The 72,089-nt window shown below is 41.4% G+C and overlaps 3 protein-coding genes across 8 annotated transcripts in view; 1 reads left to right on the forward strand and 2 right to left on the reverse strand.

Moving 5' to 3' along the window:
- Positions 1–15,737: 15,737 nt before the first annotated feature.
- LOC307021221 (protein mono-ADP-ribosyltransferase PARP11-like) lies at positions 15,738–19,687 on the reverse strand. The gene is made up of 2 exons (XM_079653141.1): positions 19,009–19,687; positions 15,738–18,628 (listed from the first exon to the last, which is right to left on the reverse strand). The coding sequence occupies exons 1-2, from the start codon at positions 19,145–19,147 to the stop codon at positions 18,189–18,191; spliced, it is 579 nt and encodes a 192-aa protein (XP_079509267.1). The 5' UTR covers positions 19,148–19,687; the 3' UTR covers positions 15,738–18,188.
- Positions 19,688–37,052: 17,365 nt separating this feature from the next.
- On the reverse strand, positions 37,053–51,406 carry LOC307023214 (uncharacterized protein). Of its 4 annotated transcripts, none has more exons than XM_079656325.1 (7): positions 50,855–51,406; positions 42,607–42,639; positions 39,762–40,779; positions 39,156–39,311; positions 38,858–38,950; positions 38,008–38,136; positions 37,053–37,548 (listed from the first exon to the last, which is right to left on the reverse strand). In XM_079656325.1, exons 4-7 carry the CDS (start codon positions 39,285–39,287, stop codon positions 37,129–37,131), a joined length of 774 nt encoding a protein of 257 aa, XP_079512451.1. In that variant the 5' UTR covers positions 39,288–39,311; positions 39,762–40,779; positions 42,607–42,639; positions 50,855–51,406; the 3' UTR covers positions 37,053–37,128. The 4 variants fall into 4 exon arrangements, with proteins under 4 accessions (XP_079512451.1, XP_079512450.1, XP_079512452.1 ...); XM_079656324.1 differs by lacking the exon at positions 50,855–51,406 and adding an exon at positions 43,502–43,610; XM_079656326.1 differs by lacking the exons at positions 42,607–42,639; positions 50,855–51,406 and adding an exon at positions 41,393–41,494.
- Positions 51,407–67,313: 15,907 nt separating this feature from the next.
- etv6 (ETS variant transcription factor 6) overlaps positions 67,314–72,089 on the forward strand; it is a 40,179-nt gene continuing 35,403 nt past the window's right edge. Inside the window, exons 1-2 of one of the 3 annotated variants that reach the window (XM_079654334.1) lie at positions 67,314–67,662; positions 71,292–71,421. In XM_079654334.1, the coding sequence (XP_079510460.1) occupies positions 67,633–67,662; positions 71,292–71,421 (160 nt within the window). In that variant the 5' untranslated portion in view covers positions 67,314–67,632. The remainder of the gene's footprint in view (positions 67,663–71,291; positions 71,422–72,089) is intronic. The other 2 variants (XM_079654335.1, XM_079654336.1) reach the window with 2 other exon arrangements.

Consider the following 72,089-nt stretch of genomic DNA (forward strand, 5'->3'; position numbering starts at 1 on the left):
CCTTCAGGACATCGATAATTTGGTCCTTGGTGCACACAACCATACTCTCATTGTCCTTTTACGTGTAGTACAAATCTCCAGCTGGCACATCAGGAACAAAAAAACAATCATTTAGACATGGGTAGAGATGACATTATGACTAAAAGCTGTTCAAGAAATCCAGTGGCAAATGGGGTTTAGACGTAACAACTACAGTAATAGTGTGTATACTAATAAAAAGAAAAAGGAGAAACAAGCTGTGGAGTCCTTGCTATTTACTGAAAAATGTTGGAATTGCAATATGATAAACCATTAGAGGTATGATTACTTTTGCACCAAAAAACACCATCAGATAAATAGATAGATAGATATATACTTTATTGATCCCTAAAAGTAAAGGGATGTGATGATGTCACATGTACAGGGGGTTTATACCTCATAATAAAAACGTATGTTCATGACTTAACCATGGTCTTATTTTGTTACTTACCTTTGATCAGGTATTGTTTGGATGCCCTCCGAATTAACGCCTTCCTTGTATCAGGCTTTTCAGCGGCGATGGTGAGATCGTGGTAACCACCATTGAGCACGTAGTGCTTTATCCCAGTATAAAAGCTCTCCATTTCTGTCATGAAAGTTAAGAACAAAAGAAAATATTACATACTACCTATGGCGCGAAAATGTCGCGGTCATTATGGGGAAGTGGAGGGATCGAGATCGGCATGAAGGTGTTCTTTTCACCATAATGACCAAGTCGCTGCACATTATCCCGCTTATTACATGGACACATTCTCAACAAAGTACATAAACGATATGACTCCCAATATTAATTGAAATGCTTTTGTGGATTTAGAAAATGATTTTATTGATTTAAAAAATAGTTGTATGTATTGATTGAAATTTACATGCATCCGCTAAGAAAAATAGTCCGTTGTTACTGTTTGAACTAACGTACCAATGGCACTGAACATAACAAAAGAACATATTACATATTACCTACGGCGCGAAAATGTCGTATATATACATATTACATGGCTTAGTTGAATACTCAATTGTGATTGTTGCACATTATCCCTTACTTAATAAATACTTTTTTTGATAATCTATTATATAGAAAAGTATATCATATTGATATATAATATATAATTTCTTGATAATATATAATATAATCAAATATAACAATCAAAACGAAATAAGAAAAATAGTCCGTTGTTACTGTTTGAACTAACGTACCAACGGCACTGAACATATTACCTACCATATTACGTTATATACTTCTTACCTTCGATTTCTCTTATTCTTCTCCTCATTCGTCTTTGTTTTTCTTCAAGTTTGTATTGTATTTCTTCAAGTTTTTATGTTGTTGGTCGAATGCACTTAAGCGTCAGCTAAATGCAATGTAATGTAATGATTAAAAAAAACCTCTATACTCTAGAGTGTGGGTAAATTACCATACAGCCAATCACAATGCGTGACATCATTGACGTCATTACGTCGTACGTCGTGACGTCACTGGTAAGAGATAGACCCCGAACACATCTGGTACCCCAAACACATCTGGTACCGACACCGGTTCAACATAACCTGGATATGTTTGAGTTAGCCGGTTGGCCAAATCCAAAACATACGCGCTCTCGCTAAGAGGTCCTACGACGCTGGTTATCAAGTTGATCGCTCAAGCCAGCCGTGCCCTATCTAGTTAGGTGCGCGTACACATGAAAGCGGTGTTATTTGTAACATTCGACCAATCACAAACATGGCCAAGCGTACTGACAGCGCAGCGTCATACTTCCTGAATGAAAAGTGAACTTTAATATTAATCAAATATGATGAAGTTAAAGTTTAAACATCCATGACTTAAACACTTTATCCAGGATAAAAGCCACATAGCTGCACCTGCAAGGAGAATACAGCTGGTGAAAGAAAAAGTGTTTGAATGCGTACATTAACAAGTTTATGATATCACTGCCCCGTCTAAAACACGAGTGGATCTGACTTTAATTACATTTGACTCGAGTGTTTCGTCAACTTAATGTGTTGCTTAAAATAATACTTCTGCATACAGTATGTGACACTGTGCACGGACATATAAGGCTCAAGAAGCTGATTCAGTTAAGGAAATATAGCCTATGATACATTATGATTTGATATGATGTGATATGAATGATAATGGGACACATCGATGTCTGCACTCACAGTGCCGCGGACTGTACTTAATGTTGCTTTGATCCGGTTACTTATGTTGTGGCAGATATTTAAGTAAGCTTTCTTAACGCTAATGTTATAATAGTCAGATTGCTCTGAAGATGGGAGGTGATATTCTATTCTTTTTCACGTTCACACATTCAGTTGATTTTTGCCGGCCGTCTTTCTGTATTTCCTTTCTCCTGTAACATGAATTGATCGCTTTAAACTCAGCACACTGAGCTCTGATTGGTCAGCAGGTAGTGCTTTCACTGAGTTGATCTCTTAACCTGCAACCTAACCTGCAACCTAACCTGCAACCTAACCTGCTCCGGAGCAGGTTAGCCGCTCAGCATATGTTACCATGGAGATCTAGCCCGCTAAGAAGTGAACCAGCGTCATAGGACCGGAAACCCCAAGTTTTCCCTGAAGTTAGCCCGCTAAGCGAAAATCCGGCTTCGTAGTACAGGCCTCTGGTCCTTTCATCAGAAGGGAAGCGAAAGAACGAGCAAGACCCATTGCTGGTATGATAACAACCTGGTACTAAGCACACAGGCATCTTGTTAAAGTTATCTTAGCTATCTCTTATATTTAGTGGAGGAAAACAATTATGACAGTTATGACATCACTTACGCGACTCTGGAATTTGTAGTCTTTCTATGTTTAAGGTTTTAGAGATAGTATCCTGTTAGCTGTTGTGTTTTAGTGTTTTGTATATCTGTCTTTTGATGTTAATTACTCTACTCTCTCTCTCCCAGGTGTCGGCACTTCCTGTCCGTGTGGCACCTGCTAGAGTGATTGTTGTTCCCACCCCTGATTGTGTCCACCTGTGCCCCATTGCCTAATGTGTATATTTAGTCCTCTCCCTTTGTCTGGTGTCGGTTCGTCTTGTGATGTCGTTATCTCTATGCCTGTTTACCAGCGATTCATGTTACATTACCTAGTTGAACCTAGTGATTATATGGAGAATCCTAGTAGAGCCTAGGAGTCATTATTGATAGCTTTGGTTTTCTTAACAATAAAGAAGATTACCAAGCAACGGAATTGAGCATCTGAGTTCTGACGAGGCCATCGTATCACTATGTAGTTGCGTATTGATCATAGTCTTATATTTCAACAGTTTTACGAAAAACTGTGACTTTTTTGAGATGGAAAGGATTTTTTAAGATTGACAAACATCATTCATGGCACAATTAAAACGGGAACGAAAGGTACGTTTTCTCTCCCCATTGACTTCAATACATAATTTTTCCGAAATAAGGTCCCATGGATCGGAAGTAGATGGGCGGGACTTCGCCTCTCTATCATATTTCCAAGCTCGCGCCAGGGCCGGGGGAGGGGTTACAAGACTTGCGTTTTGTGCTGCATTCACTTGCACTTGGACTATAGACATTTTCCCTCATAAATGTCCGATGAGCCACAACTTTTCTTTCAAAACAAAGCTGCCAACTGGGGTGGCAGCTGGGGTGGCAAGGCTATTTTTTAGGGTGGCAGTTGCCACCCCATGCCACCCCGGTAGATCCGCCCCTTCAACCGCATCTCTGGAGCCTCACACATACTGTCGCCAACTTCTCCCTCCGGGGCTTGGGGAACAAAGACCGGCCATCATGATTTCTGCCCCTTTTGTTGCCGTGTTACCGGAAGCGGCATTAATATTTTTTAATAACAGCTCGCTTATCATTAAGAAAAGTAGACTACGCTATTCAAAATAAAACGAATACCCCCTTGGTATTGAACATGTTGTGTTCAAAATTCCAAGAAAGACAGACGAATTCTAAGTTTAATTATTTATTATGAGAGAGCAAAATATATATAGTCACTTGGCCAAGGACTCCGTCACGTCATAGAAATCACAGACAGCAAAACTGTAATCTGTCAGTCTATTTCCGGACAAGAGCCTCGAACCTCGTGCGTGCATACATTTGTATTACACAGGGCGTTGCCCGTACATTTATGATTGGTCAAGACTAGTTGAAGAGATACCATGGTTTAGACTTGGTTTTCTTTGGTAGGTGCGCTGACTTAGAATAAAGTATCTTGGCTACATGATCCTCCAATCAGCATTCGGCCGGCCTGTGGAAGTCCCTCCCTACTCTTGCGCCATACGTAATTAGTTTTTTCTGAAGCTTTCTGCAGATATAGTGGAATCTTCATAATGTTGCTTCCTAGCTGTGTGTGGGTGCGAAGCTCCCATACAACTCAAGGCCGGAGCGATGTCCTGTTTATGAATAACTCTTTGTATTCTGCCACTGCCTGCACCTGACCTTGCTACTCTGTTATTGCAGGCTACAACTTTCTTATGAGACTTTTCCCTTTGTTTTCCTATCCAATCCATCAAACCTTGGGATTGGTGATCTTGTGTATTTATTTTATAGTCATAGCAATCTCATGAGCACAATAAGCATATCATGTAATAATAAGAATCAGTCTTATAATGTTATATAAAAATAGACTCCACAGATCCCTCCTTTCACACCTTTTAAGGTGTGAATCTAATCTACGTCTATTTTTCTTTTTACTGCGTCTCTGGTGTAATTTATGAATCTCTGCTGGTTATACTATAGCTCACCCATCCACATCCTTGTTGATTGTGGCACAGAGGAATAATACTCTAAAACCTGCTGATATTATTTACTATCTTTATACTCATCAGGAGGCATCCTAATGCTGTCTTTAGCTTAAAAACTCCCTCCTGGGACCATTTAGTTTTGCTGTCAGTGGGGTGTTCTGCGGTTTAATTTAAGATTGAGTTACAGCCCTTTGATTGTTCATAAGATATTCTAGTACCATTTGATACTTTCACATGTCAAACACATGCTCTTTCATTTACACTTTTTGCTTTAAATCTCACATTCTCTTCATCTTAATTTTCTGTTTAAACCACATGTATGTATTTTCTTATCTCTTTAAATTATAAATGGTGTGCTTGTTATTTCTAACAATGCTTGTTAATTTTTTCTAAATTAATTGTAGACCTCCTATTTCCCAGTGCAGCTTCAGAATCTTAATACTTGGACTGTGCCAACAAAATTAAACTTCAACATCTTTAGGTGAACTAAATCACATATTTCAATAGCTCTGAATTTCTGATGAGCATCTGTGTTATTCTTACATCAAATCCTTGAAATCCTATTTAAAATCTAAATATAATAATGAACTACTCATGTTTCTGGTAAAGAAACACACTCATGTTATGGATTAAAAAACAACTAAAATCATGATACCGTCAAAGTGAATGATTTCCTGGCAATACTGCTTCTACCTGTCAGTGCTTAGATATTATCGAGCTGAAAATGAATACAGAATTCCAACATACTGTCATCAAATGTCTTTCTATTATGAATTTAAATTGCCCTTGTGAAACTAGTCTTGTGTTCATTTCTATCCCCATAATGACCTAAACAATGAAGTCTATGGCTTTTACTTCTAATTATTTACCAGACTAGAGAAAAGATGTTGTCTAAATTAAATTACTATGTTTTAGCTTAACTTAACTGTAATATGTTCTTTCTACATTTCAAACCCCAATTACTCTGTTAAAATATACACATTACAAAATTGTTCCATTATCACAGGTCAACTTCTTTGGTATTCTCATTCTGGACTTACATCTCTCACAGTAGCCCCTTGGCCACTGCTTCTGCATCTGCGTTACCTGTTATAACTCAATCAATATTTAGAAACATGTCAACATTCATCAAACAGTATCTTATACATATGGAGCAGGTTCATTCTAAAACTGTCCACCAATGGTCAGATTGAACATCCGAGTTGGGGCGGCAGGTTTCTTTCAATCCCTAAATGAAAAATGTAGATTGTGAATTTGACAGCCATGATTACATTATAGATTACACACACACACTCCCCCTTTTTACATACTCATGTGTAACAAAATCCTGTATGGGAAGAAAACCTTCAGGTAACCATTGATTATAAGAAAATACCAAACATTATTCACAAATTTACATCCATTATTTTCCACTGTAAACACTCCATCCTTCAGTCCTAAAAGAAACAGAATCTTCAGATTTTAGTTTGAGCTTCACATTTTGCAAACCGCCGCTGCCTGTGGGAGTAAAATAGTATGCTAATACACTGATAACATCTCTCTTATGTAAAATATATATATAGATATAATGTTAAAAATATTATAACCTTTATTAATTGTGTATTATTGGATCCCCTCATCAGTCATGCACATCCAAATATTAATTATTTTTACATTTAATTTTGAACATCTCTAAAATTGTTATAGCTTTTTATTCATTTCATTTCTGTTTGGCAACATCACTGACACTAACGGGTAGCCAGCAAAGACAACTTTTACTTTATTAAGATTATTATTGTTTGAATATTTTTAAATGCATTAGATTATATTTACTTCACTATTATTTTTTGTGAATAATCTTGGTTTTAATCTAGTCAATTAATAAATTAAGTCTCACTTTGCTGTGAATAAATATACGCCATGAGGGAGAATATGATATGCATGTCTATATATTGCTGGTCAATGGGACACATATTTTTCTTGTATTGGATTACACCGAACACTCCTTTTGAATGTAGGGAGTTTATGTTGATTGGTTATGTTGGTATGTCTGGATCGCAAAATAAATACTAGAAAATGCATTTCCTGCTGAGAATGCGTGTGAATGCTGTAAACTGTGTACATTTGTGGCTTAATATAGCTGGAAAATCTGAATATTTTATTTGTTGAATGGTCTCTGTAGTTGCTTTTAGCTACAATGTATTTTATTTTGTAAAGCACTTTGAATTGCCATGTGCTGAAAGGTGCTATATAAATAAACTTGCCTTGCCTAACAGAACTCATTTTTAAAATTATTTCAACCATTTGTAATTTTTTTACTCAAAATAGCTCTTTCAGTAAACCATTTTCTCCTATAAACTGAAATACTCACATGTTGCATACACCATACCTCCACACACTACAAAAAGAACATCTCCATATATTCCCGTTTAAATCCCACTGTTACTTACAGTAGAACAACAGTAAAAACCAGCAGAGAGCATATAACAGATCACAAACATGTAAATTGACTCAAGAGTAGGCCTATGTTTTCTTTCTATTATAAATATTAATATTATGACTTTTAGTGAACACTTATTCGTATTATCCAGGACATGGTTAAACTGTACACCCCAGCACGTCCACTCAGCTCAGCATCAGCCAAACGGCTCGCTGCACTCGCACTGCGAGGGGGACCCAAGTTCCCATCAGCAAAAACACGTGGGTTTGCTATCCTGGCTCCAAAATGGTGGAATGAGCTCCCAACTGAAATCAGGACAGCAGAAAGCTTACACATCTTCCGACGCAGACTGAACACTCATCTCTTTCGACTCCACTTCGAGCGATAGAACTATTAACAAAGCACTTATATACTAATAAAGGACTGGCTTATCTAAAGCCAGTTGAGTAGCACTTGAAATGTTTTGGCTCTATGAAACCTGATGTACTTATATGATTCTGTTTTCTTCAAGTTTGTTTCTTCTTGGTCGAATGTAGTTATTGTAAGTCGCTTTGGATAAAAGCGTCAGCTAAATGCAATGTAATGTAATGTAATAGAATCTAAATGCCCTGTCCATAATCCAGACATGCAAATTGTTTGAGTGAAAAATGTGTTTTTCCCTATGTGTTTATCCTCTAAAGATTCTTCAAATTATTATGGATTAATTACCAATCCCTATTGTATTTCTGATCAAAATTATTTCTGTGTAATACTTTAAATATACAAACATATTTTAAATGTAATAGTTCTAAATTTGAACACTGTGGTTCTAGTTCTGACTGAAATAATATACAATATGTCCAGCAGATGGAGCCAAACCTTAATGTATCATTAATCTCTCTTTCTTATGTGCCACACCCTGTTGTATACGTTCTTTGTCCTTTTCACTCTGACTTCTCCATTTTACAAAACCTCTCATTATTTCTGTTGACATCAATATGACGTGTTTTATTTTGTATTTATTCAACTCACAAAATCAGCTATGTGTGCAAACAGCAGAGTTTTTGAAAAGTAAAAGCAGTGCAATTGTGAAGTAAGGCGAATTACACACAAAACCTACAAGTACCGAAACATTTTATAAAACTAATTTGCACTTAGTGTAAGAAGCTTTACGTTTTATGGCTTATTGCTGAATGCCAATAAAGATGGTGTGGCCCTCTACTGGCTGGGGGCCGTGCAGCAGCCTCCCCTGCTGTAATGATGACTACATATGATATATTGTTCATTATAACAGTCGACATGAAAAAAGGCTATGATGATGAATAAAGTTTCCTGAGCAAATTTCTGATTAATTTCACATAGTAATGTTGATCATACCTAAATAAGTGCAATGGAAACAGACTTAACTAATGAAACATGACATAAGATTCAAATCATTAGCTTGTTTTAAAGGCAGAAATAATAGTTGGGAATAAAAACAGGAACAATCAGAAAGGCCATGTTTAAATCTCGCTGAGATTTTTTTTTCATTTGAAGATTGATTTGCTCCGCAATTGGACGTTAGCCCGACTCGGAGTACAAGGACCCACACCCAATTCGCGTTGATCAAACAGTGGCCTATGCAACAGAGAGATTTTATTTTTCATCAGGATATTGGAAGAATAGGAGGGATTGAGGTCAATCACTGGCACTTTTTTATTTTATTTTAAATGGTACAGTACACTTTATGTTGAACTATTTATTATGTAGTTGGTGCAACTGGCACTTTATGTTGAACTGTTTATTGTTTTGGCCAAGGTTATTGAGAGAGTTGGACTGAAATTGATTAGATTTTTTTAATCAACTGTTGATAAATCAACAAAGTCTGTTATGGCCTCTGAAGCAACAGAGAGATGTTTTCTAATAGTCAGGGTTTCCAATGTTCTGAATGTACTTGAAAGTATTGTGTTATACTTAAAAAACAAAGTGTTATAGTTTACAGAAGGTCTACCTACCTATAGGCTACCTGAATCTCTGAAATGTACTATATTCCTAAATATGCTATTGCTACACTTTATGGCAAAAATTGCACTTTTCTGTTGGTCTTGGTTAAGTACCACTTTGAAAAAAATAAACAATGTTTTGTTGCCTAAGCTTATGTATTCAGTCATTATTCAATGGTATACTAAAATCCATGTGAAAAAACTTGCTTCTCACTGTTCTCAGGTCAAATATTTATATGTGATTAAAAATGCGATTAATTGCGATTAATTAATTACAAAGCCTGTAATTAATTAGATTAATTTTTTTAATCGAGTCCCGGCCCTAATAATCATATATAAAAAACATGTTTATGAAGTGTTTTGCTCAAAATACCAAACAGATCACCCAGTACAGGTTAGCTCTGAGTGTTAACGATGCTTGCTAATGTAAACAAAGACCATATTACGACCAAAACACGTTGGGCATTGTTTCTGATAGCAACGTTTCTGATAGGGCCGTGGGTCCACCATCCGATATGACGTAGCAAATCTGTATCAGCTCCGTTGAACCCCCGTTTTTAGAGATTTGCGCACAGAGGAAGAGAGAGTGTTTTATTTTCTGACACTGTGTGAGTTTCCTGACTCACCGGGGACACATATTTATGTATAAAAGACATCAAAAAGTGCATTTTGCATGATAGGTCCCGTTTAAGTTTAAGGCAACATTATTTTACCTTTCTGATGAATCATTTTAGTGTTATTTGTTAGCAATAAGCTTCTTTAGCGACACTACTGAATTAAAGAGGACTGTGTTTCAGTACTGAGGGCTAAAGGGTTGCAATGTTTTTTCTTGTAGAACTAAAAGTGCGTGTTTTTGCCACTGACAGTCTCAGATTGTTATCATATTTTGTATATCTATTGTTATTATCTAAACCGGTCTGAAACATTATAGAAAGGAGAGGAACAACATTTGTTTGTACCTTTGCTTATTTTGTCTCTCTCTGAGAAGTCTTGTTCAGAGGTCGTGAATCAATTGCACATTGTCAATATCAGATGTATATTCCGCCATGACAATAACTCGCTTTAAAGGTCCCATGACATGGCCATTTCTACTGATCATAATTCCATTATTGAGGTCTACTAGAATAGATTTACATTGTTCAATGTTCCAAAATCACATTGGTTTCTCATACAGCATCTCTATGTAGTATGTGTATTCACTAGGGATGTGCATCTCCATCACTGAGGCCGATGCGATGCGCATCTTGATACGTTGCCAACGATACGATACATTTGAAACACCAGGCGATGCGATACGATTCACCCCTGTTGCGATACAGTTCGATACGATTTGATTCAACATTATGCGATTCGGGGCGATACGATGCGATTCAACCAGGGCTGTGAAATTAGTGGCGCAAAAAAAAATTAACGCCACTAATTATTTGAACGCGATTAACGCATGTGCATTTTTTGTCGTCGGCCGCCCCATAGTTTCAGAGCGCATCGAGTTTAAAATACCATCTATACAATCCAAGCACACTGCTGATGCCGACAGCCCCGCTCCTGCCGCCCGCTTGCAGCAGACCACACTTAAAAGTGTACGGGGGAGACGCCTGGACAAGTCAACGAGCTTTCAACAAAGATCGCTAAATGGGTGGCTACAGCTTGCAGGCCAATTCACATTGTGGAGGACGAGGGGCTGCGTGACATAATTTGGGTCGCATCCAACGACTGCACTTATGAATTGCCTTCCAGAGCCACCACTGTGTCGAAAATACACAACTTGTATGAAGTCCAAAAAGCGAAAGTAGAGAAGGATTTAAGAAAGACTTCCACAGTTGCGCTCCCCGGAGACTATTGGACTTCACTCAGTAATGACAATTACCTCGGGGTTACAGCGCATTATTTTGACCCACAGTGGGAACTTCAGTCTTATGCTTTGACAGTTATGAAAACAGAGGAGCGGCATTTCGCCAACAACTGCGCACGCGCACACATGCGCACACACGCGCACACACGCGCACACACACACACACACACGGCGAATATTTGTAATGTTCAGAGGTTGTTGTGTTTAATATTCATGAGAATATTTGTCATTGTTCAAATGATAACAAACATTTGCATAAAGATAAAGCATATTTGTCCACTCATATGTTGATAAGAGTATTCAAAACTTGAAAAATATCCCTCTAAGGCAGTGGTTCCCAGCCTGGGGGTTGCGACCCCCTTGGGGAGTCGCCAAAGATCGCAGGGGGGCCGCCAGACCTCAGATGATTTGAGGCCTAATATCATATTTAGAATAAAAAAAATGTACATATAATTTTTTTTTACATCATCTTTTTTACATATTGTAACGCAATACATGATTGGCGCTAAAAGCCTTGTCTACATTACAATAAAATATATAAATTAATTGATTAACTAAAATTAAAATTCAAAACATTCATCTGATACTCCTCCGATTGGCGCCAACATTGACGTTACTGTGTCAGCTTTCATAATAATAACAGTTTGCTGCGCTTGCTAGCTAGCAACCGACTTCATAAGGTGAATATTTTTGTCTAAAAATGTCTGAAAAACTTAAAGAAGATGACAGCTCATCTGCAATCAAAAAGAAAATGAGGACCTACCTAGAGAGCTATCTTAACTTCGGTTTCATGGAGGGAACGGACAAAACCCGCCCAGAGTGTGTGATATGCAGAGAGAAGCTAGCCAACGAAAGCATGAAACCCAGCAAAATGAAGAGACACCAACAGACCATGCACCCAGAAACAGTCGGGCGTGATCGGGACTTTTTCATAAAGAAACAACACCTTGCAAAGGCAAACAAGCCAATGGATATTAGAACAGCGTTTGTTAGGGCTGGCAGCGAGGCCTCTTTTGAATGTGCACTTTTAATAGCAAAGGCAAAGAAACCGCACAACATTGGCGAGCAGCTCATTAAGCCAGCTTGCATTAAAATGGCTGAGAAACTGTGCGGCCCGCAGGTCGCGGAGAAGCTAAAAACTGTACCACTGTCAAACAATACGGTGAAAGACAGAATTGAGAAGATGGCAAGTAACTGCGAGCTGCAGCTGCTCGAAAAGCTTGGAAAGGGGCCATTTGCCATACAACTTGATGAAACCACAACTGTAGCAGACGAGGCTGTGCTGATCGTTTATGTGCAATATATCGATGGGGAAGATTTGAAGCAGGACATTCTTATGTCAGTCAACCTTACCAATACCACCCGGGGTGAGGACATTTTTACTGCAGTGGATTCTTACCTCTCATCCCACAAGCTTCCCTATGAGAATTTAGTTGCATGTTGCACAGACGGAGCTGCCTCAATGATGGGGAAAAACAAGGGATTTAACAGTCGCTTGAAAGAAAAGGCCCCACACTGCACAATATTTCACTGTATGATACATCGCCAGGCCCTGAAACTGTCAGAAGACCTCAGCGAAACACTCTCAACTGTTATTAAAATAGTCAATTTCATCAAAGGTCGCCCCACCAACAAGCGTCTATTCGCAGACTTGTGCGAGGATGAAGCGCACCAAACCCTCCTCCTGCACACCGAGGTGCACTGGCTCTCACGCGGCCGAGTGCTGGCACGCTTTGTAGAACTGAAGGAAAAAATTGAAGAGTTTCTACAAACTCGTAACCACGCACTGTCAGAGCAAGTGACTGAGTCATTCTGGATTAAAACAGCATACCTGGCCGACATCTTCAGTCTCTCCAATGAAACAAACAAGCGTCTGCAAGGCGTGGAGTCCAACATTCTCCAATGATGCATTTGTGCGCAAACTGGAGTACAGGGTCGAGGAAATGGAGAGGGGGGAGCTGCAACAGTTTCCACTACTGCTGAAACAATCCCAAAACAATCCTGAAACGGTGCCTGTGTCTGTACGTCGCGAGTTCATCCGCCATATGAACGCACTGCAAACGGAAATGCAATCACGGTTCGCTGACATAGACGAGTATCTCTCCAAGGAATTGTGGGTTTTAGATCCCTTTATTGCCAAAGTTGAGGATGTGGAATACCTGGATTGCGAAGATGAGCTCACCGACATCCAAGCTGACTCGCTGTCAAATAAATACTTCCAGGAAAAAGGATTTAAAAAGTTTGGGATTTTCAAAGGACCAAGCCTCGCTCCAAAGATCACACTGCATGCCACGACCAGGATTATACTCCCATTCAGTACGACATATCAGAAACAGCCTTCAGCGCACTTGTTGCCATCAAAACAAAAGCACGCAACACACTGGACGTTCACAACGACTTTAGACTGGCTGTCACTCACGTTATACCGGACATTCCATCCCTGGCTGCGGGCGTGCAAGCCCAAGGTTCACATTAATGAACCTACTTGAACCTCGTCTTCTCTCTGCTACCTGTTCCATGGCAGACAAGCATTTGATTTACCTGCTTAATATGCCAGTTTTTCATTTTTGTTTTATACAGGCCTATGCAACCATATTACCGTTTATTTATTAGACATAGTATATTCTTTTGAAGTGTCCTGTTCTTCGACATTTGAAATAAATATGATGCATACATTTGCAAGTTAGTAGCTAATAAAAGCATACAAAGACAGAAATTTATCATTTTTTCTTTAATATAAATGTTTCTTCTGCGCGTAAAGTGCCGGTTTCAGTTGGATTATTTGTCACAGTTGCTCCGATCAGATCGGTCTCCTCCATTTTTTAGATTATTTACGATTTTTTAATCCACATAAACAATCGCCAAAATCCGGCTTACTTTGAGCATGTGTTTTAAACAGTTGAATCCCTTTGTTTCCACTTGCGCCGTCCTTTAATTTCTTGATACAGAGGGCATCCAAATTCATTAATCCTGAGTCCAATAACCAACAAAGTCACTCCAATAGTGCTCCTTCATTACGCTTTCATCCTCCTTTAATGAAATACTTCACATTCATCCAGTTTGTGACAGTAGTTGTAGCATTTTTGAGACTTTTAAACTTTCCGCTGTTACCAGGCACGGCTGTCACTACCCGATCTGCCCCCCTACCCGATCTGTACTGCGCATGTGCGAGATGGTCCGCCATACTGGATAACTACATACGGCAACTGTAATAGGACACTTCACACAGTGGCGTTTGGCAAAGCAGAAAAAGAAGACAAAAAAACCGGGAGAGATGAGTTATTGTTATGACAACGTGACTTCACTTTTATTTAACAACTCTTTTTATTGGGTTCTTTTATTTGGGGTTAAGTACATTGTCAGAATAAGTGAGACATAGATTTAACTTCTGTTAGACAGCTATATGCCATACATTTTTGCATACATTCACAGTAAATATTTATTCAGTATGATAACTGCCAAACAGAAGTTAAATCCATTTTATTTTTGTGCTTTGCCAAACGCCACTGTGTCAAGTGTCCTAGTCGGGTTGCCGTACGGAGTTGTCCAGTATGGCAGACCATCTCGCACATGCACAGTACAGATCGGGCAGGGGGGCACATCGGCAACAGCGATAATTAAAGTTTCAAAGTTTTGGGGGGTCGCAAATTCCAACAGGACTCATTTAGGGGGGCCCTGGGTGAAAAAGGTTGGGAACCCCTGCTCTAAGGTACATTTAGAACAGATAAAACATGTGTTATTAATTTGCGATTAATCGCAATTAACTATGGACAATCATGCGATTAAATATTTTAATCGACTGACAGCCCTAGATTCAACACAATGCAAAATAATGACACTTCAATATGGTACGACAGAGGATTTTTGTTTTATTCCTTATATGCAGCAAATCATAAATTAACAAAGAAGTGCATTACATATTTGGTTCTCTCTACTAGTACTGCGCATCCCATCATGCTGTTTCTTTTTTACCTTTTTGTATAACACCTCACAGCTAAACAATTTAAGGATGCATTGCCCATGATTAACAATGTGCAAATAACAACGACCATATTGCAATGCCCATACAGCTGCTGCCTGATGTGCTTAACACTCATTCATAGGCTAACTCACCAGTGAGCAGAACACAGTGGTTTCTATCTGAACAATAAAGAATACAAATAACCTTTCACAAACAGGTATTTCATAACTGCTTACAGTAAGGAAGACATTTAAACTATTAGTGGCAGTCACAGGCTGCTGTAAACTAAACACCACTCTCTCTGACAGAACACCTCACTGAGTGATTAAACTCATTATGTGTCAGGTTTGGGGAAAATAGGACCCAAGTGCAGTTAAAAAATACAAAGAAGGTTTGTTAACAAAAAGCGAGTTTTATTATAAAAAGCCGAAGGCATGAAAAATGACATGGATGGACATCCCGGGGCAAAGCATAATCCATGGAGGGGATCTCGGGCGGACGGCCCGGGGCAAGGCAGAGTTCGAGGAGGGGGTGGAGGGCGGACGGCCCAGGGGCAAGGCAGAGTCCATGGAGGGGGTTTCGGGTGGACGGCCCGGGGGCAAGGCAGAGTTCGAGGAGTCAGGGGGCCGGGCTCGAGGGCGAAGACCAAGGCTGGGGAACTCAGGAGGCCGGGCTTGAGGGCGAAGGCAGCGTCTGGAAGAGTCAGGAGGCCGGGCTCGAGGGCGAAGACCGCGGCACTCAGGGGGCCGGGCTCGAGGGCGAAGGCCGCGGCTGGGGATCTCAGGGGGCCGGGCACAAGGATGGGCAGGAGCTGGTGGAACCCCTGGCGGGACAGGCGTTGGCAGGACACCCAACAGATCAGGGCACGGAGTTGGCAGTACTCCCAACGGAAACCCCAACGCAACAGGACATGGGGTTGGCAGGACCCCCGACGAAACAGGTGTCGGCTGCACCTCCAATGGCACAGGAAATAGGGTTGGCAGGACCCCCGGCAGAAGAGTAGTCAGCGGGGCCTCCAACGGCACAGGATATTGGGTTGGCAGGACCCCCGGCAGAAGAGTAGTCGGCGGGGCCTCCAACGGCACAGAACATAGGGTTGGCAGGATCCCCGGCAGAACAGTAGTCGGCGGGGCCTCCAACAGCACAGGACATAGGGTTGGCAGGACCCCCGTCAGGAGAGTAGTCGGCGGGGCCCCCAACGGGATAGGAGACAGGGTTGACAGGACCCCCGGCAGGAGAGTAGTCGGCGGGGCCCCCAACAGGACAGGACATAGGGTTTGCAGGACCCCCGGCAGAAGAGGAGTCGGCGGGGCATCCAACGGCACAGGACATAGGGTTGGCATGACCCTCGGCAGAAGAGTAGTCAGCGGGACCCCCGGCGGGACAGGACATGGAGTTGGCAGGACCCCCAGCGGAACCTCCAACAGCACTTAAGTAGGGACTTGAGTAAGGACTAGAGAAGGGACTTGAGTAGGGATTGGAGAGGGGACTTGAGATGGAACTCGAGAGGTGACTTGAAAGGTGATTCGAAAGGAGAGTTGAGAGGGAACTCGAGAGGTGACTCGAGAGGGAACTCGAGAGGTGACTCGAGAGGGAACTCGAGAGGAGACTCGAGAGGTGACTTGAGGGGGATCTCGAGAGGAGACTCGAGAGGAGACTCGAGAGGGGACTCGTGAGGGGTCTCGAGAAGAGCTGGCGTCGGCCGGTACGCCGACAGGACTCGGAGAGCTGGCGTCGGCCGGAGAGCCAACAGGAGACGAGGTGCTGGAGTCGGCCGGTACGTCGAGGCACAATCAGACACAGGAGGGAAACTAATGACAGGAAGGCAAACACAGGGAGTAGGATCAGACAAGACACGAGGAGGAAAACATTTCAAAACAAAGGTGGAAAACATAAATCCAAAACCATGACAATATGTCTTACTTGTGTACTTTAAAGCGGCATGGCATCGTTTACAATTTGCGAGCGATTTTTGAAGTTGACCGTTTTTCTTGAAAAATCCGAAGTGTTGCCAAACGTTTGATTTGTAGGTATTTTTCGGTGCGCTGTGTTTCTCTTTCTCCTCGACTTCCATGTTTGTTGATAACTGAGACTCTCGTCCTCCGTAGTGCGAAGCAAAGATCAAAGATCGTCTCTGCTGAGTGCTGACAGGATGAGGGGATATTATATGAATGAATCATTTTTTTACCTATGCAAAGACGCTACAATCGATGCATCGCGAGTTCAACCCAAACTGTAGCCGATGTACACTCTTTCAACCGGTGCACTCGCATCTTTAACGTTTATGCCGGTGCACCGATGCAAATCGGTGAATCTTAACATCCCTAGTATTCACTCTCTGTCCTAAACGGCTTGTTGGAGCTCCTGAGTTCAGGCTGGGTTTCGCTGTGTCTTACTGTCTCAGGCTGAGAAATCCGCGGAGCTGCGGCTGAGAAAAGATAAGGCTGAGTGAGTGTGTGTGTGTGTGAGGAAGTCCATTTGGACCAATCCGCATAGCCGTTACGTCACTTAGCCCCTTACGTCACTCAGACCCAGGAAGAAAAAAATGGAAAAAGAAAAATGTCCAACGAGGCGTTCTGGGGCAGCATAGACAGGTATTTTCTGTGTTAGAGTTGTACTCGCTACAGGGTGTACTTTCAGGGTTTTTGACTGCAGACCGTTTACATGCATAAAAAGCTACATAACACACAAGGGGACGGGTGATAACCGGAAAAGCATGACATGGGACCTTTAAGATAACAATAAACAACGCTTCTTTAATCCAATACAATGACTCCAACTATAAAGGTGTCGGACACCCATTTAAAACTGAGCATGTCAGTGGCACACAGTGACGGCCTGTTACCTGGCTGCCTTTCAGTTTATCCCTCATCACTAGACCAGTTAAAGACTGATGTACCCACTACTCAGTTAGACAGGAAACATGGGGAAAAGCTGTTTTCCAGGTTCTCTGAAGGGTGCTGTTCGGCTGTCATTACTATATCTAATCTATTCCCCAAATGACTCACAGCCCTCTGTACAAACTAAGCTCCTCATCATGCCCTGACTTCATCCCTGTCCTTAAGACATTAACTGAGGGGTAGTTTGTGGAGGTGCTGGGTTCGTATGACGATCTGCTGGGTCGCTATGACGATGTACTGTGTTGGTATGACACTGTATTAGTTTGGTATGTTGATGTGCTATATTGATAACCTGTTACACTGCAATGAAAAAAGGTTTTTGAGCTCTAGTCCCTCCTATTTATAATTGTCCTTCCATTCAATTTAACATTTATTTTCGGTGTCGGTGCTGGTACTGGTGTTGGTGCTGGTGTCTTTGCTGGGAATGGTGCCAGTGCTGGTACTAGTATCTGTGCATGGTACTCGTCTTGGTGCTGGTACTGGTGTTGGTGCTGGTACTGGTTTCGGTGCTGGTGCAGAAGCAGCAACTAAAGAGACCAGTGGGTGCGTGCTCTTGTACTGCAGCAGGTACTCGGGATAGATCTGGTTTGAATCGAACACAACGAAGATTGAAGACTTGATTTCATCGTTGACGCAGCTGTTGTCCAGGTTGATGACCCCCCTGTCTTTGGAAGGAGGTGTGCGGTAGCTGGAGCTCCCTCTGGTGTAGTCCCCCACCAGCACCCGCGACACGAACATGGATTTCACATGAGAGTCCTCGGTGTGGCTGTGGGAGTATTTTGCGTCCCGGGCAAAGTAACTGCCTACGATTGGACAGAGAAGAGAATCAAAATGTTAGTATGTTTATTAACTTTTTCTCAGAATGAAAAATAAAATGTTATTCGCGCGTGACCCTAATCCTCTTGCGTATCCCTGTTTGTCTATATAATTATATCAAATGTACTACCAAACCAATGACAAAAACAAACACTCTTTAATAAAACTAATGGACAGCTATAACAAGGGATATGGGGTACAAAATAGTCTGTGCCTTTAAATGTGTCTGCATGTTCACTGTGATGGTAGGATTTTAGGATAACCTACTGTAAATTACAATCCCATCCTCTTAAGAGCAAACACTTTTTTATTTAATACAACTGCACGTTATGTTATCAAGTCAGGAATGATTACTTCTTCATCTCACCTTGGCCAAAAGCAGTTCCATTAACTCCACACACTCTCCAGTCAAAGTTTTTGTGACAGATGACGGCAACATATTCAGATTTAGTGCCATGAAAAAGCTTCTTTTCTGTCACATTGTGCCCGTTGTTTTTGTCCTTCATCTGTTTGTTCTTCCTTTATTAAAAAAACAAACAAGTTAGACTTCGAATTTAAATCTAGTTGAATGCATGCTAACGTAAAAAGAAAGACTGAGTAACGTTGGGGGTGTGGAAAGATTATGCTATATGTGGACACAGGTCGTTACTCTTTGTACCACTACACACAGAGGTTGCGGTGGAATAGTCCATTTAGCTTAGGAACCTTCCTAACCGAGTGAAATGACCCAGAAGTCCCTCAGTGGCAGCCTTGATAAGTGCCGTTCCAATTCTCTAGATGAAAGGAAAGGAGGTTTCAAACTTCCTTTATAACCTCCTTTAGCTTAGGAACCACTGGACCTCCCTCACCGAAAGGTGAGGAGAAAATGCTGCCCCACAATACCTTGCAGCCGCAGCATTTGCCATCACTCAACAGTCGGCCGTTCATGGAAACAACCGATTATGACCGAGAAATGATATCATGAAAGTTACGGTGCTTATTAAGCATTTTAAAACGTAGGTGGCAACTTACCAAAGTGCTTTGTTTTGAACGTTCATCAGTATTATAATCGAAATATGTTGTATATGTTGTCTCACTGAAACTTGGTTGAGACATGAAGAATATGTCAGCATAAATGAGGCCACTCCACCCAGCCATATCAATACTCATATTGCCCGAGGCACGGGCCGAGGAGGTGGAGTTGCAGCAATCTTTGACTCAAGTTTACTTATCAATACTAAACAAAAATTTAATTATACCTCCTTTGAAAGCCTCATTTTCAGTCTTACGCATCCGACCTGGAAAACTTTGCAGCCAATCTTATTTGTTACAGTGTACCGTGCACCAGGTCCTTATTCAGAATTCTTATCAGAATTCTCTGAGTTTTTATCAGCTTTGGTACTTAAAACAGATAAAGTAATTATCGTAGGTGACTTTAATATTCATGTTGACGATGATAAAAATAGCCTTACTGTTGCATTTAACTCTATATTAGATTCTGTTGGTTTCTGTCAGAGTGTAAATAAACCAACCCACTGCTATAATCACAATCTTGACCTTGTTCTGACTTATGGTATTGAAATTGAGCAACTATTAGTCGAACCGCATAATCCTGCTTTATCCGACCATTTCTTAGTAGCTTTTGAAGTACTGTTACTAGACTACAAAGCATTAGCCAAAAGCTCCTGCAGCAGAAACCTATCTGTTAGTGCTATAGCCAAATTTAAGGAAGAGATTCCACCAATACTTAACTCGATAGCATGTCTGCATGTAGGGGAGGAAACTTATACAAAATGTACACCACCCCAAATTGATCATGTTGTTGATAGTGCTACAGATGCGCTGCGAATAAAATTAGACTCTGTTGCTCCTTTGAAAAAGAAGAAAATAAAACAACATAGATTAGCTCCATGGCATAATGCCGAAACCCGCAAAATAAAGCAAAAGTCGAGACAACTTGAAAGGATATGGCGTTCCACGAAACAAATTATCTAAAGATATATTAACTATGGATGGCATTAATTTGGCCTCCAGTGAGACTGTAAGGAATCTTGGTGTTATATTTGATCAGGATTTATCCTTTAACGCCCACATAAAATCAATTTCAAGGACCGCCTACTTCCATCTACGTAACATTGCAAAAATCAGGCATATCTTGCCTCAAAACGATGCAGAGAAACTAGTCCATGCATTTGTTACTTCAAGGCTGGATTATTGTAACTCCTTATTATCAGGGTGTACCAAGAAGTCAGTCAAATCGCTTCAGCTGATTCAAAATGCTGCAGCTCGTGTACTAACCAGAGTTAGGAAAAGGGACCACATTACTCCTGTTCTGGCTGCCTTACACTGGCTCCCTATAGAACACAGGATAGAATTTAAAATTATTCTTCTCGCCTACAAAGCCCTTAATGGGCAGGCGCCATCTTACCTTAAAGAACTCATTATACCCTATTGTCCTACTAGGGCATTGCGTTCCAAGAATGCAGGGTTGTTGGTTGTTCCTAGAGTCTCTAAAAGTACAATGGGAGCCAGAGCCTTTTCTTATCAAGCTCCACTTTTGTGGAATCAGCTTCCAGTTTGTGTTCGGACGGCAGACACCCTATCCGTTTTTAAGAGTGCGCTTAAGACCTTCCTTTTTGATAAAGCTTATAGTTAGGGCTGATTAGATTCAGCCCCTAGTTTTGCTGATATAGGCTTAGTTTGTCGGGGGACATCTTACTTCTTCCTTCTCTCTGTCTATACCTGTGTACTCTCATGTTCCGATTAACCCAGCTTCCCCAAATTTCTTTCTTTTTGGTGTCTATATACGCCGGGATCCGGAGTCATGGATGATCCTGCGGTCCTGTGTCATGGATTGCGAGTCCTGGATCTTGAGTCGTGGCTGTGGTCCTGGATCATAAGTCCTGGATGGATATACTCATGGATTCATCTTCCTATTATACACACATGCATTTCCAAACATTTGGACTACCTATGTTGCAAATGTATTATCTTTTCAATTTACACACGGCATCTATTGCACGTCTGTCCGTCCTGGGAGAGGGATCCCTCCTCTGTTGCTCTCCCTGAGGTTTCTCCCATTTTTCCCTTTAAACTGGGTTTTCTCTGGAAGTTTTTCCTTGTACGATGTGAGGGTCTAAGGACAGAGGGTGTCGTATTGTCATACTGATATTCTGTACAAACTGTGAAGTCCACTGAGACAAATGTAACATTTGTGATATTGGGCTATATAAATAAACATTGATTGATTGATTGATTGAAAAGAGAAATATGAACGTTAGTTTTTACTGAAATGATCAAATAAAGTCAACATTTCACAGTCTTTACTGAGCTGTGTGGGGTTTGTTCAACTTTTAAAATATGTTTGAATGGTGATATACATAGTGATAGGTGTTAAGGCATAACGTTTATAATAAATACATTTGTATTGATTTTAAGATCTTTTCATAGTTCATACAATCATACATATTGAGATAATTTGTATTAATGTGGACCGGAGGGAGAGGGTGGCGAGCATAAGTTTCACTTTCCTTTTTTATTTCAATTCCAACTTTGATCATGAAGAATATGTTTCTCTGTTGTCCCCGTTCATAAAGCATAAAGCAACAGCATCAGAGCACGGTGCAGAGTCTCTAGATGAGTTTACAGTTGTCCCTCATTCTTCTTAAACATGTTGTAGTCCGCTGTATAGCAAACTGTAGCGGACGCACATTTATGACGTCCGCTGGCGCATCATAAACATGTTGGATAGTGAAAGTGCAGTTGGATTCTCTAAAGTACCGCAGTCTCTTTTCCTAAGTCCTTCTGAATTCTCCTATCCACTATTCCTTAACCCCTTGACGTTTCACACAGAGGTCAAGGGATAGACGATAGGGTTAGGATTTAGGAGCTGATTTTTGGATTATTCGACTGCAACCAGAAAATCTGTTGTGACAGCAGGGTGTGGTTGGAGCGCCGGATGCTGGAGTGATGGGAGTGGCTCAGCCGGAGACCAGACAGCTGATCAGAATCAGGTAATTAGGCTCTCTGTTGTATCTTGTGATCAATAATTGTATGTCCACATCATAGGATTAGGTTTAACTGGTTTTACTTTGTTAACATGCTGCCGGGACTTCCTCGTGGGAACATGTACAACAGGCTCTTTTAATACCAAGAGTGAGTTTGCCCCCTGCTGGACAAATTCAATAACATGTAATAATAACACAAGGTAAGATACCACATTTCCCCCCCTTTAAGCTAACAATATTTCCCGAAGGTGGGGGTATAACATACTCCCGTTGTACAACACTTCGAGGTACTGACATAAATCATTTCACTTTCAACGATTAACATTCTAAACATTTCCTTAAAGCGAGAACAGAGAATTATGCTGCTCTATTAATGGAACATCTCTTGATCCATTTAACAAAGTCTTTCAGGTGGCTGTCTCTCGCGCTCTGATCGTCTCACCACAGGTGTAGCAGGCAAGTCCGGCGGGTCCGGAGTACACAGAATCACTGGCTCACTTGCAGGAGGTCCTTCTTGCTCGATTGTCACTGGAACCACAGTGTCTCTGTTGGAGTCCAGCACCGGCTCTAAGGGCAAGGTGTCTGTCAATCTGCTTCTTACTTGATCCACATGCCGCTTCACAACTTGACCACTTCCAATGATCACTGTATATGACACTGGACCTGATGAGCTCTTGATGACCGCAGGGATCCATTTAGGTCCATAAGAGTAGTTTCTAATGAACACTTTATCCCCAGGTGAGAAACTTCTCAGTTTCCTGTTTGTGTCATGGGACTGTTTCTGTTTTAGTTGTTTTTGCTGCACTCTTGTTTTCACATCTGGCAGGAGCAGGTCAAGTGCAGATCTGAGTCTCCTTGACATCATCAACTCTGCAGGCGACAGGCCTGTGGTCGCGTGAGGTGTGATGCGGTAACTGAACAGAAACCTTGACAGTCTAGTTTGCAATGTTTCACCTTTTATCTTTTTCATCCCCCCCTTGAAGGTTTGGACCGCTCTCTCTGCCAGCCCATTAGAAGACGGGTGAAACGGTGCTGACCTCACATGGCGGATGCCATTTTGTTTCATGAAAGTCTCAAATTCAGAACTTGTAAAACAGGTTCCGTTGTCTGACACCAACATTTTTGGCAGTCCAAAAACACTGAAAATCTGACGCAGCTTTTCAATGGTCACCTGTGATGTACAGTAGCTGACTTCACTGGATAAATATCCATCCATTTTGAGTGAGCGTCCACTATCAGTAGAAACATCTCTCCCAGGAAAGGGCCTGCATAGTCCACATGAATTCTCGTCCAGGGAGACTCCGGCCACTCCCAGGGATGTAATGGTGCTGATGGCGGTGACTTGTGGTGCTTTTGGCACTCCTCACAAGACTGCACTTCATTTTCTACATCCTGCTTCCATCCCCGGCCACCATACATAAGATCTAGCCAGACCTTTCATCTTTGACATGCCGGAATGTGTTTGGTGCAGTACTTTCAATATCTTTTCCCTGCCTTTGTTTGGTACGATGACTCTGGCTCCCCAGAGCACGCAGCCATCCCTCACACTCAGTTCCTCTCTCCTCTGATGATACGGCTTGAGAGGAGCCTCAGTCACTGAAGGCCATCCCGACAGGACATAACCATGAACTTGAGACCATATTACATCCTTAGCTGTCCAGTGTTTTATTTTGGCTGTGTCCACGAGTGTGTCATCCAGAAGGTCAATCATGAGCACTTGTTCTGCGGTCTCACTCTCTCGCACATCTTCCGAGAGCGGCATTCTGCTTAATGCATCCGCATTAGCGTTGTTCTTTCCTGGTTTGTACACAATGTGATACTCATAGGCACTCAGGTGCACCGCCCATCTCTGAACTCTAGGGGAACCCATCTGTGGAATGGGTTTATTTTCGTTGAAGAGAGAGATCAGTGGCTTGTGATCTGTATAGATGGTGAAAGTTCGACCATACAAGTACTTGTGGAATTTCTTGATTCCAAATATAACTGCTAAGCCTTCTTTGTCTAGCTGTGAGTAATTCTTTTCAGCAGGCGCTAGGGTACGCGACATGAACCCCAAAGGACGTTCAGTTCCATCGTCCATTACGTGTGATAAAACAGCGACCACCCCGTAAGGTGACGCATCACATGACATAATTAACTCTCTTTCAGCTGAGTTTAAAAGGGCCTTTGATTTTTTAAAAGCCTCATCCTGTTTCTTTTGCCATGTCCATCACACATCAAGTCGCAGGAGCTCATGCACTGGTGCCAATAGTGTAGCTAAGTTTGGCAGAAATTTGTTATAGTAATTTAGCAAACCTAAGTACGACTTGAGTTCAGTAACATTTGTGGGGTTGGGCGCCTCCATGATGACTTTGACTTTCTTTTCCACAGGGTGAAGTCCCTGTGCGTCCACTCGATGTCCCAGATATTCCACTTCCTCTTCCAGGAAAGTGCACTTGCTCCTTCTCAGACGCAATCCTGCCTCCTCCAACTTTTTCAACACTGTCTCGAGGTTCTGCAGATCTTCTTCCTCATCCACACCGCTCACCAGGATGTCATCTGAATACACTGCCACGAAAGGAATGCCTCGCAGGAGACCTTTCATTGTCCTCTGAAATATAGCTGGGGCTGATGCTACTCGGAAAGGCAGTCTGTTGTACAGATGTAGCGATTCATTTCAGACAGTTTGAAACGCGAGGGCCGTGATTGGTACGTGATCTGCCCTCGCTCAAGGGAAATCCTCCAGCTTGACTTGAGACCGCCCCCGTGATAGATAAATGTAATTATAATGAAGCCAGCTGCAATGGATCAATGATCCACCAGGGGGTGCAGTGGGGTTCCACACTGGAGCTCATGTGAAATAAAGTGAGATACAGTATGCTGGATGTACAGCGGAACTTTGTTAAGATCCATATGTCACGGATATCATACTACTGTGCTAAATAAGAGACATGTAATCATTTACAAAACATCACCATGTTGTTATTGAACAAAATAATTTTGTTATTCGAAAAAAACGAACGGGAGCCCGGCTCTCGATTTTTAATCCTAATTTAATCATCATCTTCACCACGATCATTTATGATTATGTTCGCCGAATTGACATGAAATCACTGACACATATGAATATACTGTATATAACTTCATTAAAACGTTATTAACGTGCCTAAACTCAGTAATTCACGAAAATTATTTATATTTTAATGGAGCCTCGTCGGCAGATCAGAATCCCGACGCGTGAAGGGTGTTATTTTCCCCATGAGGAACAAGTCGCTGCAAATTATCCTGCTTATTACATGGCCACATTCTCAACAAAGTAACGACATGACTCCCAATAATAATTGAAATGCTTTTATGGATTTAGAAAATGTTTTTATTGATTTAAAAAATAGTTGTATGTATTGATTTAAATTGACATGCATCCGCTAAGAAAAATATTCCGTTGTTACCGTTTTTTAAACAGTCGGAATGAAACGGCAGCTCTCAGCTGTGTATTTACACAACTAATGGCCCATCAACCACAGCTCTCTCCCCCCTTACCCCCTGATCTTTCTTCTCCAGCAGCTAAATTAACTGTAGGTTGCTCTGAGTGACAAGTTTACAGTTTGTGACAACACCATAAAAGCTGGTGGGTTGAAAGGAATACGGGAGGTAAAAAGAACTACTTTGTTCTACGACATTAAATACATCAGCAGTGACCCCACTGGGGATTTTTGAAGAGTTTACGTGTCTGAAAAACGATGGTTGTTACCGAGTGGCTGAATAGGACTACAGAAATTGTCGAGGCCGTTGTACGTCATTACGCAGAACACGTTAACACTCCCGCTAAGTTTGTTTCCCCTGTGTTCTGCTTGAAAGCAAGTAGGCCTACCTGCCTATCTTTAGTATCTGTATATCTATATCTGACCATTAGAATCTGTATTTTTGAAATTGTCGTTTGTAACACAGTAGTTTTACAAATTATAGAATAATTCATTACCAGTGTTTTCCAATTTTACTCAGCAGTTCGTTTCGTTAGCTAACGTTAGCTAAAGCTAGCGCTACTAGTTAGCTACGCAATGGTTTGTTGCTTTGCTCCGGGTTGCAGCCACAGGTCTTCGCATGAAACGTGCTTGTTCTATCGTTTCCCGGCCAATGTTTTCCAAAGGAGAGTCTGGATTCGTGCCATGAGGTAAGCTGACGTTACATTTTTGTCCATGTCATGGTGAAATGTAAATGATGGGTAGTGACTGTATCGCCGTTTTAGAGATGGCGCTGCTGAAAAGACCGCAACATAAGTAAAGATAATGAATACATCCTATTAAAACCTGTGTGGCTTATATGATGAGTCTAATTAGTACAAGCAGCATAACGTTTCACCATGTAACTAAAGATTGTAGTCAGGGAAATCAGTTTGACATATTGAACTAATAACAAATCACCTCTGGCTGGCAGAGAACTCTCTGCTCCAAAGCTTCTCTTGGACGAAAAATCACATGTACATTTTATATTTATATTCAATTTAATATTCCATCCCTCACATACTTTTGTATATATAATAACTTATATTTAGTTTTTCTTGTTATGCTACTTCAACACAAACATTTCCCAAATTGGGATCAATACAGTAATATCTTATCTTAATTAATTAAGAAATATAACTATTATAATTAGTGTAGCAGCTGACACCTATTTTCAATATGGATTAATCTACCATTTATTTCTTTAGTTCAATTTTGATCTATAAAAATGTCAAAATAGTGAAAATGTTCACGGGACTTATCAAAGTGCAAGGTTATACCTTTAGATGTTTTGTTTTAGCCTATGTACTGTATGTCTTAATGCTCTTACAGTATATGTGACGGTGTGACTTCCATGAAACTAATATGTTATATCTTCCAACAGACGAGCTGACAGGAAACTTAACACTCTAACAACCACAACATTGCAAAGGCGAGTAAATGTAAATTAAAAACAATTCACCATTTTTTTATTTCTTCTTCCTTGCAGTGAGGTGAAGCTGACCTTGTACTTGGTGCCAGTAAGGATGTTCCTAACGCAGGCTGAATGTTTCTCCTTCCTTACTGACACAGAAGCCCTTGATTTGCAATGCTTCACTAATTGTCATTTCCCTGGCTCCGTAGGGACACTTTACCTCCAGCACAGCGGAAGACCCTACCAGACCATCTGGAGATGCCCCCAACATTCCTGATAGGGAGAGCCACAAATCTGACTCATGGACCTGCATCTGGGTTGCAGTGGTGAATGCCCTGACGCTAGGGTGGCCATTTCCATAACACCAAAAAGGAGGACACTTTGGGATTATCTTTTAGTTTTTATCCTGGCTTCACTGAATCCTTCACACTCAAAACACAATAAGACTCTAGTGTACTAACCACAAGTTGAATGTCTATTTACGATACTTTTGCCCTTTCCTGGCTGCTTCCAAGAGTTTTTTGTTTGTAAGGAGTCTCTGGTACATGTCTGTGCACTCAAATGTGAAGTTGACACAAATTTGCAGCTCTGCCTTGACACTGTCCACATCCAGACGATTCCTCTCATTTCTCCATGCTGAGGTCATCATTGAGAACACACGTTCTGTATGTGCATTGCTACATGGGATGGAGAAGATGTAGGCGCTGATCTTCCTCAGATTCACAAGTGGGACTTCTGCTTTGGAAAACAGTTTCAGATACCGCTCCTCACTGTGGCATCCTTCCATTTCTGAAGAGCTGAGAATAGCTTCCACCATGCCATATTCCTCATAGAGTCCATCCATGTCAATGTCTTTCAGGCTGCAGGCTTGGACTGCATCACTGTATTCTCCATAGGACACAGCAGTTGTGAGGCCAAGCTTTGACACTTTACTATGAAAGCTGTTCTCAGAGAAGTCATACCTTTCACTCACGTATTTCTTGGCTCTTTCATAGAAAACAAGAAAATCAGCCTCACATTTCTTAGCCAGATCAGGGGTTAGCTGCTTGAGTTTGTTGTTCACAGCAAAGCCAAAAAATGTGTCCTTTAACCTTCTCTCAAGTTTCCCTTTCAGTTCAGTCATTACCTTAAACACAGAGGTTATGCTGAATGATTTGGCCTCAAGTGCTTCAATGCAGTCTGAAAACACTTTCAGAATGTGACTGAGGAAGAGAAAATACATCTCAGATACTTCGTTGCCATCCTCTCCAAAGCATTTCCACAAAATCTTGGAGCATTCCTCCTCACCTAGACTCTGAAAGTAGCTGGTCAGGGGTCTCCAACACTTCAGGATTCTGTCAATAGATGGCAGCAGAGACAACCATCGCGTGACAACGTGCCGCAGCAGATTGCATTCCTCCACTTCCACAAACTCGCAGAATTCCTTCAACTGCGCCGTTCTGCTAGCTGAGATGCTAAAATGGCTATACACCTTAAGCACAACATTTTCAATGTCAATATCCAAGTTGCTTGCTGCATATCTGGTTGCATTGTGCAGAATATGGGCTAAACAGTTTGCAGCGAGCACGTCTTTTTGAGCCTGTTTCAGTTTCTGATAAACACTGTTGTGTTTTCCATAGTTAACGCTGGCGTTGTCTGCTGCATATGCTGAAATTTTTTTCACATCTAGTCCAGACATCTCCAGTTTAGATAGCAGGTGATTTGTTATAGCTTCCGACTTTTCGTTGCTATCACTGTAAAAATCCAACAGTGCATGTTGCACGCCCTCCTCAAAGTGAAAATATCTCAGTACAATGGGGAAACACTTGATCGTACCTTTGTTTGATGCATCACTTGCCACTGAATAATGCAGTTCATTTTCTTTTATGTAATCCACATGCGTCTGGACAGAGTAGGGTGCTAGGATATTTTCGCACAAAGCTTTGGCTTTTGTTTTTCCACAGGTCATCCCTTTTGCTATTGATGAGTCGTTGTAGATTGTGCGATCAACTTTTATTCCACAGTCTACACTCCTGTATGACTGGTGATGCTTGACGGCATGATAAACTTTACAAAGTTCTGCTGCGGAGATTTTGTCATCTTGAGGCGATGAAGCTTCACGGAAAAACGATAAAAGTGAAGAGGCACCTGCGCTTTGATCGTTGCTTTTGTGCTTATCTGTGTTAGCATGTCTGTCGACAGCACCTTTTCCTTTGCTACTTACGTCCACATCGCAACGACACAACGTGCAAAAAGCATGGAAGTCGTCCTTTCGGCTTTTTGTGAGGAATCCATGCTCTTTCGACCATTCAGGATTAAATGAAGTCTTTCGTTTCGCCATTTCTGCGGTTTAACCTACCACTAACTAGGCGGAGTTGGCTCATGAGCTAGTCTGCTAGCGCTAACGTCACTCTGTGCCACAGTGCCATGCCGTGAACGTGACGTCATGAAGCACATGGCTAATTGTTTACGTTTATTAACCAATGAAATACAAGATATTTATTTGACATCACATTCAGCCAATCATTTGTAAGACCACAAGTCTTACAGGGATATATACTTACACATAACTTATTTTTTGTATTTCTTTGTATAATTGTCTATTTTTTTTTAATACCTTAAAAGTATAAAATGGGGATCACCTCAAAAGGAGGACAAATGAGCGTCCGGCTCAAGGCTGCGCCGGCAGACGGACACAGACATTGAAAACCGGACTGTCCGACCTAAAACCGGACGGATGGCCACCCTACCTGACGCCCTCACATTCATTCATAGTCCCCCACTGTACAGACAAAACGCCATCAAGGGCCTGTTGTTGCCCTAGCACCCTGGCAATAAGGGAAGCAGTCACACGCTTTGACCTCAGGACAGCTCCAAAGTTGCTGGCAGTCAACCTTCCTTTCCTGAACAAATGCCGGTTTGGGTTGGTTCGCTGACCAGTGGTAGCCACCTGAATTGCCCTCGGTTGCTCTTCAGACAATGCCATGCTTGCCACACTTGCCTCAGGTCCCTGATGCCCAACAGATTTGATAATTTCAGGAACAGTAACTGTTTCCAAGCTGTAGTGTTCCTCTTCTGGCTCTTGGGAGAGAAGCCAAGAAATTCCTGAGAACCTGCCCCCGAGTCTGTCCCTCAGCCAGTCACGATCTTCGGAGGTGGGCTCTCTTGTCAGCGGGTTGAATTAGTTATTGGTTTCAACAGTCACATTAAAACAGTTACTAAATCAGCTTACTATCACCTAAAGAAAATATCTAGGATTAAAAGACTAATGTCACAGCAGGATTTGGGAAAACATGTCCATACTTTTATCTTCAGTAGACTGGACGACTGCAATGGTGTCTTCACAGGTCTCACTAAAAAATCTATTAGAAAGCTTCAGCTGATTCAGAACGCTGCTGCTCGAGTCCTCACTAACACTAAGAAAGTGGATCACATCGCTCCTGTTCTGAAATCTTTACACTGGCTTCCTGTGTGTCAAAGAATATATTTCAAAAAATACTGCTGCTGGTTTATAAAGCACTGAATGGTTTAGGCCCAAAATACATTTCTGACCTCCTGCTAAATGATGAACCATCCAGATCTCTCAGGTCTTCAGGGACGGGTAGGCTTTCTGTCCCCAGAGTCAGAACTATACATGGTAAAGCAGCGTACAGTTATTAGGCTCCATATATCTGGAACAAACTCCCAGAAACCTGCAAGTCCGCTGCAACTCTGACTACTTTTAAATCCAGGCTGAAGACTTTTCTTTTTGTCGCTGCTTTTAATTGAACTATTCATATCTTAGACTGCACTGTAATTTTTATCCATGTATTTTTTCTTTTAATGTTTATTTTATTAGCTTTTCTTTTTAATGACTGATTTTAAATGCCATTTTCTTAATGTCTTTCATTTTTTGTAAAGCACTTTGAATTGCCTTGTGTTGAAAAGTGCTATATAAATAAACTTGCCTTGCCTTGCCTAATAAAGATTTCATGTGACACATACAATTGATTTGTTGATGAGAATTAATGTGAATAAATTAACTCTAGGTTAACGGTACTCTTGCTATCACTACTCACCGACACTATAAACCTTGTCCCTCATGCTAGCCCTGACAACACCGGTAAGCACACCTTCATCTAGGCTGCACTGTTACCTGTCCTGACTTGTAGTGGTTCTATCCTCTGTCTACACTCTTCTTGTCATCTTCGTAAAACGATATCAGACTGGTAATTGACACAGCCATGACTTCTAGTTAAATTCAGTGTGGCTAAAATGAAAAGCTTTGTTAAAATATGCAAGCACGCGAAAGCCAAATTCAGCTTTATTGTCAAAAGTTCTACATGTGTTATACATCCAGAAATATTGAAATATCGTTTCCCAGTGTGACATGTAACAAAAAGGGCCTAGATAAACGTGGTATACATTAAACAAAACAAAAAGGGCCTAGATAACCGGGGTATACAGTTTAAAATGTTAATAATATATTTAAAGTGTTCAAAGTGCAGTTTCAGTGCAAGTCAGTTGAAACGATCTTAAGTTGGCGTGACGTTGAAGTCGTGCGACCCTGCTGCTGTACTGGCTTGTAGTTCGTTTATAGCATAACGTTAGCATTTCGCTTTTGGCGACTAGATTTATGATTCAGAAATTATAAAAGTAGGGTTGACATGTGGAGATTATCCGGCTGAACAAAACGTGATCCCTCTCTTAAATGTGTGTCAACCACAGACCTTATTTCGAGCTATTTTCCAAAATCCCATGGAGAATTTGCATTGGTTTTTCAAGAAGGAACCGGAAGAAGTTTACTTCCGGGTTTTACGACGTGTCACTGCGGTTCAGTATGGGAGAATCTGCATCCAGTCCTGTCATCAAAAAACACAATACACCTTTCAGTTCAATTATTTGTTTAAATATTAAATATAGATTTGTTATGGAAAATAATAAAAATGTAACAACAATGCATTTAATTAGACCAAAAGGACATATTATTGTTGCATTGTCTGGCTAGTGCGGAAGGGTCGGAGTTCACATTAAATTGACATTATATCCACCATCTGAAAAAATATCACATGTTTTTCTACAGCCATTTTTGCCGGCGTGTTTTTCTTTATGATTCTACTTGTGATAGTCGGACATGACAATCTGTGCAGCCCATGTATTGATTCCATCCGATAACTGCTATGATACAAAACAACAGGAAAACGTCTGCCTCTTCTTCCCAATGATCAATAACAGCAATAACAGGTAATGGCGCAGTGGCTTGGGAACCGGAAGGTTACCGGTTCAAGTCCCCGAAAGACCAAGTGTTACAAGTGCTACAAGAGGTGTCCCTGAGTAAGGCACTGTTCCCTACACTGCTCCCTGGGCGCCCTACATAATGGCAGCCCACTACAACTACCACTTGGATGGGTTAAATGCAGAATGTAAATTTCCCCTCTGTGGGACGATTAAGGGTATATCAAATACAACATTTAAAAAATTGTCATTAAAGTAAGATAAAAATAAACAGAATCACACTAGGCCTGGTTATTGTTGCCTTACTTTATAAAGTGTGTAGTCGCGTTCTAGTTTTATTTGCCGTACTCGCCATTAACTGTTATTGCTCAGGTTAATCTCGCCCCCTTCCAACGTAAGCGTGAAGTATTGGTTCTTGCCGGGCAACCGAGTGGGGCCAGATAAGAATCGGTTTTCGGTGCTTAGAGCCGGCTCCGCTGCAGTGGAAACAGGAAAAATCTGACCTAAATCGGGCTCTAGCCCGGAACCGGCCCTGGAACAGTCTCTCCTATGTCCAATGAACAGAACAAAAAAAGGACCATGGGATTTCGTTTTTATTCTTTTAAACTAACAGCAAGAGATGCTGAATGTGTTGATGTCAGCCGTCTGCTGAACTACTGTAACAAAAACCACAACTCTGGGAATAGGATTTATAACAGGAAATATTGCGGTATATGTACATATTCATGTTTCTGTTCAGAGCTTCTCTTGGTAAGGGCATTTATATATATCACGCATACTTTATTAATTTTGGATACAAAACAGCTGACAGATGACCCGGAAATGCTGATATTGATGGCCCCAGAATCAGGGGCGTCGTAGTGGGGGGACAAGTGGGACTGACTACCCAGGGCCCAGATGTGGGGAGGGCCCTTGAAAGGCATGGAATTAGAAGGTTTTTTTTTTGTAGATAGTGTCATAACTCAAATTAAACTAGCTCAATAAAATCGGTTGACTGACTGCATTTTGTATCCAAAAACAAATGGGGAAAGCTCTGTGGGGCCCTTCTCACCCCTCACAAAAGGAGGAAAATTGTTTATTCTTCCCCCCCGCACTACGATTCGTCTCGTTATCATTAAGCCCCGCTTCCCAGCCGCTGCGTCTCAGCGGCTCTCGGCTCTGTCACATGAGCTCAGGAGGGAAAACAACACTCTGGTTCCGGCTTTTAGCACATTTTACAACTTTTAGGATTTAATTTGATAAATAAGGGCTATTCAAGTGTCCGTACTGGAAAGTTGATTTACCTCAAAAAACATAAGATTTACGGACGTCTCTTTCCCAATGTAGTTCAATGAGAAAAAGTATTTTTGGGCCCCGTGGCATGTAATTCCACCGTTTGGCCACTACGAAAATTTGCTTCAGCGACTGGCACACTTCCTGAGGGGCTTGCTCTGATAATTCAAAGAAGAAGCTTGTCAGCTAATGATTTTGCTAACAAGAAGACCCGCCACTGGGCATTTACTGGGGAATGAACTTCAATATCATGACTGTCAGCATCAGTTCCATAACATACATTCAAGTTTGAAGTAAGACATTCTTCATATTTGTGCAATAACTTCAAGATCAATCATATTATCCAAAGCATAACTTGTAACGTTTTTTCAGCTTTCTAAAGTTTTAATTATTGCTTTTTTGCCTATATGCTTTCTGATTTTTTGTGTGTTATTGTTTATGCAAATAAACATGACTAGTGAAGTCTTGTTGAGTTGTCTTTTATTATGCAGTATAGTAAGCACTTTCTCAATGTAGTGGTTAGAAAACTAAGATGGTGTTTAGTTTTGTCTTATACCATGGGAATGAGAAATACTTAAATGAACATGGATAGAGTTCCATTAAGCATGATATTCCAAACAAACCTAATTTAACCATAGTCATAGCCATGGGAACATGTTTCAAATGGGGGGTGCTGTGGGGATGACACCAGGGCCGGTTTTCACCAATTTGCTGCCCTGGGCAAGATTTTAGCTGGCAATGAAAAACCTCTACAAAAGACCAATACACTACAAACAGAGAAACGTATTGATATGGTGGACAGCTTATATAAAAAGGCTTCAAATGTATTTAGTATTGCCTGAACATGTTTTAATTGGGGGGTGGACTTCACATCCTCTAGGGGGGTCCGGGGGTGCCCCCCCGGGAAGTTTTTTTTTAACATTTTAAAGTAAAATGCTTCAATCTGGTGCACTTTGAGCGCCCAAACTAGAGACTGATCTAGGGAATACAACTCTAAAACACCCATATGAAAAAGATCGGTATAGGGCCCAGAGTTTTGTGCTACGCCCCTGCCCAGAATGCCGAGGCCGGATTAACCATATGGGCAACCTGGAAAAGTGCCCAGGGGCCCTTGAGCAAAGAGGGCCCTCAGTGACAAGATTAAAAAACAAAAAAAAGTTTTATTTTTTTTATTTTTTTGTCTTTTCTTTTTCGGGCTCAATCTCACTCATCATACATTCTTTTAAATGACACTCACTCTTCACCATAAATAACACAGCTTTTCTATAGGGTGAAATTAATATATTTTCTAAACAGTACAGAGACGCTGTACTGTAGGTCTCACTATGTATGCGCTCAACTTTATTACTACGCAGCGGCGGTGTATAGCCGAATCACAGCCCCACCCTCACTCATGTCACATTTGGTCACGTGAGCTGAAAAACGGCCAGCAGGGCTGCAAAAAGAAAGAAAAATAAGAGAGAGTGGCGGCTGCATTAAAAAATGTCCCAACAATAAAGCGCTCAGTGCCCAGGGGCACCTGGAGGTACTAATCCGGCCTTGCAGAATGCACAGCGCTTCCCATTCCCTATGGATGCCAATACATCTAAACACTTGATCTTTATTGCTACTTTATTAAAGTAAAGTATAGATAAACTGCAATTATTGCTCTTTAGAAGTGCTGGAACATGGATGTGGTTGCCTCAGAGAATAGCTAGCTAACTTATTCCCCCCTGAAAGAACTTGAGCTAAACTAAACTGCAGAAGGAATTAGCTAGGCACCATATTTAGCTTGTAGACATATCATTAACCTTATAAGCTATTTTCACAAAATCTCAGATAAGACTTAAGTTTCAGTATTCTAACTTGAAATCAATTCACTATTCTTGAATAAAGGGAAGAAGGGGGAAAAAAGCGAAGAGTAGCCTAAAGAAAAACAGGTAATTAAATTATGCGAACACATCACATTAATAATAACCCTGAACAACCCTGTGGTCGTTTCTCTGTTAGTTGAATCGCTTTAACAACACTGGGAAATAATGTTATTTAGGAAATCAACAATTAAAAACACTGAGACATGTATGTGGGGGTGCAGGGCAGGCCTCTCCAAGTGTCTGCCCAGCAGTCATATGACACACCCGGCCGACTGTGTTTACCTACCTGACATTGTGAGGCTGTAAATTGTACGTTATTCCAGATGCATGGGAATATGTATTAATTTGCCTTTCAATATAATAAATATATCAATCAATATATCTTGCCTTCATTGTCTTTTAAAATAAAATCGCCTTACCTTACCTTATCTTACTGAAGTGAAGGGTATTTATGTCTCCTTAAATCACCTTTTAAATGTACTTCTTATAACATGGTGTTGCATATCAAAATGTTCATTCTCTGGTCTTGCTAGAAATGCAAAGTCACTCCTCACCTTAGAGCACTGTCTTATGAGATACTTAGCTTAGAAATCAGATTTTTGGAAAACTTAAAAACTCTTGTGAAAACACAGATGTACTATGATGTAGATGAAAAGTTCCAAGGGGACCAAGTATTAATTTTCCTTTGAATATAATCAATAAATCAAACAATATAAAATATATATATATAAAAAATACAATTGCCTTACCCTTTTCCTTAACCCTCTGGAGTGTGAAGTGAAGGGTATTTTCTCAATTTTTAGATGTCTCCTTCAATCAACTTTTAAATGTACTTCTTATAACATGGCATGGTGTTACATGTCAAAATGTTCAGTACAGTCTCTGGTCTTGCTAGAAATGCAAAGTCACTCACCTTATGAGATACTAAGCTTAGAAATCCGATTTTTGGAAAACTTCAAAGCTGTTGTCAAACACAGATGTACTCATGTCATCCATTTTTTTTGGTGTTTCAGATTTGGTTCACCAAAGTACTGAAATATATGAATTACACTATAGGCCTATATAAATGTGTTGTTCATGTCTAAAATGAAAATGTGTAAATTATAATTCAGAGTAAAATATTTCCATCCCTCTACTTTCACCACAGAAAAGTTACATCAGGACTGATTCATATTCCATACCAAGGTTCATGTGATGATGTGTACAAATACAAATTGAGCATTAAACATTTTTATTCAACCAACTATTTATGTTAACATAAGAAACTGTAAAATCTCATTATTTACAACATCAGAACTTTCTCAACCAACTATTCATTATAAATGTAAATACAGGGGGAACAGTGTAATGGTCTGTCTTCCATGACAGTGGGTCTGGCTGCTGTGTAGGTGGGGGTAATGGTGCGTGGGATGCTGGTGGCTGTGTCGGAGGGAGGTAGGTGTGATTGTCCCAGGTTGATGCTGGCGGCTGTGTGGGAGGTACGTCTGCTAGGAGAGACTTCTTTGCTGGCTGGGTTGATCGTGATGGCTGTGGTGGAGGCCTTTGTACCGAGGTGTATCTTAATCTTGTGGCAGGCACAGATGGAGGTGGAGGCCGCTGTAGTGATGCTGGTCCTTGGTGGTGATGGCTCTGGTGAAGGCCCTTGAGCCACGGTAGATCTTGACCTGGGTGCTTGCACAGATGGAGGTTCTTGCTGCTAGGCCCAGGCAGCTGTGAAATCGGAAAGAAATATAGGACAATAATTACTACGAAGTTCATTAAAATATAAAGTTCAAGTGGAATGTTTCTCAAGCACAAATAACAATGCACAACTCAACCGTTTCTTGGAATCGAAACTAAAATGGTGAAACAAAAACCTACCGCACCCACAACATTTTCTACATGTGCAATGTCCGATGTCAAGACGTCATTGTGCTAATACTGCACTAGGCCATGTTTTGGCCCAGAGAAGGAAAACATTGTTTTGTTTGTCGTTACTCTGAGCTTTGAAGTCTGCCATACAGACTTTGCACTTTGGCGGACATCTTGTGTTGGTCAAGCTGCATGATTATTTTCTGAAGTACTTCAAAAGTGAAATGAAGGGGGTTTTGGATATGCTATGTTGAGTGCATATAGCAAACCCAGAAGGAGGGCACAAGCTGAGGCAACTGAAGGCAGTTCATTCAGCACCTCCACGCCCTCGATGATGATGCCGATGTCTGCTGGTGGCTCCTGCAGTCCTTCCTCCTCCTTCCGTATCACAAACACACCCATTGTGAGCTCCTCCATCTCCTTCTGAAGATCATCTGTTCTGGAGTCCTAGAGTAGGAGTAAATGACAACAAACATCACTGGCATCACTTTGCACTAATATGCACTTAATATGGGACAATAATATCACTGGCCGGAGTCCTACTCTGTGATTACTCACTGATTATTCTGACGACTCACATGATCAGAACCTAATATTTAATTCATTTATCTCATCTGATCCATCTGTATTATTGCGATTATGTTGAGAAGGATTAATATCAATATTAATATCATTCAAGTGTTGTCAAATTGTGGACGTGCTGTGTGGCTGTCTGTGGGGGTGGGGGGGGGGGTTGTCGTGCATTGTTCTGTGTTTTGTGTTAAAATGTGTAAAATTCAACAAAGAGTATTTAAAAATATATATATATGCTAGGACTACTTTTTACATATACATGTTGTGTTTCGCGGTATACTTGGGAAAATTACAAAAAAAACAAATTCCGATGCTATGCTTTAGTTATTCCTGATGAGCAGGTGGCATGGTCCATCAGTGTATGAATGGGTGAATGTGAACGTGGTGTTAAAGTGCTACGAGGAGTTGGAAAACCATAAAGGTGCTTTAAACTTACATGATGTCAAATGTCCAAGATTATGAATATAATCAAACCCGACAGGTGTTATTTTAGTAGAGAAATGTCCCTTTTACAGCATTAATATCAATCTAATATGTATTAGCATGTGTGCCTTTGACAAGCTGTGCTGACATGCAAATTGCAGTTAAAACTTACTAGATATTCCTTGATCAGCTCATCTGGATCTTCTCCCAGGAAGATAATGAGGGCTCTCAGGACACACTCCCTCCGAAGATGAATGTCTTCAGTCTAGGACAACATTATTTTGGTTAATTTTATTTTTCAAAATGTCTATTGACAGATTTCCTTACTCTTACAGCTAAAATCCTGTAATGGACAGTCCTAGTTACAGAGTTTCATAAAACAACGGTTGCCCTCCCAATGCATCTATAAAAGGATACACAAAATGTATCCCTTTTAGCTGGCAAGGACTCATTTGACAATGCAGATTTACCTGGTCAAAAATGTCCATGATGTCAGCAGTCTTTTGACGTTTTGATCCTCCTTTGGCACGGATGACTGTGATTAGCTGACTTGAGTGAATGTCCAACTGGGCCATGAACTTCTCCTCAAGAGGAATGGTCATTATCTTCTGGAACTCTGCATTGATCTATGAAAGAATAATACAAAAATGACAGTTAGTAAATTCATAAAAATTCAATTGAACTCAGTCTGTATGCAATTAACATTTGAAAAAAGAACCTTTGAAGCAAGTGTAAACTTCTTCCGACCCCTTTTCGGACGTGTAATTAGCTAAAGCTTTGTTGTTTATTGATACCAGACAATGACACTACAGATTATTCAATTATTAATTAAATGTTTCGTTATTGCATTCATTTGTATAGTACTATATCACCTTTTATTTCATTTGTATTTTCTTTGGTTTTACACACTCGAGGAAAAAAAACTAAACTAAGCATGCCTACACACTGGCAAAAAGTATAACAAACTAAAAATGTAAATTCTGTCAGTAAACACTGTTAAACATAATCTTTACCACACCATATTATGATGAATGGATAAAAGCTTACTAAAAAATGGATACAGACTAGATTATTACCTCTTTTTGTTGGAACAGTGCCGGCCACCTGTCTTTGAAGTCCTTGATTCCTGGCTCTTGGTTTACCACCTCCTGTCGTCTGTAGGCGAACGTGTGAGCTATTTTGTCTGCGATGACCCTATTATTGTTCCTTATCCTGATGTCTGTCAGAAGTTCTATTCTTTATTTTTCCAGGCTTTCCAGATTGGCACCAGTGGGGAAGGATGGATAAAAGTTAGACTCAGCTCGCTTTGGCCTCTTCACTTTTTTAGCAGGGAAAGCATCTGTAGCAGCTTTAGGTTTCAGGGAATGTACCACCAGCTCTGGGCACCCCTGCAATTTGAGCTGAGTCCTGTAGTTTCCCCATCTTATATTTCAGGCGCTGTTTCCATCCATTGCAGCCATTGAATGAGCCAGGTTCTTTCAAACAAGGATGCTTTTTGATCAGAGCCTCTGCTACTGTGCAGAAATGTGAATCATCTGGATAGGCCTTGTATCCAGAAATTGTTTCTGCAAGTCTATTCAGAATATCAGACTTGCTTCGGGAGCTGACAGTCAACATTTTGTGGCTTCCATTAAACTCAGAATTCCCTTTCACTAGCTGCAGCTCCGTGTCATATGAAAATTGAGGAATCGGAAAGTCCGCTGGCCACTGTTTGGCTCAAGAGGACACAGATTCGGGGAATGAGAGGATTATTGTGTCATCTGATGCCAACGAAACATTGTCATCACACTCAAGTGAAGACGATGATGTGGTATCAGTGGCAATGTTCAAAGGTGTATTTGTTTGCTGGTGGATCACTTTGATTGTTCCCAAATCCTGAAGTTGAGTGGTGGAATTCAGATTGAAGAAGTAGTTGCCAAAGTCTTGGTCCATGTACTGCAGTCTGACGTCGCCCTTTAACCCAAAGAAAGTCTTTAACTTGCTGAGAAGGTCATCCAATGATTCCGGTATGCCATTTGGAAGTGACAGTTTTTGAATGTTGTTCTCCCCCAAAATCACTTTCAGTCTTGCAGGCGTTGAATCAGCCATGGCAGTCTGAGAAGACAACACAAGCACAATACGTTTTAAGAAAGGCACATTAAACATAATTCCTTATTATTAACACTGTTAATGTATCATCTTATAGATGTGTTATCAGTTTTCAGTAAAAGGACTACAACTTCGTGTTAATCCCTTTTCCACTGGCGGCATTTGCTGACTGGACTCCATCAGCACATATTTAAAAAATGACATAATGCCCACCCTTACCCTCAATGTTAGGTTCCTTTTAAATAAATGAAATCTGCATTTGACAACTTGTATGTGCAAAAAAGTTGAATGTTATCATTTGAAATCTCCAAAGGGTTGATAGTTAGTCTTGCACAAATAACAAATATGTATAGGAAGTCATAAAAAAACAGATATATTGTTGTTCTGCAGGTGAAGCATTACAACTCTGACCACTCAAAAAAAGCCCACCCACTGTTTGAGTGTTCTCACAAATGATTTTCTGATATTTACCTAGTGTAATTATTTGTTGGTGAAATGATAAATAAAACCTTTGAAAACTAAAAAAAACACTGGTATGAAATAAATCTGTTTTGAGAACACAATAGTTATGAATTATTTCTTTTTCCACCTCATGAAATATCACTTTTCGCTTCCTCACCCTTTAAACATGGACATATCTTTTCAATGTGACAAGACGCATCCCTCGGATTCTGAAGTCTGCCAGTGGGTAATCATCTTGTGGCTCAAGAAGTTCCACTTCCTTGCCTGGTGATGTTTTGAGATCATAAGCTCTATAATGTTCAATGTACCATCCACTGAGCTTTTTCACAATGAAGATCAACTTGTCCTGCAATATCACCATTTGGAGGATTTCACAAAACTCCGGGAGTCCCCATAGATCAAGATCATCCCACACTTTAATGGGAGTATCTTTGTAGGTAAAAAATAATTTGTATATTAGCTTTGGCTGAACTCTAAATTGAATAAATCCACAGAAAACAAAACAGTGGATTTTGTCCTATAATCACCACCTGCACTTTGCATTTACGTTGAAATTACTTTCAGAACACACAGCAACATTAAAGTACTCTCTATATTAGGGGTGCACCGAATGGGAAATTCTTGGCCGAAACCGATACCGAAAATATGAAACATTTGGCCGAAAACCGAATGCCGAAAGGCCGAAAATGATTAATAGAAATATATATATATATATATATATAATGTATACATTTTTTACCAATGTTGTTCAGCTACCTGATTATGGAAAAAGACATGATTATGGCAAAACTTAACTTAAATAATAATCACTATTATGGGTCCATAAAACATTTATTCAGCACTTTTGAATGCATACATTACATTAATCCCGAGTCAAGTGCATTTTCTTTTCTCTGTAGGATAACTACAACAAAGTGCATTCAGAACAAAGCCAAGGTGCTTTAAAACTGCATAAACATCTAGGCCAGTAGGCCTACAGCAAAATAGTGTAAATAAAGACTAACAGCCAGGCCTTCAACAACAACTAACGTGTTGTTGTGATGACGTAATCAAAACGCGGCGACAAGCACGGCGCGTGACCATGCTCTCGGCTGGCTCACAGCCAACATGTCTACTGCTTGGCGATATTTCAAAATATCAGAGAAGGAGCCACGGATTGCAATTTGTAAAATGTGTTCAGCTTACATTTCTCGAGGGGGTGTAACTGCAAAGACTTTCACCACTTCGGGATTACTCAACCACTTGAAATCAAAACACCCCGGCCGAAACCTGAAAGGGCCTTTTTAACCATTTTCGGCCGATAATTTTCGGTGGCCGAATATTCGGTGCATCCCTACTCTATATCACTCACAGTAGTGTAGCTTCACGTACCTTAGGTAGTAGTCCAATACGATGTCTCAAAGCCTGAAGAAACCACCACCGGTCAGGCATGAGAAATCATGAGAAGAAAAATAAATACATTGATATACTGTATTAGGGGGGACATTTCTATTCGTTGTTAAGCTTTCACAGTCACGTATTATCACCCCGAACGTAGTAATGGTCTTATCAGCAATAGCTAATTACACTACAAGGCTTCTTATTAGCACATTAGCACAGCAACACAGAGCTGGATAATGCTTTAACCACCGAGCTACTATAAATGTGAGGCTTTATCAATGCCGCATCAATCACTTCCAGCAAAAACAAGAAGGAAGTCCCGCCATCGAGGCGACCGGCACAACAAATTATTACTACATCTCCCACACAGCGAGGTTAAGTTCTATGTTCGTCAGCCGGATGCATCACCGGGCTTTCACCAGCGCAACATGCCCCGTCACTGCTCGTTGATGCCGTATCGTCTTTATAATTACACTCGGCGCAGCGGCGGTGACACTACATTAAACCGTTCACACACACACGCCGAAATAGTACAAAAAAAATGTGTGCAGTTTGGTGACAAGCTATGTACTAATAATGATAGTACTAGCCTTAACATGACCCAGTTTGCGCATTAGTTTGCGCTAATTTGGTAATAAGCAGCTACGCCAGTACACAATAGGAATAACTTTAACACATTTCAGTGACAATATTAAAACAAGAGAGTAGGCTTCTACCCGCAAGCAACCAACTATCGTCATGTTTGAGCTAAAGCTAGCGGTTTAGCTAACACTGGAGCCAGTGCATCATAGCTTGGTTTGGTTAAACAATTTAGGTGGAACATGTTATATCTGACATTGCACATTATTTGTATATAAGAAATATAACTTGTCTGAATCACACTTACCGTATGTCGAAGTCACGTCTCAAAAGAAAAAGGCGGCACATGTGACGGTGGAAAGATCCGGCAAAGACGTTGACGTCATGACGTCACACACACGTTAGATGAGAGAAACTTGATTGATTTGCTTTCACTGATAACAAAATAGCAAGTCAAATCAACGAACAAAAAAATCACATGAATACAACCCACAAAAGTACATTGGAATCTCTAAAGCATAAATCTGAATCAGATTTATTAAATGTATTAAGTTACTTCAACTACTATCAAGTACACTTTTTAGAGTGTACCACAAAATGGTTCTGAGACTTATTCAGAGATGTATACAAAGGTTCATCACAAACACTGCAGCATTTTCTGCTTCTATTTCATTGCTTGCTTCAGAATAGATATATATATATATATATATATATATATATATATATATATATATATATTGATATATAGTGCTTGTGAAGGAAGAGGGGACACATATATATATATATATATATATATATATATATATATATATATATATATATGAAAACAAGAGGGACATAATATCACAAAACAATTAATGATGATGATTATTTCAGCCATATGTGTAATAGTGTTAATATCTATGAGATTTGAAGTAATAATAATAATTCCCTGCAAAAGCACTAATTACAATACAATAATGGCAAAAATAGCAATTTCGATATATAGTACAAATCAATCATTGTCATGTGAAGCAAGGAGTGGTTGGACCCAAATGCGGAGACAGCAGAAAACTTAACAAAAATGTATATTTGACAGGCAGAACAGGAACTCAAGTAACAACAATCAACACGGAAAAAAACAGAACTTCATGACATAGACAAACAAGGAACCGACAAGAACAGGACAGAAAACCAGGACTAATATACTAACAGGGTGACGAGGGGATGAAGTGCAAGTGGACACACAACACAGTGTGTAGCTGTGATGGAGATATTTTCAGTTTAGCTGAATGCCATGGCACACATGTATGACATACATCCCAGGTCTTAGAACATCAAATGTATAACTTTATCAGTTTAAAATAAATAAATAAACGAACCTGAAAACGTGATCAATTCCCAATTATGCATTTTCACGAGAATTTTACATTATCCGTTGCTAGGTTTTAGATTATCAGTAGGTAAAAGTGGTATCACAATTAGTCAGTCGGAATATTTTATTACATTATGCCCAGGTACTCACAAGAACATATCCTAGATGTCTGAGAACATCCAGAGATTACATTATAAACTTAATTTTAGCCTCTTCACCTCATTGGAGTCAAGAATTACTGTCAAGCTCACCAAGAAACAGCATCGCATATGAAGACTGAATGAAAATGGATAGATACATGTTGAAAAGCATTGTAATTAGTAAAAGAAACGGAAAGCATTTTTTAAACTTCATGCAGATATTAATAGCATTTCAAGCTGTGCATGTTCTCAGGCAGCAATGCATAGTGCATTTATCTATAGCTTTTTTTTGTTGCTTTCCGACAGTATGTGCTTATGTACCGTGGCACTAATGAACAATGTTAAACTCAGGGATATGTTTTGTAATATATCAATGTCAACACATTATGTTTTCTTTAAAAAAACATTTAGTGGCCATTATTGAATTTCCCCATGAGGTCTGGAGGTTTATGCGTGGGAGATAGACATAATGCAGGGCCCACATGTGCATTTCATTGTCTATGTCTATTATGCCTTCACTTGTTGAAGAGGTCATAATAGACATTGCTCACACCTCGCCACAGGTCACCCCAGAGCCGTTCTATTCTCTGGTTGTGAGTGCTTCTTCCACGGAGAGCACTGCCTCTGTGAGAGCCTCTGAAGATGTTCATCATTAGGCAGAAAGCGTTGTTTTCGCCCCCATGGTCGGTTCTGACCCTCGAGGGCACACCATACTTAATAAATAAATCAACTTTGAAGACAAAGTTCTTGGCGCAGTTGGACAAACACTCCACTAAACTGCTGCAGGTCATCAGGAGCATGGGAGGAGTTGTGAAACAGAAGACCACCGGGATCTTGCAGGTTTGGATGAGGTATCTATGAATGAGTTTTTTTATCTGTGGGATTAGTGGCTGAATCGTCCTTTTTTTTGCATTTGATTTATAATATATATATATATATATATAATATATATATATAACTGTTCTTACTCAGACTGTGGACATCACCATCAGAAGAGAATGCATCCTCAAATCTCTAATGATCTACCTGGGTGAACCTGTTGACCATCTCATCAAAGAATTCCAGGTAAGACCTCCCACTCACTCACAAGATGTTTGTTCATAAAAGAAAAATAACATATTTGTACTGCATGCAAATAACTGCTTGGTTAGAAAGGTAGTCATTTTTGATGACCTCCTGAGCTTTCCTCTTGGGCCGACTAAACTGAGAACTTTCCCTTTTTCACCTATCCACTATAATCTTGTATTTTTAAAAGGTAGCTGCAAATTTGGGGAAACTTTTGCGCCTCAGGCCTGTTGAACTACACTCTGTGGTCCTCATCCATTTCCCTTTTGTTTGCATGAGGCTGGAGAACTGGAGGAGGCAACAATGGCAATCTTTGTCATTGGGAAAGAGGATCAGTTTCATTGACCCAAAGACGTCAAGGTTCTCATCGAAGGAACAGAGGTCCTCAGCGGCTTGCCCTCGGTTTGCGACAGCTTTTGCCATGCTCTTCAGGCTCATATACGCACTGAACTTAAGATATCCGAAATAACTGCAATCCACTGTTGAAGTTGTGCAAAAATTCCTGATGGAGCTTGAGGGGGAAAAGATGAGCCCAAAAGTGAATAGACTGAGAACCCAGCTGTTCATCCCAGAGTAGACACTTTGTTGCACTCACTCACAGTTACATGGTAAGGTTTCTAAAACCAAGGTTTTATAATAATTATGCATTATAAAACATTTGCAAAAAAGTGTTCTGTTCAGAAGTTGCACTTACAGTATGACCGATTTTCACTGTAGAAGCATGTCTAATCATTTTGAGAGATTACATATCTCACAGGCGCAAGTTGTCAGTGTTGCTTTAAAAAAATGTGCAGTGGATAATAAGGACAAGTCTTTTTTCTAAGAGTTTGATGTTTGGAAGCGGCACATATTACTGCATTTTAACTGTGGTACTTATTAACATGTCTAAGATCAGGTAATAGCTGCCTCAGAGGTCAAAGCTGGTTGTGTGAACAACTTGTTTTTTATTCAAATAAATGTAGTTAAAATATACAGATTGATCTGAAGAAATTGACTTTCGTTGAGTCAATGTAAAATATTTCTCTACTCTAATTTTTTTGTGTTGATACAACGTTTTACTTTTATTAGTGTACCTTTCAGTTGCATTGCAGACTTATTTAAGAATACGGTAGGAAATTGTGGAGTGAAATTAATATCTATCTTGTACACACACACTTTTTCCTCTACTGATATGAGGAAACGTCAAAGAGAGGAAGACCGAGGGGACTAAAGTATTTCTTATTTTTCTACATTGACCTGAATGTATTCTGTGTGCACTGAAATAAAAGTTTTTATAAAGTTTGTGATACATTTATTTGCAGTCACTTCATTATACGTTAAATACATTTAATTCAAGCTAAGATACATTAGCTAGTTAGTGCTCTTATCTGTGTGGCTCCTTCAAACAGCATTATAATCAGACTGTATCTTCAAACGATAAGTACCAGTTATAGCTACTTGATTTTAGATAAACAATTGAAAAGACATAATCAATCAGCTAATGTATTGAAAGACGAATCTTTATTTTAAGGTGACTTTTCTTTAAACCTTCAGATGTGAGATATTAGTTATGCAGTAATAGTATTGACAATACAAAAATACTGAGCAACTTTAGTTGAGTTAACTTTATATTTCTTGTCTAAAAAGCATTTATTACACTCATTTTTCCCACTCATATTCACAGTGTGTACCAATTGAGACTATTTCCCATCAGGTGTCATCTCTCTAACCGGAGTACTGTTTTGGATGAAGCGGCTCCATTCCATTACAACATACATCAGATTCCCCAATAGCAGTACGTACAGCAAGTTTCATTACATAGATTGTTTTGAACACACCTTCAAAATAGCATTGTGATTATATTACTGGATGGAAACTGAAAGCACGGCAACATTAATAAACTACAGAACAGAAAGTATGAATAACAATAATGAAGTTGTGACTGTAGATATGTTTATACTTATATTATTTACTGTAAATGTTTAATTTAGCTTTAATTATTGTGATTATTCTTTATTCTATCTATCTATCTATCTATATAAATCTCACAATGAACAGTTATGTTACAGGAACTTTTCATCAACAGATTGCTTTAGTCTGGCTTAACTCTTCACTGATTGGTTGCACACACTTTAAATGTACTGGCTATGCAAAACAGAAGGTGGGGCTCATTATCATATGAAAAACCGCGCGAAAATACACCGTATGTTCGCCCGTTTTTTCGCACCAACTTACGGCTCTCCCCGTATGTTCGTCCGTAGTTTCGGGCCTCCCCGTAAGTTGGTGCGAAACTACGGACGAACATACGGGCGTATTATGTAATGATGGCAAAATGAAGCTTTGAATGAAGCGTCGAACCACTTGGACAATTGTGTCGGAAATAGGTTCATTTCTCGAAGCTTCAGTTACAGCGACCTCTCCTGGCGAAGTGCAAGGCTGCAGTGGGTTTAACGTATCTTTGCCTTGAAAAATATTCGAGACACACACAAACACTAAGACTGAATATCATGTTCTATTTGCAATTAAAGATTGATAATAGTGTGTATTGGGTTATTGAGAAGAGACTAGAGAGTGCTTGACATTTTTTGGAGCAGAGAGGGCCTTTTATCAGTTATTAAAGTATTAAAGTTGAAAAGCAATGATTAAAAGTTTAACTATTTCGAGCTTTGAACCAGCTGCGCGGAGGATATCGCCGCATCCTGGCCACCGGCTCTATCCACTGGGCTATCAATTCCTTAGACCAGGGGTTCCCAAACTTTTTCAGCATGAGACCCAAAACAGAAATGTTGTGGTCCTAAGGGACCCAAGCTCAAAAAATGTCATGATTTTCCATAATATCTAGTTATAAACAAAGAATGCAACACACCATGAATTTAAAATGTAAATGAAAATATTTATTTAATTATAAAAGTGCATCGCAGCAATTAGGTTTCTCACCATAACAACCTTCCCTTTGAGCTTGCCCAGAAAAAATAAGGATCAAAGCAGAAAGACGAAACATAGGACGTGCAGTCAAGTATATACAGTACAAATCGAATTTAAATTATAAAATTATCAAAAGTGCAATATTAAGTTTGTCGCTAGCTCAAAAACGATGTACACACAACTATTTTAAATGAACAAAGAACAAACATGTTGTCAACAGAAAGGGACAAAACACTAACTATAGGAAGTGCAGTATACAGTACATCACAGGTGAAACCAAATTTAAATGATCAGAAGTGCAACATTAAGTTTGTCACTAGATCAAAAACTATGTACACACATTTTTTAAACACTTTTAAATGAACAGAGCTGTTTTAAAACACTCTGAGAGACAAATAAACTCCAACACTTGGCAACTGATTAACTTTTTTTTGTGGAGGCTGACTTGATAGGATGCCCTCAGTGCCCCTCTGTTCCCTTTGAATGCCTGAAAATAACAGAGAAGATATTATCATTAACATTGCTGGGTTATTGGGTGATTTTTAACACCAGCCGGCGTACGCTGTATACCCAATGTGGACCTGGCAACCGCATTTATAGCGCATTACATTACATGTTACTTGTTAGACGCTTTTATCCAAAGCGACTTACATACTCAATACTGTGGAGAATCCCCACAGAGGGATTTTGACAGGGTTGTTGCACAAAAGATCCAAGCGCGCACAGAAGAAATCTGAGAGCAGACATTTCACGAGCGCACAGAAACAGCCTGAGTGCGAGGAGAAGGTTTTAAGCTAGAACACAGGAAATCTGTAAGCAGAAATATATCTGAGTACAAGCGTACGGTTTGAGCAGAAGCAGAGCAAATCTAAGCACAAGCAGGCACTATTTGAGTGTGAGGACAGGGTTTGAGGGAAATAAATACTGAACGTGAAATCAATAAAGTATGCTCTCAAATGTAAAGACCACGCTCTTGAATAAAGATAGGGAATAACCCCCATATGTATTCCTATGTGCATCACACTGCAGCAGTCACGTCCGCGCGGCTGATACTTTATCTCGCTTTCCTTCTCATACTGCCTGTCGGTTATTGTTTCTCTGTTTTTCTCCCGGCCGTTTTAAAAACATTTCAGGCTAGTAAAAGTTGAAACACCGCTCTGTGCCGCTGCAGAATGTAGTGGACTCGCGGGAGCGAGTAGAGGACGCGTGAGAGCGCGCAGCTGAGGGTCCGCTCCGGGGCTCAGTCTGCATTTCATCCAACTTTGCATTAACGAAACAATTTCACAACAGACCGTGACAAACTCACAAAAACAGAACATAAATGATTCAAATGAGTGACTTACTTTTCCACCGTCAAAACACTGCTTCTTGAAAGACTCTAATTTTGCAGATGAAAAGATCCTTCGATTTGTCCCGATGCAGAGGATGTTTTGTTTGGAGATGCCGGTCCAATTTATTCATTTTCAAGCTTTCGTTACTGAGCACCTCTCCACATAAAACACACTGAGGCCGCTCCTCTCCATTTCTAACAGCTTTTGTGAAGCCAACGTTTAAAAACTCCTCTTTGTATCATCTTTTTGCCGTCATGTACGATCGGGATTAATCAACAGACAATAAACAGACAGCGCGAAAACTTTTGCGGGGGACGCGTCAGAGCTGATACAAATACAATCTTTTATTTTTAGTTTATTTGTATTTAGAAAAATTAAATCATTAAATATACAATGCTATATTGCATAATTTCATTTTCAAAATAAAAAATAAAATACAAAAATTATAAAAAAATTGTATTTGCAACGCAGCCATCAGCTCTGACGCTGTGTGTGTGTAGCAATGCATTTAACTGGCGACCCAATCAAAACAGGTCCGCGACCCATTTTGGGTCGCGACCCTGAGTTTGGGAAAGGCTGCCTTAGACCATCGAAGTGTTTTTATATTACTCATTGTCTTTTTGTTCACAACTTCTCCACATTTCGAAGTGTTTCACGAGCCAGAACGACCTATTTTTCTTCCTGGCTTGCTCTATAATGATCCAATGCAATGCCAACAACAACTCAACAGCAACAATGCAAACTACGACAACAACCCACACATTGCGCATTGTTTAAAGCGGTTATAAAGTGTTGAAGCGCTCAAATTTGAAACTGTTTCAACCTGTCACCTGTCAGAATCGAGAAGAGGCAGTGCATTGAATCACCTGATTGGACGGTGAACCAGTGAGTTGATTCATTCAGGAAATGAAGCAGTTGCTGGTTCGGACGTCACATGTCACGTGATTTGAAGCAGTTGCTGCTTCGGACGTCACATGTCACGTGATTTGAAGCAAGCTTCGAAGCACTGCTTCTATGGAATAGGAAGTCCAGGGTTGAAGCTCCGTTCGAAGCTTCAGTGTCAAACTGCCATCACTAGTATTATGGCACCTTTGGCTTTCCATATCCATGAGGCACAGCCTCAACCAGCTCCGCGTCACCACCTTCGACTGACCGAACGGATAACAGAAGGCGAACTTCTCTCGGTTACTGAAGATGTCAGCCGTTGCGTCGCCTGAGCCGAGGTTACACAGCAGCTCCTCTGTGTTCACTGATCCTTGATTAGCGCAGATAAACTTTAATATTTCTAACTCTAGCTCCATTATTGTTCCTGTTGTCCTGCTCCCAGCTGAACCAGACCAACCAGACAGCAACTGCAGCTCTGAGCAGCTGCTAAGTTCACTGCAGTAGGAAGGCTCGGTATAATTTCTGATGATTGGAAACTTAACTATTTTCAGCCAGCAGGAATGAATTATGTAATGCTGCCCTCCTCCTCTGGAGGGCGTTGAAGGGTTATATGACCACATGCCGTGCTGTTTTCATATCAGTCAGATTCATACAGGGCATTTCCCTCTGCTTCATGGTGGATCTGTCCTATATTAAACTTGTTGGACATACGTATATTCATCTTGATCTCCTAGCCTTAACAGTAAAGATGTTGATAAGAATGCATTAAAACATATAGTTAATGTTTTGTCAAGGACTCAATCCTATCAAATTTTATAAAAATAAGAAATTAATTAAGAATGAAACTGAAATGACACTGAAAAATCATAGTGCCTTACCAAATGATTATATTTAAAAAAAGAAAGAAACATCTGTATCAAGGCCATAACTTAAAGTATTCATCTGTTTGCATCTCAAAATGTATGTATTGTAGCGATCTGCATTTATTGTTCAAGTGTTCTGTTAACTGTTTGTGTCAGGCTTCTGTGAGGAGAGCAGGTAGGGGCGGGGTTGGGGAGCAGAGGGTTTGGTGTGTGTGTGTCTGTGTGGGCGCGTGGAGGTGAGTGAGAGGTTGGCGCGAGAGGAGAGAGAGTGAGAAAGGACGGATGAGAGCCGTTGGTTGTTAATAAACCTGTTTAACTTGAGAACGCTTCACTCGTCATTCCGACACGTCCGGGTGGACGTTACATTGGTGTCAGAAGTAAAAAAAAAAAACTAAAAAAAACAGAGTTTTATCCGCTAATCGCCGGTAGCCGCAGCTAGCACTGACTCGGCTAACGTTAGCTCTGCTTCATCGGCCGGTAAATAATGGAAGCACAGATGAACCGGACCGGAGCTCGTCCGAAAGTCAAGGAGGAGATGGATGGCTTATGGCGTGACTCAGAAGACAATTTATGGCGTGAATTAAATGCTGCTGCCGGTTTCGACTCGGCCGGCGGGAAGCGGCACGTCGGCGCAGGGACCTCCCCCGGGAGTGGCGCGGCGCCGGTTGTAAACAATGATGGCGGCGCCCGGCTCCAAGTTAAAACACCGAAATACAACGGTAAAGCCGACTGGGAAGCCTTCCATGCCCAATTTGAACTGTTATCACGGGCTGTGGGCTGGTCTGAGGACAATAAGGCGCTCCAGCTGGCCCTGTGTATTACAGATGAAGCTTTATCCTGTTTGCTACTGCTCAGCCCGGCTGAAAGAACTGACTATGGGGCCTTGGTTGGGGCTCTGAAGCGGCGGTTTGGACAATGCAGCCAGCCTGGGGTGCTGCGTTCGGAGCTGTCAAGCAGACAGAGACAGCCGGGTGAGCCGCTCCGCATATTGGCTAATGACATTGAAACCCTGGCGAGAAGGGCATACAGCCACATGTCTGCTGAGGTGCAGAGCGAGCTGGCTAGGGACCAGTTTATCCGGGCCATAACCCCCAGGGAGCTGCGCGTCCAGACACAACTGGCACATCCCCGCTCTCTGCAGGAAGCACTGGAGCTGGCGTTGGAGAGAGAGGTTGTAGGAGGGGCGGCAGAGAGCACGCACACGGGAGGCGGCCCGGTTGTGAGAACGGTGAGACAGGAGGAGCCAGGACAAGAGAAACCAGCATGGGCGGCTGAGTTGACTGAGCTAATCCGTGCTATGGCACTGCAATCGCCGCAGGGCAGCAACCGTCCTCGTCGGGGTCCTCTGGTGTGTTGGGGGTGCGGCCAGGTCGGCCATATTAGCACAAGGTGCCCCATGAATGCTGATATTCAGGGAAACGCCCCCGGGTCTGTGTAAATGGGACGTCACAGACCCCCGCCGTTGGGTCCCATCCTGCCTGGTCTCCAGTGGACAGAGCCCAGCTGCACGGAGGGGGGAGCGGGGCTCCGCTTCCCCCAGAAGCAAACGACATCGCAGAGTCTGTGAGGGTGGTGGGCTGGACTCACGCGGGGGATTTCTGCCATGTCCCCGTCACCCTGGCAGGGGTCCCATGGACGGCCCTTGTTGACACCGGCTCCACAGCGACACTGATGAGACCGGACGTGGTCCCAGCGGGGACACGGTTGACACCCACTCTGGTGAAACTGCGAACAGTAACCGGTGAGCTAGCCCCTATGCTTGGGAGAGGGGTGGTGGTTATACAGGTGGGGGGGCTGTCAGTGTCTGTTAAGGTGTGGGTTGCGGCAGTACAGGACTCCTGCATATTAGGACTTGACTTTCTGCGGGTTGCACGCTGTGTGCTAGACCTGGGGAGGAACACGCTGGCCTTTCCAGGGGGTCCCACAGTTGAAATGGTGCACCCCACACTTGCCACGACACCACACCCACCTACATCAAGAGTGACTGAAACACTTCCCCCACCCCAAACCCCCCCCCCCCTGCAGCCATGCCCCCTGTCATCAATGCTAACCCCAGCCCCAACCCCACACCCCGTACTCCAGTTGATGTACGGCCCCCGGCCCCGGAACAACAACCTGCAGCTCTAAAGGGGGACAGACGGGCGGCAGTGAAGGAGGTGTGGAAACGCAGCTGTGATGACTTAAAACCCGAGCAGCGGGAGGAACTGTGGCAAGTGCTGTGGGAGTTTAAGGACATTTTTGCTCTGACAGAAGAGGAAGTGGGCCTGATACACCTGGTGCAGCACGATATCGACACGGGCGACGCACGGCCCGTCAAGACACGCCCCCGCCGCCTTCCCCTGGCCCATCAGACAGCAGCAGACAGCGCTATTGATGAGATGCTGTCAGCTGGCATTATTGAGCCCTCTGACAGCCCCTGGGCCTCGGGGGTTGTGATGGTCAATAAGAAGAAGAGTTCAAAGATGAGGTTTTGTGTGGACTACAGACCGCTGAACAGTGTGACCAAGAAAGACTCATACCCGCTGCCCCGCATAGATGAGTGTTTGGACTTGGTGTCTGGCTCATCCTGGTTCTCCTCTTTAGACCTGCGCAGCGGGTATTGGCAAGTTCCCCTCAGCCCAGAAGCCAGACCAAAGACAGCTTTTTGCACTGGGAGGGGGCTGTGGCAGTTTCGAGTCCTCTCCTTCGGCCTGTGCAACGCTCCGGCCACGTTTGAGCGGCTGATGGAAAGGGTGCTCGCTGACGTTCCCCGACAGGAGTGCCTGGTCTACCTGGACGATATCCTGGTCCATGGTAGCTCCTTCCAGGCGGCTTTAGGAGCCCTGCGGCGGGTTCTACAGAGGATAGCAGCAGCGGGGTTGAAGCTCCACCCCGACAAGTGCTGTTTCTTGAGGAGAGAGTTGGAGTTCCTGGGGCACCGAGTCGGAGGAGAGGGCATCAGCACGCTGGAGGAGAAGGTGCGGGCAGTAAAGGACTGGCCAGCCCCCATCAATCTGCGGGAGCTGAAGAGCTTCATTGGGTTAGCGTCGTACTACAGGCGGTTCGTGCGTGGCTTCTCTTGCATAGCTGCACCCCTGTTCCGCCTGCAACAGAAAGACTGTGATTTTGCTTGGACTCCAGAGTGTGAGCTGGCCTTCAGCTCTTTAAAGAAGGCCTTGACGGAGTCTCCCATCCTCACTCCCCCAGACCTCAGCCTACCGTTCGTCCTGGATACGGACGCCAGTGACGTCGGGATGGGGGCGGTGTTGAGCCAGGTGGGGCCTGGGGGGGAAAAAGTGGTGGCGTATTTCAGCAAAACCTTCAACAAAGCTGAACGGCGCTATTGTGTGACACGCAGAGAGTTGCTGGCAATTGTGAGAGCAATCAGCCATTTCAGGTACTACCTGTGTGGCCTGTCCTTCACAGTGAGGACTGACCACGCAGCCCTCCAGTGGCTGATGTCCTTCAAGGAGCCCGAGGGACAGATTGCACGCTAGCTAGAAGGACTGGCGCCGTACGTCTTCACAGTGGAGCACAGGGCGGGGGTTCGCCATACCAACGCTGACGCCCTGTCCCGGCGCCCCTGTGCTCCCAGCGGCTGTCGGTACTGTGAAAAGAGAGAGGACCAAGAAAAGGAGCTCTGTGCAGAGGAGGAGCGAGACCACAGGCATAAACCAGCCGAGCCGGTCTGCAGAGGTGCACGGATCATCGACTCACCCGAATGGAGAGCGCGGCAGGAAGAGGATGCTGACCTACAGCCAGTGCTGAGGTGGGTGGAGTCAGGACAAAAGCCACTGTGGAATGAAGTTGCTGGGTGCTCGCTTGCCACCAAAGGACTGGTTGCAAAGTTTGAGGCTCTCCGGACGAAGGATGGAGTGCTGCAGAGAGCCTGGAAAGAGCCTGCAACGGGGGAGGAGAGGTGGCAGGTGGTGGTCCCCAGGGCGCTGAGGGAAGAAGTGCTTAAGGCCTCCCATGGAACTACTGGGGCAGGACACTTTGGGGTCTCCAAAACCTTGCGTCGACTCCGCCAAAGCTGTTACTGGGGCCAGCTCAGGAGAGATGTTGAGGACTTCTGCCGCCGCTGCGACCTTTGTACGGCGTACAAAGGTCCCACTGATCAGTCACGTGCCCAGCTTCAGCAGCTAGCGGTGGGGGCCCCGATGGAGAGGGTGGCGGTGGACATAATGGGCCCATTCCCGTGCACAGAGAAGGGGAACCGTTACGTCCTGGCCGCCATGGACTATTTTACAAAATGGCCAGAGGCGTATGCTATACCAGACCAGGAGGCGGTGACCGTTGCAGGTGCCCTGGTGGAGGGCATGTTTGCCAGATTTGGAGCGGCCGAGGTCATTCACAGCGACCAAGGAAGAAACTTTGAGTCGAGGGTGTTCGCCGCTATGTGTGACCGGCTGGGCATGCAAAAGACGCGGACTACTCCTCTGCACCCGCAGAGTGACGGACTGGTCGAACGGTTCAATAGGACTCTGGGAAAACAACTCGCTATCCTCACCGCGGAGCATCAGCGTGATTGGGACATGCACCTCCCTCTTGTTCTTTGGGCCTACAGATCGGCTGTGCAGGAGTCCACCTCATGCACACCGGCCCTGCTCATGCTGGGGCGAGAGCTGCGGACACCAGCAGAAATGGCTTTTGGCCGACCCCCCGACACACCAGCGGTTCCTCCGGGACCGGAATATGCCAGGAGGCTCCAGGATAGAATGGAGTCAGCACATGCCTTTGCCCGCGATCAGCTGCAGAAGGCGGGCATGAGACAGAAAAGAAACTATGACACGAGGGCTAGAGGGGGGGACTTCAAGGCCGGGGACCTGGTGTGGGTGTATAGTCCAAGAAGAAAGAAGGGCCGGTGCCCTAAGTTGGACTGTCACTGGGTGGGCCCTTGTGAGGTGCTGGAAAAGCTGGGAGAGGTGGTCTATAGGGTCCAGCTGCCGCCTAGAGGGAGACGGGTGGCCCTCCACAGGGACCGGCTGGCCCCATACAGAGGCGATGCACATCCGCGGCCTAGACCCCCAGCATCGTCTAGGAGAAACCAGACAGTCACTTCCCCCGATTCACTGACTGTGTCCCCTGCTGACCCCCCACATTCACCCCCACCCCCTGTTCCGGGACAGGATGTTCCAAGCCGGCAAGCGCAGCCGCCTGTGTTCACTCCAAGGCGGCCTCAGAGACCAAGAAGAGCCCCGGGCCACCTCAGAGACTTTTTATGCATTCCCTCGGGGCGAGGGACTTAGTAAGGGGGGGGCAATGTAGCGATCTGCATTTATTGTTCAAGTGTTCTGTTAACTGTTTGTGTCAGGCTTCTGTGAGGAGAGCAGGTAGGGGCGGGGTTGGGGAGCAGAGGGTTTGGTGTGTGTGTGTCTGTGTGGGCGCGTGGAGGTGAGTGAGAGGTTGGCGCGAGAGGAGAGAGAGTGAGAAAGGACGGATGAGAGCCGTTGGTTGTTAATAAACCTGTTTAACTTGAGAACGCTTCACTCGTCATTCCGACACGTCCGGGTGGACGTTACAGTATCAAAATGAGTTATCACTACAATAAACAGTATTACATTTTATTTCACTTTACAATACTTAATTTTACATTCTGTTCTGTATGTCTTATTCAATTTACATGTATATCTAGACTCTTGCATTTACTTGGTCACGTACACAATTCTCTGCATTATTTGGCTTATTATCATTATTTATTCTTATGACATGTAATAGTTTACTTCATCTGCATTACTTGCACATTGATCTGCAACATAATCTGCACTATTTTATTCCACTGTTTCTTCTTGCCCTTGTTTTATGTCTTATATAACTATGTTGCATTGTTGGAGGAGCTCTGGACTTAAGATTCTCATTGCCATTTCTACACTTTAGCTGCTGTGCATATTACATTAAAGCCTTTGAATCTTTGAATTCATAGGGTATCAGAAGAGTAGTATTAAACACGATTTAATTATCTGAATACCCTACTCTTTCCATTGCATGTCCTTGACCAACCAAAATAAATGTTCTCTTGCTTTTCCTTAACATATTACATATCAGGGAATGATCATTATTATCTGTTAATTTGTTCCAGTTGTTTGAGTGGAAATGATTATTGTGCAGCAGTTAAATCCATTTAAAGCAGTGTTAATAGATGTTTGGCCACTGGAGGGCAGCGCAACATGCTTTAAATACAAGGGTTGAACTTCATCAACCAAACCTACTAAAATGTTATAACTCTTAAACAATCACATGAACTTATTTACAGAAGATAAAGAACAACTTAAAAATATATTTGAAGTTGTGTTCCTGGCTAGCCAATGAATGTCATTATGATTAACCTCTCTCTTTTTTCTTCTTCTGGTGTGTTACCTTCATGCACTACATGACGGCCTGTAAGGATGGTGGTTTCTTCTTTTTCAGTCTCTTTTGCAAACTCTTAACTCAGAGGCACTAATTGGGGAGCAGTGAATTGGAACAGAAAATGTTGATACATTTTTATCATTTTCTTTTTGTGAAGATGAAATGTGGTATCCTTTACAGTAAGATAAGATAAGACACAATGATCAGCGAGGTACAATGACTGTGTCTGACAATGGAGTGTTGTGGCTGTAAGGCGAGTAAATATGTGTTTTTGTTTTGTACGTTAATCAAGTATAAGCTACCAATTGTCCTAATCCCTGTTGATTTTATTTATTATACTGTATATTTGCTAGGGCTGTCAGTTGATTAAAATATTTAATCGCGATTAATCACATGATTGTCCATAGTTAATCGCGATTAATCGCAAATTAATCGCACATTTTTTATCTGTTCTAAATGTACCTTAGAGGAATATTTTTCAAGTTTTTAATACTCTTATCAACATGTGAGTGGACAAATATGCTTTATGCAAATGTTCATTATCATTTGAACAATGACAAATATTCCCATGAACATTTTACTACCCGTGCTGAGTGTGCTGACTTTTCGTACAATGTCCCACTGTCTGGCTACCTGCATAAAGTTAAGTGCTCGGCGCAGTTGTCGGCAAAATCTCGCTCCTCTGTTTTCATTTAAACAGCTCTTTATATCCGTTAGCGCAGCTAACTAGCACCAGATGCTAACAACAACAATACACGTAAGGTCTCCCTCTCGCTCGGTCGCGCCACACATACACACCCGCCCGCGGTCCTCCCGATGGCCAGTCAGGGCCTGCCGGTGAGCGTGGAAGTGTGGTCTGCATCAAGCGGGCGGCAGGAGCGGGGCTGTCAGCATCAGTTTGTAGATAGTATTTTAAATTCGATGCGCTCTGAAACTACGGGGCGGCCGAGGACAAAAAATACACATGCGTTAATCGCGTTAAAATAATTAGTGGCGTTAATTTTATTTTGCGTTAATGCGTTAACTTGACAGCCCTAATATTTACTTAAATGCATGTGTGTTACCGCGGAAAGGGGCCAAAAATGACAGTGTCCATGTTTCCATCACAACCAATAAATACGTGTGAGATTACTGCAGACTAATTTCTTGTTAAAATTAATCCTGACCGTAACCATTCTCAGAAAAGACAAAATAGAGATATTAATGCTTTGGGTAGGTAATAGGCATGATAGGAGCTCACCCTTTAGCACTGTTTGAGCGCCTCTATTCACAGTCATTTAATACATTGTTATTATAAAAGTATTTAGTGCAGTTTCCATTCAGATAGTGCATACTGTATAGGGTAATGCGGTGATGATGTATTTTTGAAGGCCGACACAGAAGTTAGCTCGCAAGGGCTCCCTCTGCAAAAAAGCAATGGGATTTCCTCATTGGATTTCGGTATATATTCTACTCTGTGGCAAACACATTATACTTAATTATACTTACACATTCTCTTCAGCATGATAAACTCCAGATATTAACGCCACTTTTGAAGCGTAAATGCATTTGCCAGAAGTAAAAGGCTTAAGCGAACCAAACCCTGGTGTTATGACGTTTTGTTGTCTCTTTTAGTCACTTGACGTTTTTATAACACATAAAAGCTTTGAACATTAACGCTTTGGCGTTTTTACATGTACAAAAGTGGTGGGGCACGAACAACTTGTCGAAGTCCCTCCCCTTCTGGTGGACCTCCATGGGACCTTATTTCGGAAAGATTATGTATTGAAGTCAATGGAGAGAGAAAGATTATCTTTCGATCCCGTTTGAATTGTGCTACGAATTACACATACGATTTTTGTCAATTTAAAAGATAATTTTGCAAGTCAAAAAAATAAAAATGTGTTGTAAAACTGTGAAGTCTAACACATTTTTTTGTGTGAAACGCTGAATGAACTACATCTCTGGTCTCCCACAACAACACACGTCACCAAGATGGCCGTCACTACTGTCTTGCTAAACAAGTCATTGACTACCCTCACTATCACCACAATGGAACACGTCCAGAAGAGTGTCATGCAAAGCTGCCTGCCTTCCTTTGATTCTCTCTGAACTGCCTGGTCTTTTTAATGTTTAATGTCAACCATGTGTGCAGATAGCATGAAGTAGAAAAAGATCGCCGATGCTAATGTAGCGTTAGCATTTCTCCCCCGGCTTAAATGGTGTAGCCTATTATAGAATGATCACACCGGTGTGACAGTACTTTTCAAAGGGTTCACGAAATATGACTACTACTTTTACTGTTTAAGGCTAAGGCTGTAATGCTAACTAACGTGCTTGCTACTAGCTAGTTAGCTAACTTGATCCAGCCACTCCTGGTTCTTTTATCAGACGGGAAGCGAAAGAACGAGCAAGACCCATTGCTGGTATGATAACACAACCCAGTCTCATGGCATTTCGTGTTCACCAACACGATTTTTAATCTATTGATTCGTGTTCACCAACACGATTTTCTCCTTTTTTTCGTGTTGCACAGCACCATTTTAAAAGCAATATATTTCTACTGGTAATGTGTTTCGTACCTGCAGCACGTCTTTTTCTCCGGTCGGGTCGTGGAAGACCGGAAGCTGTGTGGTTCATAAAAACATGTTCTTACTCAATATCAAGCCAAAAGTATTGCTTTTATTTTAAATCGTATAATTTCTGACTTTTGTTTCCATCTGTGAGGAAAATGAATGGGGATCAGAACCTCAGAATACTGAAATCTGTATTTTTAAATCTTTTTTTCCTTCTAATTTGTTATTTTTTTCAAAATAACACACTGTTATTTACTCACCAATAACACACAATTATCCTTGCTTTTATTTATTGGTTTAATTCCATAATCTCTGGCTTTTTTTATTTTTTTATTCTCTACTAATAGTTAATTAAAGACTGTATAATGGCTATTTTGCACATCCCTTTCAAGATTTCAAGACTTTCAAAGGTTATTGACATATCATATACAAACTACGGTGTATGCAATGAATGAAAATCTTGGGTCACAGGTTCCTCAACAGCACATTACAAGACATCTATCAACATGGGTTTGTACCTCCACCATTAAACTGTCATATTCTGCACATTTATTATACTATCTACATACATAAGAGTATAATTCATATGTATAATATCAGTTAAAATAAGTGCTTCAACATAGTTAACATTGCAGGAAAGCAATATATTAGACGTTAAGTACTTTGTCAGGCTTAATATTTATCTGTAGATACCCCCAAAGTTTTTTTCTTATTTAAAAGAGGACCTTAATCTAAAGTATTATTTAATGTTTAAATAAAGGTTAATTCGTTTTTCTGTTTTGCACATCCTCCTATTAATATCTTTGTACATCTGGCATTAAACTGTTTTATTGTAGAGATCACTTACAGTATCTTCTTGATTTTTTATATTCTATATTTCTATCACAGACCTTCTACTTTCCCCCTATGAAAGTATGTACTCTTAATATTTTTTTAATGAAATATAACACATAAAAACAATAATTCAATAACGTGCTTTAACCACTAGGCGGTGCACACAAGGTACACACAGCTATAATAACTTTGTATTATCAGTGTAGGACACTTATGTATGTACAACATCTGAAGATGTGTAGTTTTATACATGTTTTCACATAATTTTATAGCATATTGCTATACTATTTCAGACTCAGTATTTACATTCTTATATTCAAAGAAAATCAAAGTCCTTTTATATCAGCTGTGCACCGTTATGGTGTAAATATAACCTATCTACGAATTAGATCAAATATAAAAGTCAGCCGAATTAAGGTTGATACTGCAAGGAGACGTATTGTGTGAAGAGAAATTGAAGATGTTGTTTAATTGTTGATATATTTATGATCCACGTTAAGTATTCAGTTTCGGCGGCATTTCTTCCAGTTTTTCCAAAGGTCTTCTCATCAGGGCTCTATAAATAAAGAACTACGGCAGATCTGTAATATGTAATGCAGCTGGACCGTGTATTACAATGCCGTTATGTAATGACTTTCAAAGTGAAAAGCAAGAACACTCGGAATTAAGTATTATTTTATTCTTTTAAAATGTTTTCCGGATTTCATATCATATAAACACCAAATCCCAGCATGCATTGCGGCTAAAACATCCAATAGCGAGCTTAAACCATAGCTGAGGATCTTGGGTAAGCGCTCGAAATGCCTACGTCTGTTTCGGGTTATTCTTATTTTGAAATTCAGTTCCTGAAGGACGCCAACAAAGCCCGAGATTATGGAATTAAACCAATAAATAAAAGCAAGGATAATTGTGTGTTATTGGTGAGTAAATAACAGTGTGTTATTTTGAAAAGAATAACAAATTAGAAGGAAAAGAAGATTGAAAAAATACAGATTTCAGTGTTCTGAGGCTCTGAGCCCCATTTATTTTCCTCAGAAAAAAGGAAACAAAAGTCCGAAATTATACGATTTAAAATAAAAGCAATAATTGTGGCTTGATATTGAGTAAGAACATGTTTTTATGAACCACACAGCTTCCGGTCTTCCACGACCCGACCGGAGAAAAAGACGTGCTGCAGGCACGAAACACATTACCAGTAGAAATACATTGCTTTTAAAATCGTGCTGTGCAACACGAAAAAAAGGGGGAAATCAATAGATTAAAAATCATGTTGGTGAACACGAAATGCCATGTGACTGGTTTGGATAACAACCTGGTACTAAGCACACAGGCATCTTGTTAAAGTTATCTTAGCTATCTCTTATGATTAACGGAGGAAAACAATTGTGACATCAGTTACGCGACTCTGGGATTTGTAGTCTTTCTAGTTGCGTATTTTTCATAGTCTTATATTTCAACAGTTTTACGACAAACTGTGACTTTTTTTACATGGAAATTATTTTTTAAGATTGACAAACATCACGTGTAATTCTTGGCAAAATTCAAACGGGATCGAAAGATACATTTTCTCTCTCCATTGACTTCAATACATAATTTTTCCGAAATAAGGTCCCATGGACCGGAAGTTGATGGGCGTGACTTCCCCACTCTAAATATAATTTTCTGGTGCTTTTTTTTAATGAGATGACGTTTGGTAGGTGTGTCACCTATGGTGATTATTTTTTTGCCGCACACATTGAATATAAAAATACTCTGAGCATGCGCAGTGTCGTTTTTACAGAACCCATTCACTTTGACAGTGAGAGAGAGGGGCTAGATCGGGGCTAGATCGGGGCTTGTCCCACGTCGCTCAAAACGGCTCAATAGGCACACTGTAGACACTAATTAGAAGAACACAGACTAAAACAGCAATGTACAGATGAATCAGATCATTACACTTGATCTTAAAATATATTTTAGGATGTATTGTTTTTGCATTTATTTACATTTTTTGGAATTATTATTTGAATTACTTTCTGCTGACACTAGGTAGGGCTGCGCCTTATCGCGACCGACAACCAATCACATGAATCTCCCGCCCCGGACACACAAAGCAAAAAAGCCCGCTTTACATGCCTGGTTCCTCCAGTTTGTATCCCGGTATGTGTAGAAGGACTGTTCGTATAAGACCGGGTGATTGCCTATACTGCAATTATAACGTTCTCCTCCATTTTTTGGAAAATGACGTGCTATGGCTCTCCAAGAATATTTAAATAGACGTGGTTTGATTGGCTAGTGCTTACTGGCATATTTGCATAAACGGGATTTGATTGGCTGACGCTTCTGTCGACGCTTGAAAAGTTGAACTTTTCTCAACTTTCACCGCGAGCAACGCAGGCAAAACGAAGCAACGGAACTACAATTCAGTTCGGCAAAGCGTGACGTCACCCCATTCAAAGTGAATGGGAAGCGTCTCCGTTGAAGCTTCCAGCGGAACCGTGTGTACGGGGCTTAACCCTTCTGGAAAACTGGACCAAGCTGCAGGACCTGAGCCGGTCCATGGACCTTACTTTGACACATCATACCTCATACCTTCATTTCATAAACAGGTCTTATTTGTTGCCAAATTCATTTACTATTATTGTAAAACAACAATATAAAATAAGTTATTTAAAATGTCAACACATGACATAGTGTTTTAATTTCTGCAGCGCCATATAGATAGAAGAGTTGCGACAACGGAAGTCCTAAATGCTTGATCGTGACGTGGTTCAGGGAGACTCAATAGTTCCCAGGAAGTTCGTGGCGGGCCGTTTGAATCACGATTTGTATGCATTAATACCAGGAAAGAAATGCAATTTTTGGTAATTAGTGGTCAATAAAGGTTTTGATTTGCAATATTTGTACAACATATCGATATGTGTATGTTGTTACATCAATGTTCTTTCTTTTTTTTAAAGTAACATTTGCTAATATTTGAGGATTAAGATAAAATAAGTTCTTTATTGAAACCAATTGGGGAAATGTTCACGCTGTAGCAGCAAAAGACAAGGCATTGTACATTAGACAGTTAAAAGACTATAATTAAACAATCGAAAATGTAAACATCTTAAATAGAAATAAAATAGCATTACAAAAAGTAGAAAAATATACATACTGTGAACAGCTATCTTACCAGTTAACATATACATGTTAGGCTAACGTTGCCTTGGTTAAAGAGCCTGTTGTTTATTACTTTGAAGTCTTTAAAACAAATATTATCTTCTTAAACCTGTATGCTAGTAGGAGCATCACATCCTAATGTTTATTGATATATTTAGAGGGAGGGGATGGGAAGGAAGGTTTCAAAATTCAGATTAGATACATTTCTACCATTTCTTTAATTCATGGTGGTTTCAGTAATCCCATGGTAATTGAGGACATAAGTAATATAAATGACTAATGTAATCTTTATGACTTTCAGAAAGGACAGGAGACCCACAGGTGCCTATCAATGATTGTGAACTGACAGCACAATGAGTCAAATGACTAGCAGCAGCAGCAGCGGCAGCATGATGATGATGTTAAATGTGTTGTTTTAGGAACATCCATTGTAAATAAATGGAATTCAATAAACATTGAATAGCATATCATGCAGTTTGTCACTCTGTGCCTTTTCCTTTGTATTGTCCTGGCATATCGTCTCCCCCATGGTTTGCTGTGCTGCCGGGGGATGCTCCAAGCGCTCAGAGAAAGGAGTACACATGTAAAGTTTCCCCACTGACACAGAGAGGAGGAAAGAATGGCTGGCTCAAGTCAACAGGAGCAATTTAACTATCACAAAAGACAACAACAGCAACAACATGTGAGGTAATCATATTTTTCACAAAACGAAGACCAAACCATCGGGAAGCTTAACGTATGTTTAATCAAAAATAAGGAACAGGGAGAGGCTTGCAAAACTCTGGAAGGTGAGACTCAGGTGCAGGGTGAGGGTCTCATTGCAGGTCTTCAGGCTCCATTGAATCCCCCTGGGGTTCTTGTGCTGAAAGAGGGAGACAGGAGAAAGGGTTAGATACATCTAGCAACCTATAGGATGGGAATTGCTGACCTATTTGAAACTTGCCTTGTGTTTTCACTCTCACTTAAGTCCCTCTCCCTTTGCCATCAATCCAAAATCAGCTGAGCTGCAACATAATACAGACAGGTAATAATCAACAGAATCACAAGGACATTATATGGCTCTGTTAAAAACACTCACCCATAAATTACGTTTTTGTTTACTGTTTGGAAGTCTCAAATATGCACTCTAAATCCATATCAATAGCGATCTATCACACAAATAGCTCTCTTCCTTATTATTGTGTAACGTTAACTATAATATACTAGCTTGAACTCCAAAAAAGATATCCTCATTTCACCACCTCCACCCACTACAATCACACGCCCCAATGTTATATTTAACTAATATTTAACTCCCTCCACCCCGGATAAAAGCACATTAAGAAGCCCCTTTTCTCTAATTCCACAACGTTGGGTTGAAATAACATTAAGAGAACGGATGAATAGGCTGTTCGTGGTTAATGTGTGTTGCTAACTTTATCCTGAATCCTAGCCTAATCTGTTATCTGTAAACGTTCCCTAAATCTATTATTGAGAGCTCCACGATCCGCCATTGCTGTAAAAAAACTGGTCCATTGGAGGGAACGGAGATGTCATAACTCTTCTATCTATATGGCACTGAATTGTAATCATAGAATAGGCCTACACAACACGTTACCTAGCATTCATTTCTATTTTCATATAAGCGTAGTATTCCTTTATCTTTTGTTTAATATAAATAAAGGCTAGTTTTTCTATTTGCCTATTCCTTATTGAGTCAACGATTTACTATATTAATTCTATAAAGGCTATATTGGTATTTAATATGACCATTATAACATTGTCAATATTTCGTAAATGTAACTTGTTTTCCATGGGGATCGTTAGCTACATAATACTCTGTACACTTTAGATGCTGCATGCTATGCAGAGCTGGGAGAAGTACTCAGATGATTTACTTAAGTGAAAGTATCAATACTACCGTGTAACAATACTACTCTGTAAAAAGTAAAAGTACTGCATTCAAATGTGTGCTTAAGTAAAAAGTATAAACATCATAATAAGATAAAAATGTACTTTATTGATACCAAAGTAGTCATTATGCACAAAGACACATTTAAACGCCAGTTTTTTAATGATTGTATTAAAATGATTAGTGCATCAATCGGATCATCACTTGAACGTTTATTTTAATGACTTTATACACTGCTAGGTAGCATAGCCTATAATAATGCATGATAATGTGTGCTGATTTATATTTCGTATTAACCAACAACTGCAAAAGAACTAGTACAATATGTAAAATAAATGTAGTTGCGTAAAAAGTATGATTTAGGTCAGGATAATTTGAAAATCTCAAGTAAAGTACAAGTAGCCTACCTACATTTTGCATCTACATTTACAGTTCTTGAAATGTAGGCCTTTTGTATTACACCACTGATGCTACAGTATGTGATTAAATCATGGCGGGTTAGTCTGTGTGTAACCGCATTTAAAATAAATAGAATATAAAAGCAGTGTCTCTCTTGTTAGTTGTTTGTTTGTGTGTGTGTGTGCGTGTGCGTGTGTGTGTGTGTGTGTGTGTGTGTGTGTGTGTGTGTGTGTGTGTGTGAGTGTGTGTGAGTGAGTGCGCACAACTGCGACCTGCCTCAATTTCCTGCTTCGGGTTTCCCTTTAAATGGGGGCAAGGCTCTATGCTGGGAATTCACGTCATTTCGCCGTTTTACACACATCCAGATCAATGAGAGAGAGAGAGAGAGAGAGAGAGAGAGAGAGAGAGAGCGAGAGAGCGCGCGCGAGGGGGGGGGGGGGGAGAGAGACGTGCTCTTCCAGGAAGGGATTATTAACCAGCACGCTGCCGACCCATGAAGGGAAAACACACGCAGACAAAAGAAGTTTTCACACCGACAGCCGAGCTATGGAGCCGGCGTGCAGATAGAGAAGCAGCGGGGTGAATGAGAAGAAGAAGTTCTCCGACAGCACCGAGCCAAGAGCGAGCTGCCGCTTCTTCTGTCGCTTATTCTGCCGCTGCTGCTGCGTGGGTTTCTGTAGGAGAGGGGAGATAAAGAAGAGGACACAGCGGAAAAGTGGCAGGAGAAGGAGAGAAGTTGACGCGAGATAATGTCTGAATCCTCCTCCTCTGTGAACAAGGTAATAGCGTCCTCTTTGTTTCTCTTCTCCCTGTTAGGTTTTAATCCCTCATATGACTCGCTGTAGGGATTTATATCTCCTTTAAACGCATATCTCACGAGCACGAGCCGTGGCGCCATTCAGCGGAGGTGCGTTTGTTTTGCTGCTCATCTGTTGCTCGCGGATCCACGCTTTCAGTTCGCCTCCGCTCTGCTGAGGAGAGCAGTCGTGACTCTGTGAGTGTGACACGTTCATACGGTTCATTTAGCGCCTCGGATTCGGAAAAGTCACAAAAGCCAGTGGACGACCATGTTGTTACATGATACATATAACACGTCTATGAACGCGAGCTAAAGCATGAGTAATAACGCGTTTCAGAGGGTCCTCGCGCAGTCACAACAGTAGTGTCACTGTTTGATAGGCCCACACTACAGGAGCTTTACAGTGTGCATTACCTTTGTTACTTCATCAGAGGTGGGAGAAGTTCTCAGATATTGTACTTAAGTGAGAGTTATAATACCACAGTCCACGAATACCCTGTCCTGCATTGCAAATGTTATTCAAGTAACAATACAAAAGTATTATCATCAAAATATAGTGAAAGTAGCGACAGTAAAAGTAGTCATTGTGCAGATTGGTCCATTTCAGAATAATATATATGTTTTATAATGATTGATGATGAAAGTGTTATCAAAGCTGGTAAAGATGCAGCTAGTTTGAATGACTGTATACTGCAGGGTAGCTTGTGAATTTACTCCAGGTGGAACTAAAGTCTGATTTAACACTTGATTATATTTCACATCATTCATCCACATCTGAAAAGTGCTAAAGCTATTTGTAGTGTAGTGGAATAAAAGAACAAAGTGGAAAACATATATAAATACTCAAGTAAAGTACTAGTATCTCAAAATTGTACTTGAGTAACTTAGTTACTTTACACCGCTGACTTCCTTTGAAAACTCTTTCTTATAACAACCGAAAATTCAAATGAAAGGGTTCCTCTGGTTTAGAGTAGGGACCAACAGATGGACAGCAACATACTTTCTGATCGATTCATTATAATCTATTTAGTAAAAATGCTAAACAATTGCTCAAATCCAGATAACCAATGTGACTGTTTGCTGCTTTTCTTTCTTTAATATTATGCAAACCTTTAGAATTGTTTCTATTGTTGGGGCTGTGGCAAATAATGGTTGGGCATTCTTTGTAGATTAACTGAGTTTTTCTCAGAAAATCAAAAACCCCAAAATATTGAAAAGGAAAATAAACCTTTGCAGCCTTGCTTTGAAATGAATGTGAATAAAGGCTAGTTTGCTTTTGGGGCTGCTGGTCAGACTGTGTGAACACGTTGAAGACACGTTGTGCTTGTGATGTGTCAGACGGTTTCACATGTTGTAATCTCAAGGATCATTGATGAATCATTACTGAAAACGATCTATAGTTGCATCCTAGAAAGAGGAAGATTGTTGTCAAAGATCCTCTGGTGTTGGCTTGTCAAATGTGGGGAGTTGTGTTTTGTATTGAATATATTTGTTTTCTGTACTGTGGGTCTGAAAACAGATAGTTGGCACCTTGGTCCTTTAGAGATGTTTTTGTTAATCAAAACATCAGTTCTTAATATAATCGTAAGTTGCTGCATGAATGGAACCATTATGGAATCATTATTTGAGAAGTCATGGTCAGCTTAAATGCAAGCTGTTCAACAACCCATTATGAATATGGGATGTCTTCTCATTGCGGAGTCTGATGTAACTGCACAGTCTCCTGCTGGAGGATCAGCACTCCGCTCCGAGGAGGTTCCCAGCCGGTGGACAGGACTCCCTCTTCCCTTACTGCAGCCTCCATCTGTCACACCACCCTCCTGCAGGCCCTATCACTGGCTTTGTCCTAACTGCCCATTCCCACTAACCTGACCTTTTTCAAGACAACTGCATTTTCACAAAGTGTGCTGGAGAGAAGCGTTTGCCTCTCAGAGGAGGAAATAGAAGGCTGAGAGATTATTGCCGGGCTTCCACGGGAAATTCCTGCTGCATACAGTTGGTGTGCAGGTTAGCGTGGCTGGGTGGTGACAGCAGGCTGAAACTGGTGGCAGTCAGCTTCATTTCCTCAAGAAACTAACATGGCTTCATGCTCTGCCCTCATTTAAAGGAAGGGAAAGCAGTCAACACATAATGTCACAAACTGGGAAAGCTCAAATACCTCCACACATGAAGTGTACACTAACAGAGCTAGATAATCCTGGAAATAGATGCAACTAACAACTGTGTTCATGATGGAAACTGTGCTGATTGTTTTCTGAAGAATTGATTATTTGTTTAGCCTTTTACAGTGGTCTTAATGAAGGAGTAACACCTGCCACAACATCGCAGAGGCCAACCCTAACCCATTTATTTAGGAACATATGAAATAGAGATGTAGCAAATGTTCACATTTGTCAAGCTGAAACCAGATGGAATTGATGATGTTTTTTTGATTGGGATAAATGCATTAATTATTTAATAATCCAATCCTTCATATACAGAAACACTTTTCAGTTCTCCTCTGTTCAAACATGGATGGCTGTGCATGTCTGTGTCTGGAGGTGTAACAGGTGTTTCCATGGCAAAGGAAATGGGGAAAACTGTCACGGACTCATTAAGAGTTGATTCATTTGCACTCCTAAAATGAATCGTCTGGATGAAGAATTTGAAATGCAATCAGAATTCCATGTGGGTCACTCATTGACACTCACCTGTAGGCCAATACTGTAGAATATGTGGGTTCTTTCTGAATATGGAACTTAATTGTTTTGGTCTGTCAAGCAGTTGAATACCAAAAGATCTTCAGTTTAATATAATATTACACAAAGTAAAGTCTCCGGCTTAAGAAGCTAAAAGAAGCTAAGCTTGACATTTGTGCTGAAAAACAACCTAAAGGACCAACCCATTATTAAAGTAGTTCCTGAATAATTGAATGTCAATCAATGAAACAATAAAAAGCCTTAGCGTTTTATATGAGTATATTTATCAACAACAAATAGAATATAAATAATGACGGCATTGTGGATTACGAAGCAAATATAAAAAATGAAACAAGACGTTGTTGTTGTAATTGTAACCTAATATCGACAGAGTTTGGACTGTTGGTCATACCAAACAAACCGCTCGCAGTCATTAACAATAGCTCCTGGAAGTTCTGGGGTGTTATTTCAAACTTTGCTGACATTTTAATAAATTCGTATCCAAACAATAATTAAGATAAAGTAAATCGTTGCAGCTCTTATTATAGATAGCCTTGTGTTTTGAGTGGCTGAAATGAGTACATGTATAACAATCAATCAAAATTCTGATTTTAATTAGAATGTTTAATTTGATCAAACAAGTATTTTACTTATCAAACGACTGTTGATGAAGATCCATGTGTGTTGTTTGTTGACACTGGGATTGGCATCTTCACTGGTTTATGACTCCCCTTCATGTGCTAAAGCATGCGTGGCCTCTGGATCTGTGCATCAGCAGAAAGTGTGACAGCATGACAGGGTGTATGCATGTGCATGGTGCTGTGGGTGCACGGCGAGGTGAGGCGAGGTTGGCGTGGAGCTGTTTGGGTTCAGGGCCGGTGCGTCGCTGAGCTTTGTGAGCCATGCTTTGTGTCTCTGTGTCTATTCATAGCAGGAGAGGAGCTCTTTCAGTCCTTCCGCGAACACGCTGCCAAACTCCACTTCCTCCCCCGTCCATGCTCCCGCCGCCAGGCCAGCCAGCCGAATGGAAGACGAGCCTGCCAGGCTGCCTGCGCACCTGCGTGAGTCACACACACACACACACACACACACACACACACACACACACACACACACACACACACACACACACACACACACACACACACACACACACACACACACACACACACACACACACACACACACACACACACACACACACACACACACACACACACACACACACACACACACACACACACACACATTATTAGTGCACAGCCGGGAGGCGTTGAAGCAGATCCAGGGTCAGACACCTGAACCCTTCAGTGGAGCAGCACTGACAGAGCTGCAGCACTGGAACAACGGCAGGTCCAGCAGACAGGGACACATTATGTGGAGCTGGACACCATAGAAGAAGAATGGAGGACAGACTGATAGGGAAGAGAAGGGTTGAAGAAGTGGAGGGCTGGGGCCAAGGAAACAAGACCCCTGGAAAGATTAAGGACATAAACCCAAACATTTAGAACAACTTTAGACCCCCCGCCCCTCCAGAACTGGAGTGCATGACAGCTCGTCATAATTAGAAAAGCCAATCAGAAAAACATAACATCACACCATCATTAAATTCATCTGTTTCTGCAGGATATCTACTTTAGGGTTTCTTTAAACCCTATCAATACAGTGTATTTAAGGAAACTGCAATACTAATAATTGAATAAGGAAGGACAACAAGGCATTCACTTGT

This window comes from Notothenia rossii (genome assembly GCF_949606895.1).
Source record: "Notothenia rossii genome assembly, chromosome: 10".
In the NCBI taxonomy this organism is placed as follows: Eukaryota; Metazoa; Chordata; class Actinopteri; order Perciformes; family Nototheniidae; genus Notothenia; species Notothenia rossii.

Coding starts and splice junctions, on each gene's coding strand:
- LOC307021221 (XM_079653141.1), bottom strand. CDS start 19,147: ATGAAGGACAAAAACAACGGGCACAATGTGACAGAAAAGAAGCTTTTT. Junction 18,629..19,008: donor TGGAACTGCTTTTGGCCAAG/GTGAGATGAAGA, acceptor GTCCAATCGTAG/GCAGTTACTTTGCCCGGGAC.
- LOC307023214 (XM_079656325.1), bottom strand. CDS start 39,287: ATGACCATTCCTCTTGAGGAGAAGTTCATGGCCCAGTTGGACATTCAC. Junction 38,951..39,155: donor TCATGGACATTTTTGACCAG/GTAAATCTGCAT, acceptor ATGTTGTCCTAG/ACTGAAGACATTCATCTTCG. Junction 37,549..38,007: donor TCATCATCGAGGGCGTGGAG/GTGCTGAATGAA, acceptor CCGATTTCACAG/CTGCCTGGGCCTAGCAGCAA.